Below are 72089 nucleotides of genomic sequence, written 5' to 3'. Positions count from 1 at the left end.
TGTGTCTGTTTTCTTCTGCTGCATATTACATCTGTGAGACCCGTCCATGCTTTTGCATGTATAAGTAGATCATTCTTTTTTGTTGTCATGCACTATTCCACTGTATGAATATATGCAATTTACTCATCCGCTTGGGTAGTTTCCAATATTTTACTCTCATGAATGAGGCTGCTATGAACATTCATGTATGTGTGTTTTGGCAGACATGTGTGCACACTTCCCTTGGAGAAAGACCTCAGAGTACAATGGCTGGGTCATAGGAGAGGCATATTTTGCCCCTAGAAGGTCCTGTCACATGATTTTCTAAAGTGATTGTACCAATGTATACTCCTACTAGCTATGTATGAGTTCTATTTGACCCACATTCTTGTCAACTCTTAGTATTATCAGTCTTTTCAACCCACTAGTATAGAGTTTTATTTTGGTTTTAATTTGCATTTCTCCCCTGGGACTACTTCTCAACTTGGACTGATCTGGGTGACCAAAAAGTGGCCATCTCTTCCATGGCATCTTGAAGTTACCACTTTGCTCCAACACACTGAGAGTCACTCTGATCACATGGACTACATCCAGGACACTTACAAATACAGTTGGCCCTGGATACCAGAGACAGATAAGGACTGCAATAAGAAGACTTTACCACCAAACCTTCAGGGAACTGATGGCCACAGGACTGACATGTCACTGACCTCAGCAGCCACTCTGCCCCAGAGCCTCCTCTGCTGAGCTGGAACTTCCAGATGTTTCTCCAGATGAAACTCTGGCCAAGCTCTCCTCTCACTCAGCGGAGCTAAGGAAGTCAAAGTACCAAGTGAGCTCGGAGAAGAGAGGCTGAAAGAATGGAAAGAAACAGAAAACAATGCCCAGAGCATACAGTATGCAGATCTATGTAAATCAAACATAAAAGCCAGAATGCAAACCGTCAAGTGATAACACTCTCCAGCTGTCATACTTGGCTGTCTCCACTCTGGAGAATGCTGGGGTGCCAGGAAACAAGCAGGCAGCATAGCTCAGCAAGAAGGGTATGATTTTCCTCTTTCCTTTAATCTGGGAGCATGAGTTCGCTGAGTCTCTAGGAATCCATAAAATATGGAAGTCTGTTGTTTTTTGAACTGCTTGCCATTTGTGTTCAAGTAAATGAGGCACAGCTTCTTCTGGTCGGTCTTTAGCTTCAGAGTTAGATGAGAGAAGGATGTCACTGGCCATGAAATCTGCTGCAGGTGTGGGAAGGGCAGTGGTGTCTGTTCTGAGAATCTGCCTGGGATAGTAAAGCAAGAATCTGTCTCAGAATCAGTACCCTGACTTGTGGCCCCAAGTGCCACCTACCTTGGAAGGAAGTTGGGCAAGTAACTTCCTCTCTATGAGGCTCATTTTTCCCATCTGTAGTATTAGTGGATTGGACTAGGATCACCTCTAAGGTCTCTTCCAAGGTCTAGCATTCTCTGAGCCTGTGAGTCTAGGTAAGGCCCCTTTGATCTAAATGCCAATCAGAGTGAGTCACTCTGCCAAGACACAAATGAATCCATTCCCCTGTAGTGTAATTAGAGCTAGGCCAGTTCCTGCCACATGTCCAAGATGATAGAAAGCCCGACCCAGATTCTGTGCTGTATCGTGAGCATTAAGACACAAGGGCTCCGTTGCGGCATAATAATGCATGCCTGGCTGATTTATTAAGCATTTAACTTAGAAGTGCATTGTTCAGTAATGCCTTGTAGTTTAGGCAGCGCTCCATGAAAAACACTTGTGGTGCAGGCCGTTGTACTCAGATCCTGTTACCTCCCACAACTTCCAACTTCCCTGTCCCTCTGTTGCAGCCTTCACCACCCTTTCCATCCTGCTCAGAAGCTGGGCTGCCCCCGCCTCTATCACATCTCTTTCTTTGCACAGCCCGTTCTCCCAAGTCTGTGGCGCCCCCTCTTGGCATTGGGATTTTGTCAGATGCTCCAGCTCTGCAACATCAGCCTCTAAGCTGAGCATGGGGAGCTAACATCCCTGTTGTTATAACTCAGGAAACTTTAGCGAGGATGCCAGGTGGAAGACAAAAACTGAGACGAGAGAGAAACGGAAAGGTGAGCCCTGGCAACATGTCCCCTTACTCAGTGTAATTTTCTCCATATCACCTATCTCTATCTACCACATTTAGATTTATTTTCACTACTAAGTCCAATGATAGCAAGGCCTTTGTCTTTTTTGGTTTTTATGGAATTCTAGCACCCAGAGAGTTGCCTAGCATTAAGGAGGTACTCATTGATATTTGCCGAAGGAATCATTTATTCATCCAATAAATAAATATGTTATGTGGTAACAAGGACTATCAAGCAAAATAAAGCAGAGTGAGGAGCATGGGGGTGCAAAGAAAATGAGAAGAGTTGCTATTTCAAATAAGGTAGTCAGGGAGAGCTCTCTGTAATGACATTTAAGCAGAAACCTGAAGGAAATGAGAAAATGAGCCACCAAGAGACATAGAGAAAGAACATTCTAGATTAAACAGTTGATATAAAGGCCCAGGCAAAAGCTTGATGTGTTTCTAGAGATCAATGGGGCTGAAGCAGAGGGGAAAAGCAGGAGACAACATGGGCCAAAAGGTACCAAAGCCAAATCAATGAGAGCAGAGGTCAGCAAATTACATCCCATGGGCCAAGCCAACCTAGCTCCTGTTTTTGTAAATAAAGTTCTATTAGGACAGCCACGCCCATTCATTCATGTATTGTCGATGGTACTTTCCTGCTACGGCAGAGGTGACTAGTTGCCACAAATCTTTCGTCCTTATCTCACTAAGTCTCCGAAACATCTGTTTCTGCTGGGTGGGAGTCGTAATTAGATTTTTGTGCAGTACATATTCAATTCTCACTTCCCTCCATAGCGGGAATATATTTTCCACTCTATAGATGGGGGCCTTGGCCACATAACCTGCCCTGGACAGTGGAATGGCAGACAGTGCATGAGTTGCAAGCATAAGAAGCATCACAGTTTCCCGCTCAACCATCTGGAAGCCTCAGAACTCCACAATGAGTGAGAACATGCTCCAGTAGCCACCGCCCTGCAGCCTGGGCTCCAGAATAACCCACATGGAGCAGACTGACCACCTCAGTCCAACGGTCACTCTTCTGCAATCCGAAGAAGCATGCCCCAGCTGACCAGCAGCCCCGTGAGTGAGAAATAAATGCTTATTGTTTGTGGCTGCAAGACAAAAATGTTTACTACCTGGACTTTTACAGAAAAAATGTGCTGGCCCCTGCCCTAGATCATTAGAGGCCACTGCAAGGACTCTGACTTTCCTGTGAAGAACATGAGAAGCCATTAGGGGACATTGAGCAGAAGAGTGACATGATCAGACTCACAGTTTAGAAGGATCAGGGTGGCTGCTGAGTAAAGAATAGATTGTAGAGGTAGAAGCAGGTGAAACAATTAAGAGGTGAGGAATGAAGGTGGCTTGGACTGGAAATGTAATCAGATTAGAAGACGCACAAAGTCTAGCCATCTTCATAGCCAGGGTGAGCTGGGTGTGTTTTGCCCTAATAGATTTTGGCCCTGATCATCTGTGTTTATGTGAGGGAGTTGGGGAGTTGTCAGAAGAAATAAGTAGTTTTTTCGAAGACAGGAAATAAACTACAGCAATGGTGCTATAGGTTGTAATGAGCTCATACCCTTTTCTAGTCATTTATTTTGGCTGCATATTCTGGACTTGGGCTGGAGTCCAGACAAAACCCTGGTTCACTTTCTGGAGCTTCTGGTGCCCAGTGGTGTCCTTCATGAAGGCATGCACTCAAACGGTTTGAAGGAGTTAGGGTACAGGTCAGAAGGGCCCATCCAAAGGAGAGTCAGTGCTTGGAACAACAACTGTTGACCAAAGACTCAGGAAGTCAATGGCTAGAAAAGGAAGTGGCACCAACAGGAGATGCTTAAAAAGAAAATATGAGAGTCACACATTCTTGCAATCAGCCCACAAACCACCAGGACTTGGGATGGGGTTCTTGTAAGCAGACTTCTACCACATGCAGGTATTTGAGAAGGACTTGGTGAGATCATGGGGAAGTCCAAGAGGTCCCAGGAAGAAAGGGAATAAAAGAGGATCTTGGGAGTCTGACAGCCCCAGGCTTGAATCTCAAAACTATAAGGTATTAGCTGTGTGACCTAGGGTAAGTTACTTAACGTCTCTGTATCTCAATTCCATCACCTGGTAAATAAAGAGGATGAAAAGGCAGAGTTGTTATGAGGATGGAAAATAATGTATAAGAAGCTCCTGGCCCATATCAGCAGCTATTATTGATGAGACAGTATTATGGCATGGAAGGAGTTAGTTTTATTTACCAGCTCTGTAATCCTGAGAAAGATACATAGCCTTTCCCAGCTTCGTAGTTTCCTTGTCTGCATGAATGACATTTATATCATAGGAGTATGGGGATTCAACTCACAGCAAATATCAGATATAAAGCACTTAGTGGAGTGTTGGCACAGAGGGGACACTCCAGGCAGCCCAGATACTTATGTTATTTGTGAAAGGTCCTGAACTTCTGAAGTCAAGACCTTCAACAAAAGCATAGGAGGGAGACTGACAAAGCAAGCAAGAAACCTCAGGTCCACAGCAGGCTGAGGCCAAAGATGACCAAAGGCCAAGGAGCCAGGACTGGTGGAGATGTAAGGGTGCCCACCCAATAGAATGGGCACAGCCTATTGAATCCAGGCCAACCCAAGACATGAATGGATCGAACAGGCTTACATCCTGAATGAGTCCTTCTTTCCCCGGCAAAATCCAGGGTTGTGGGATGGTTGGGAGCCAAAGAAGTTATGGTGAATGATCAGAATTCCCTGAGAAGGACAAGGAAAAATTCTCATTCCTTGTTTGTTCCTGCCTTAGGCCTCCTCACAACACCACTGGCAGGTAAGTACTGGCAAGCTTGGGGTGTCGCAAGGACAACACATAGTGGGTGTTTGTGAATTAAAATGTATTATGGAATATGAAGAACAGAAGGGGCTGTAAGCTCAGCGGGGAGTCTAGTGGACAAGTCACTTAGTCTCTCTGAGCCTGTCTCTTCATCTGTAGAATGGGGATAAATAGTCCTTGTCTACCTCATAGGTTTAAGTTGTTACAAGATTTAGCTAAGGCTTGAGAATAAGGAACTAATTAATCAAGACCATCTGCATGTAATGCATCCCAAGTTCCATCTTAGAGACAGGAACATGAAAAGGAGTGGAAGAGAGTGTGGTTGGATAGACTTCTGAGCTTCCAATGGCCACAGAGTCAATGCAGCAGCCCAGACTCCTGACCCCCAACTTAAGGCATCAGACCTTGCTGCCCCATCGTCACGGGTTCTTATTAGACTAGGGGGCCATGTGCAAGTCCAAGTAGGTTAACGTGTGGTCCTGAGGAATTGGAGATGTCTGGGAACCCTGTTGGGACCCTGAACTGCTCCAATGCATCCTGAAAGAGTGGTTTAGTTGGACCTAGTGGTGTTCTAGGGGGATGCGGGAGGAGACTGCATATGGCTCTTGAAGGACACATAGCAATGAGCAACACAGGAGCCATCTGCAAGCCCAGGCTTCCTGACTCTGGCCCTCACCACCAACTCCTTGCCAACATCTGGGCCCCAGGTGGGCCTGGAGTTACCACAGAGTCTTCTGAGCCCTCCTTCCTTACAGGACATATCTAAGGCACTCGCCATAACGAGCTTGTGGAACACAAGACAGGACTCCATAAATGTCTGCTTTGTTAAATGAGTGAATGAATGAATGAATGAAAAAATAAATACTGAAGTTTCGAATATTTATGGTCGATTCCTACAAACCTCGACTAATGCCCTTGTTATGAAAATGACACTTTGCCATCCCAGCTCTAGACTGGAAGGTCAAAGGAACAGACGTCACCCTGGATCAACCCAACCTGTTTCCATAAAATGACAGTGACAATGGCTTCTGAGTTTGCTTTAGAGGATAACCAAGAGGGTCAAGTGAGAATGGGCATGAATGTGCTCTAAATGTAATAGGATGTTCAAAAGTAACTAAGCATCACAATGAGCTGAAGTTTTCAGAAGTTTGAATGGGCCCATTTGAGGTCTAAGGGAAGAACACTACTTCTGGAGTCAAGGAGACAGAGCTGTGATCTCCACACCAGCAAGGCCTTGAATGGTGCATAGCCTGTTCACGTACATTCCTCTCCAGAGCCCCATCTCTCCATGCTGAGGGCAGGGGTATAGTAGTAATAGACATAGCAGCAGCAATGGCAAGAACAGTTGTTTCATGAGTATTTATTATGTTCAGAGTTCCATGCTCAATGCTTCGCATTGTTATCTCATTAAGTCTCCAAAACATCTGTTTCTGCTGGGAGTGCTAGTTAGATTTTTGTTCAGTAAATATTCACTTCCCACCTTCCTGAATAGCAGGAATATATTTCCCACCCTATAGACAGGAGACTTGGCCATGTCACCTGCTTTGGCCAATGGAATGGCAGAAGTGATGGTGCATGAGTTGCAAGGGTAAGGTGCATCATGGGTTCCTGCTCAGCCATCTGGAAGCCTCAGAACTCCACGATGAGTGGGAAGAGCATGCTCCAGTAGCCACTGCCCTCCAGCCGGGGCTCCGGAATAACCCACATGGAGCAGACCCACCACCTGGGTCTTCCTTGGGTTGAATATCTCCCCAAAACTTAACCCCCATTGTAACTGTTGAGGGTGGGAAATCCTATTATGGTAATTAAAAGGTGGGGCCTTGAAGAGGTGATTGGATTGTAGGACCATACTATAGTGAATGGATTAAAAATAGAGGTCAGGGGTGTGGTTCTGGGGACTTTAAAAGGAGAGTTCATGAGGAGGTTAGGCTCTGCTCTCTCTGCTCTGCCATTTCACAATGTGAAAGTCACCACTAAAGAAAGCCTTCACCAGATGTGTTCCCTGGCCTTTGGACTTCCTAGCCTCTGAAACTGTAAGCAATAAATTTTGTTTTCTTTCTAAATTACCCAGTTCCAAGTATTTTGTTATAAGCAACAGAAACAGACTAATACAGGGTCCAAGGCTGGCTCTTCTACACTCTGATGAAACGTTCCCCAGTTGACCAGCAGCACTGTGAGTGAGAAATAAATGCTTATTGTTGGACGCCACTGAGATTTTGTGGTTTTTTATTATGCAGCAACAGGAGATACTGTTAATAATTAACTTTATTGATAGGAAAATCAAGGCTCAGAGAGTCCAAGTAACTTACCCAATGCCAGCCAGCATATAAATGGTAGAACTAGAGAAGAACCCAGACCTCACAGGAGCTTGAGACTAGGTTCTGAATCATTGCACTGTCCTGCCTCCTACTTGTTGTCTAAGGAGGTGCATTTTGTGTCAAGCTGTGTGAAAAGTATAGCCAGGGCAATAAAAAGTAAACCAGAAGTCCCTGGGCCTAGCCAGAGAGATGGTGAGAGTGAATCCAGAGTGACATTCCCTTCTCTCCTTGTAAGGAGCTTTGTCCCTTTGCCCCCTGGAGCCCTGCCCACACCAGCTGTCTTTCTCTAAGTCTGGGTCCAAGGCCATGAGGGGGTTCCACAGAGACCTCTCCTCAAAGCCAGGAGCCAGCACAGAGCTCCCCACCATGCGGTAGTATGATTAGCACCCCCCACCCCAGCACTGACACTAGACACCCCCAGACCAGAAGAATTACTTCAAGAGACCCCAGTAGACTACCAATTTTCAGATGGCGATGGTAAATAATTACTTGAACATTCTGAAACAAATTTTTTAAAAGTAACTTACCTAAAAAGTGTGTGGGGAAAAGAGATGATCCGGTCCAGCCACGTTTCTGGTTTTTGTGAGTGTGTTTGTCCTTAATGGGAGTGACTTCTTGTATACAAAATGACATTTTCAATTCGTAGAAATGTATCCTGCCCCTTCCCAATTCACTTCGAGGTACACAGGTATTTACCAAGGGGCACTAGGACATCATTATCTCAGTCAGAGCTTCCTTTTGCTCTCAGGCAATGGAAAATTAGTGAGGAAATGAAGAAAGCAGTTGTTCATTAAATAAAATCCCCCCAAAGGGCACAGAAACCCAGGCAATCTGTCTGACAAGTTGTCCAGGACACCAATAAAACCATAAGCCATAGGGTGAACTGAGAATGTGAGAAAAGGCCCAGGCTGACATGCTCATGGGGAACACCAGGGATCTCTGCTCTGCTGGGCTTCCCCTTCCAGCCCAGCTCATATTTCCTTCCAGCTCCAGATATCTCTTTAACCCAAGACATCAGTAGCACACTGGACTCTGAAACCCCACCCCAGAATCAAGTTTGGCTACATGTAACAGAAAGCCCACTTGATGGTGATATGGATAGAATGGAGATCATTTTTCTTCATGAAAGAAGTCCAGAGGTAAAAGGTTTCTGGGGTTGATTTGGCAGCTAAGTGCATCAGGGCAAGATCTCTGCAATTCTCTTGGCCTTTGCCACATGGTTGCAAGATGTCTGTTCCAGTTCCAGATATTTCATAGGTCTTGCAGGCAGGAGGAAGATGAATGGGTCCAGAAAGAGCAAGGAAAGATTGTCTACACTGGGAAAGCAAAATTTTCCCAGAAATCCCCAGAAGACTTCTAATTATATGTTACTGGTCAGAATTATGTCACATAGCCACCTAGCTGCAGGGAAGCTGAGAAATTCACCTTTGCAGATGGGTTCATTGGCGGCCCCAGGAAATTAACACTTGAGGAACAAGGGGTGAAAGACTATTCAGAGGCAGCTGGGAGTCACTGACAAACTCACCAGCCCAATTTTCTGGGTTGGCATCAGACTTGGTTGTGCCATCCAGATCTAGCTGGAGGGACATTTTCACACTCATCCCATCCCCTGTGTTAATGATGGCTTCTTTTTCTTCTCCACTATAAGGCATTATTTCCCAAATACAAGTACTACAGAGGTACTCCTGGATAGAAGACAGTTAATGCAAAGCAGCATTTTCGATTTGAGCATCCGGACTCTGCCGATGACAGGACATTCAGAAGGAAAGGAGGCCTTGGGATTTTCCTTTTGAAATAACAGCCATTGTTTTTAATAGCAAATGACTTTCATGTCTGGAATAAGTCACTAATAGGATTAACCAAATGAGAGCAACAAATATAAAAGTCTAAGGATATGACCCCAGCATCTGTCAGAAAAAAGGACAGTTAGACAAATTGGGGTCCCCATAGTGGCAAATTTTTCTGGATTATCTGGTAGAGGTTTTCAGAAGCCAAGCACATTACTTTGGTGCAGCTGCCCTGCACCCCTCCCCCTGTTAATACTTGGATGCAGCAGAATAAGGATTTCAAAATGCAAATGACTTTAAGTGGATTATGACTAATGCAACCAAGAAAAGGAGGTGCTGCTGACGGCTGAAAGAGCCCAAGGTGTTAATGCACTGAGCACCAGCACTGCTGACTGTGAGAGGAGAGACCAGCCTCAGGACCTCAACACAATTAGCAGGCAGGAGGGAGGTGATGTCAACTCTGGGTGCATCTGTCTTCACTCCTAGAAGATGGTTTCACTGACAGGAGATATAGATGTTTGTCACGCCCCCAATAAAATGAATTTACAGAGAATTCTTTCGTGAATATTAACTCGCCCACAGAAATTCAAGAATGAATTTCTATATTTATGATGAACTCTGGAAAAGATTCTACCTGATAGACTCGCTCTGCTGCACAAGGTCTGAGACAGAGTGGCCCGAAGGGAATGGGATGGCCCGGTTGTCTCCTTCTTTGATGGAAAGAAACCCGAGACCAAACTCTACTTCTGTCACCTACACATACACAGCTCTCAGCCACACAGGCATTTTCTGCTCAGTGGCTTATTAATTAATTAATTTATTTATTTATTTTTATTTTAATTGACACATTGTAATTGTACATACTTATGGGTACAATCTGACGTTTTGATACATCTGTGTGGTGGCTTGTTTTTTAATGGATGGACAGTGTTGGTTTTTATTTTTAAATCCCTGGCCTTTCTATTTTGTGTGTCAATTTCTCTACTGCCCATATGTAGGTAGAATACAATTCAAAACAAAAATGAACAAGCAAGCGGCATTAGTGTCCTAGGTGGCTGTAACAAAGTACTCAACACTGGGTTGGCTTAAAACAACAGAAATGTATTCTCTCACAGTCCCAAAGGCTAGAAGTCTGAAATCAAGGCAGGGCCATATTCTCTTTGAAGACTGTAGGGAAGAAAGCTTTCTTGCTTCTTTCTAGTGTCTGGTGGTTGCTGCCAAGCCTTGGCATTCCTTGGTTTGTGGCGGGATAATTCTAATCTCTCCCTCCATCTTCAGGTGGGTGTTTTCCCTCCTGCATGTTTCTGTGTCCACAGCTCTCTCTCCTATAAGGACACATTGGAGCTAGGGCTCACCCTAATCCAGCATGACCTCATCTTAACTTCATTACATCTACAAAGATTTTATTTCCAAATAAGGTCACATTTACCGGTACTGGGGCGAGGACTTCAGCATATCTTTGGGGACTCGGGGGTCAGGGACACAATTCAATCCACAACACAAGATAATCCAAAAAATTTTTTAATAATTTTTTCAATCCTGTGGGTTAACTTGATTCCTGCTCCCTTCATGAGAAGCTAAAGATAACATAAGCTGACACAATAATTCCCCAAAACCCTACTCATTGCTTTAATATGATTAAACACACCAATCCTGGAGGCAGCAAAATGCTCTGGAAATAAACTCAAATTACACATGTAAGACCTGAGAGCCAGTGACAAAGATAACACTTGACAACTGTGAAGTCTGGGTAAAGTCACCTCACCTCTTTGAGCCTTCAGTTGTTAAACCTAATAGGTGGGACTTGGACTGGATCAGTGTTTCCTGAAGTATCATTAGTTGCAGACCACGTGGTTGTACTCAAAACCAACACAGAAGAAATTGTACTAAAAATGTTATACTGTGAATTGCATGACACCAATCTTAGTTTGGGGTCTAAGTTAGCTTTTGCTGAATAACAAACTGCCCTGAAGTGCTTTAGCGACACAACAATCATTTATTACTGCTCTTATGTCTAGGGTCTATTGGTGCTGATCTGGGTCATGCTCAGCTGATCTTGGCTGGGCTTACTATTACAGCTGGCAGATTGATTAGGGGTAGCTGGTCACATGTCAGGTCATTGGTTGGCTGTTGGCTGGAGTGATGGGGTGACTAGATCATGTGTCTCTCATTATTCAGCAGGCTAGCCTGGGCTTGTTCATTTGCTGATAAAGTTTCCAAGAACATCAAGGAAAGGAAAGCCCCAATGTGCAAGCACTTTTCAAGTCCCTTCCAGCGTGACATTTGCTATTGTCCATTGGTCAAAGCAAGTCACATGGTCAAGAGCAGACTCTGTGAGAGGGGACTACCCAAGTGTTTGGATACAGGCAGGCATAAACAGATTCAGGTGCAGTAATTCACCTGACTTAATATGCCTTTAACATCTCTCCAACACTTGCTAATCTCCCCTCTTAGCAAACAAGAAGCAGAACTCAGGTTCAGAGAATCAGTATCTAGTTAGAATTTAATAATATTATTTTTGGTGTATTTATTTTATGTTTATCTTTTATTCATGTCAAGTGGGTTTTATAGTAGTAATACAAAGTTTTCTTTTTAAATAAATTTATGATTTTTTTCAAGTGAGTTACTTTTAGAAAAATAAATAACACAGTTGGCACACATACACTGAAAAATCATGACACAATGTTGGGCTCACATGCAATTCAGTAATGCCAAAATGGCGATTTAGGGAAGGCCCTCTCCATGAGGCCACCTAAAGATGGCGCCAAGAGGAAGCAAGGTGGGAGGGGACAGCTGGGTTCCGCATTTTGTTTTTGTTTAATTCCATTGGCAGCCCTGGTTTTCCCCGCTCCTGATTAAGGCATGATTGCTTAGTATAGCTTAAGGAACCCCCATGCTTGACCGCGTGATCTTTACCCTGATTGGCTGGGTGGAGGGAACTCCCCCCCACTGGCAAAGCTTAAATAAGCTTGCTTAACAAACAATAAATGGAACTGCTTGACGGAACCCCTGCCACGTCTGAGTGTCCTTTCTACAGGGCTGGGTTGGAGGGCAGATCAATCACTCCCCCCAGGGAGATCCCCTGGCCATCTCTAGGGCTGAGGGGTGAAGCAACACAAAATGACTGAAATTTGGAAAACACTGGACTGATGATGTCCACGTTCCCTGCATCTGCTCTATAATAATGAAAGTGAAGAACAGTCAGGTCTCCAGAAACATGGCAGAATTTTGAGATCAACATGTCACCAGTCATTAGAATAGTTTCACAGCTATTAAAGGAACTGGCTTTTCACAGAGCTTAAAGCAATGAATTGAATAGTAAAAACCAACTGGTTGGGACAAATTCTAATCAGATCGTGCAAGCTAAATGTGAAGGATGAACACATGCATTGGACCCATCATAGCTGACACTTTGGAAAGCCATACAATTATTAGTCCTAGTGATGGTCATTACCTAAAGAGTTTCTGGAAATTTGCTTGGCAGTAGCCTTTGGGGTCCTTTGGCAAATCACTCAAGAAATAAATTTTATTACTTGTCTTAGTTTTTTTTTAACCCCTTTTGATTACCCACTTTACTAATAGAACTGGCTGCAAATGATTTTTGGCAAATAAAAGAAAAAAGCACAAAGGACCTCAGACTCGGAATGCATCCCCACAAGAGGAATAACAGGAAAGTTTGAGCTATGATATTGGCAATAACACAAAGACTCCCAAGGTGATGATTTAGAGGGAAAGACATCCATTTGGATAATTTCTACATGTTCACCTAAAACAAATCCAGATCATTGCCATATCTATTCACAAATACATGCGTCAAATCAGATCTACAAATTTACCCATACTTATGCCCACATATATCCACATATATATTCTACCTCAAGCTAGTGTCTTTTGTTTCCCAGATGTTCTGGTAGAAGAGAAACCCATTTAAGAGAAGAGGCATCTGAATCCAACTAGGAAGAGCACAAGAGAAGCCTATTCTCAGAGCTACAATTCTTCTAATGCTGAGAACACAAAGCACCATCTCTCACATGGTCCAGGTAGTTACATCCTAGTAACATGTAACCCACACACACAGCACAAGAGCATTTTAAAGAAACCTTTAAAATATGCATTTTATATATGCAATCAGTTCATCAGTTCTGCATACAGGTTCAGTCCCATTTCCCTTCGCTCAATGTGGAGATTCATCAGTATTCATCAGTTTTTTCCTTCCATGTGTAATCAAGAGTTGCAGTTGGAGAATATGACGTCAGTTCAATAGTACCAACAATTTTCCCTTTCTAGATATAAAAGAAAACAACAACAACAACAACAACAACAATTTAAGCCAAACACCAGCTGCTGTAGCTTAGCTCTAAGAAAATAAAATAGTAGCTACAATTTTAGCATGCAGTCCTAAGAAAATAAAAGACGTGAAAATAAAGTAGTTGATGCCTTTTATGTCAAGTCCACAGAATGCCCAGATAACCCAAAATCCACAGATGTAGACCCAGCACAGTTAAATTGAAAAAAAGTGTCAGATCTGAGATTTGATTTTACCCTATTCACAGGCTAATAAGTTGGCTTGTTATTGTCTCATGAATGCTGGCAGAAGACCTGAGACTCCTGGGTCAGAGACAAAAGACTTTGTTACTCATGGCACAGTAAGAAGCATGAGCATCAGCATGTGTGTCAGTTTCCCTTGCCACCAAGTCCATTGTAGCCGTGACATGGGCCCAGATGGATACTATACAGGCAGTGGGTTTGCAGCATGGATAAGGGACACTAAGCTTAGGGAACATGCTGTTTTATAGCAAGCAAGAAGCAAACCTGTCCTTTATCCCAAAGAGAAACATCACCATATCCCTCAAGTCTGCTCATTGTAAGCATAACTCCGAGAAATGACCAAGTAAAGAATGGTCAGAGCTTTGTATTCTTAGCATACCCAGCAAGAAGTACAAGGATGCCTCTCTCAATAATAAGTAGCCCTTGATTGTTAAATGAGCTGGCTATGTGCAGTAAGGACAAGCCTGTAGCAGGTATAGTTATCCTGAGACATAGCAGGTCATCTACCTTCGTGCAGAATCTAAACCCAGTAGAGCATGTGCATGTGTGTATTTTTACTTTTCCCAGATATACTTCTGAAAACTTGTAGGTAAACCGTATCTACAAATCAAGTCATATTTTGAATATCTTTTATAATGGAAACATTCATCCCCTAATTCATCTGTTTATAAATTTGTAGGATTATAAATATCAGATTTTCTTAAGTCAATCCATACCCATACTGGTGCAACTCTGCCATTTATAATGAGTTGTGGTAAATTATGAAAAACAAATCTTCCAAGCATGTCTGATTTGACCACACCCATATAAATAGTCATTGACCAAATGGATCCCATACCAATTTCAAAACTACATATGTTTTGTTCTTTAAAGCTTCCCCATAACTAATTTTATATGCCTCAATCCTGGGTCAAGCCAGATGCTGATGCTTTGGGTAGATGATGTTATTTGTTGGGATTCAAAGCCAGTATACTACAGCAATCTCCCTATACACAATTCCCTAATACTCCACTCAGGCAAAATTATCAAGCTTGCAGTTTGTATTCTTTTTCTATCTCTTTTTCTAACAAAATTCTTGACCAAAGTTTCTATCCCCCCAGGCTCCTCTCCTTCCGCCAAGAATGTTGTTCCCTATTTATAGGAATTTGAAAATTCCATCACCATTGCTCATAGCAAGTGGCAAACATACAGGACTTTCCAGGAAGAAAAATGTCTGTTTTTCCCTTTACTAGATTACATTTCATAAATGTATTAACCATAGTCAGCAGCAGTAAAGTCAGGTCAGAGTGACATAAAATATGATTTCCCTGCCATACAAGAAAAACAAAAATACTAATAACAAGAAAGAGAATTTGTAGCACCTGCCAATGCTTCTTAATAGTCCTCCAGGAATCCATAGAACACAGCTAAGAACACAGAAGGTACATAATAAATTTTGTTGAAAATAAGAATATACCCTATTTGGTACAATCTAATATCAAGTCTTATATCAGTATAACACTTTCTGACTTATAAAATATTTTCACATGCACACTTTCATTAGATGCTCACCACAACCCTATGAGGAAGGGTAGGCAAAATACTTAAGTCAAAAACAAGTAGAAAAACTGATTTTCTTTCATGGAATATATACCAACCCTTAGTTCTTTATTCTTTCCAATGACTTGGCACCATACTTGGGTGTGGAAAGATGGCAGGTATTTGTGGTTACCACCTACATCTAGAGATGGGACTAAAATGAGCAATAAACAGTTCCCGGTCCTATCTGCAGTAAGCACATAGATGGCTCTCAACTGGAGATGCCAGAAGAGTCAAAACCTTAGGCACATCTCTTTCTTGCAGGGCTCAAGATACTTTAGCTAAAATGAATCTGCCCTGCTGCTCACTGCTTCACCCAGTAGGGTTTTGGAAACACCATGCCTATGGCTTTGCTTCAAGGTTTGATCTGATATTTCCTCTCAACAGCCTAATTTGCTCTTACTTAGAATAATCTAATTTCTCACATATCTGCATTCATGACACAATAGATGCAATGTTGGGCCTGAGCTTGTTGTGAATGACATTCTCCTGAAATCATGTCTGGGCATTGTGCCTACTTTTATCTATTTTCCCACCTTATTTTTGCTCTCTCATTGACTCTACTTCCTCATTCTTAAAATATTATATTTTAATGGTGTTGTGGTTATGTTTAAGAAAAACTTACAGATACATACTACAGGATACACAAATGTGATGATATGACATCTAGGATTTAATTTAAAGTAATCTGGTAGTGGGCTTGGTCTGGGGGTAAATGAAACAAGATGACACAAGAGTAGCCATTTGTTGATGTGGTAGATTGCTACTCAGTGGTGCAAGAGCGGCCATCGACAACACGTACATGAACAAGCATGGCTGTGTTCCACAAAAACTTGGTTCATGGACACTAAGTTTTGAATTTTATGTAATTTTTGCATAACAAAATATTATTCTTCTTTTCATTTTTTTCAACCATTTAAAAATGTAAAAACCATTCTTAACTCATGGGCTGGATTTGACTCACAGGCCAGTTTGCTGACTACTGCTGCTATGGGTTGAATGTGTCCCCCAAAAGTTCACGTATGGGAAACTTGATCCCCATTGCAACAGTGTTAAGAGGATGGGAAATCCCATCATGGTATTTGAAAGCTGGGGCCTTTGGGAGTTGATTGGATCGTGATGGCCCTCATGAATGGGTTAATCCACTAAAGAGTCAATGGTTTAGTGGGTTATCAAGGAGTGGTTCTGTTGGCTTTATAAGGAGAGCAAGTGAGCATATTAGCTCTCTCACTCTTGCCATTCTCACCATATGATACTCTGGTCGCCAAGGGACTCTATAGAGTTCCCACCAAGAAGAAGGTCCTTACCAATGTGTTCCCTGGACCTTGGACTTCCCAGCCTCCAAAACTGTAAGTAATAAATTTCATTTCTTTATAAATTACCTGGTTTCAGATATTTTGTTATGAGTGACAGAGAATGAACTAATGCAATTGCTCTGGTGAATTGACCCAAGGATACTGTGTCCACACCCTCACCCTTCATAGCTGTATCCTCAAAAAGCCCCCATCTTTGTTCCCTAGGATAGTTCTCTATTGTTTCTGTAACAAATTACCCCAATTGGGATTTGTGGCTGCCTCACTCCAGTTTCTGCTTCTGTCATTTCTCCTTCTCTGACTCAGACTTTCCTGCCTTCCTCTTTCATTTATAAAGACACTTACGGTTACATAGTGCCCACCAGATAATCCAAAACTATCTCTCCATCTCAAAATCCATAACTTAATCACATATGCAAAATCCCTTTTGCCACGTAAAGTAACAAATTCATAGGTTCCTGGGATTAGGATGCCTTGAACATCTTGGGGGGCTTTACTCAGCCAACCGTGATCCCATTCATACTTTCACAGTGTCAATGCATACAAAGAAGGTGCCCCCACATAGATTGTAGACCTTGTGTCCACACAGTGTGATTTTCCTTCCATCTCATTATTGCCTCCTGTAAGAGGTCTTCTCCTCCCACAGAACAGGGGAAAAGCTGAGGTCAATACTTTCCCAACTTTACCCCTTTAGGTAGAGGAAAAACCACTCATTGTTTTTCTTCTGCTCTCACATCAAAATAATCAACACAGAAGACAGGCTTCTGTGACCAAATATGTGGGGTTTTCTTTTTCCCCACATACCAAGCAATCGTGCAGCAGACACAAGCAGGATGTCTTCCCATTCAAATCTATTTTAATACTATCTATGTCAGATCCCATAGGCTGACGGCTCAGTCTCCTAGATTGTCCCCCACTTCAGATGCCACTTGCAAGCCCAGACCCCAGGAACTTCTGAGCAACCAGCACAGTCCACAACCAAGTCCTCTTCCTTGGGTCTGACTGATTTGCTGAGCAGCTCACAGAACTCATGGAAACATGTTTACCCATTTATCATTAAGGATATTACAAAGGATAGATACAGATGAAGAGATGCATAGGGCAAGGCATAAGGGAAGGGATGTGAAGCTTTAGTGCTCTCCCCAGTGCACCACTCTCCAGGAACCTCCACATGTCCACCTATCCAGAAGCTCTCCTAACTCAAGCCTCTTGGGTATGAAGGCTTCATTACATAGACATGATTGATTAAAACATTGGCCACTGATGATCAACTTAGCCTTCAGTCCCGGGTAGGACTAAAAGCCCCAACTCTCTCATCCTGCCTTCGTCTTTCAGGGGACCAGCCTCCATCCTGAAGCTACCTGGGAGCTGCCTGCCATCAGCCAAATCATTAGCATACAAAAAAAACAGCACTTTGGAGATTCTAAGGATTTTAGGAATTGTATGCCAAGAAAGTGACAAGAACTGGGTGAAGACCAAATATATACTGTATTTCAAAATATAACACCCCTCTAATCTCATCCTATCTCAATACTGACCCTGTCTTCCTCTGAGTTATTTTTAACGTTACGCAAATTCTTCTCAAAGGCACACCAGAAATTTGCTTTCAGCTTATCTATGCACAGCACAGACAATTGCATTATACCCAAGAGAATTAATGTGATTTAATTATACTATATTTGGGGAAGTTTAATATCAAACTTCTTTTTTATAGGAACTTATTTCTTGAAGAAGTTAAACTCAGTTATTATGCTCGTTCTTTATTCATTAAATTCATTAAGATCAGTGGGAATTACTTATAAATAACTATACTATTGATTCAAAACATAGCAGAAAAGTGAGAATATTCTAAGAGTACAAGAGCATAATGCTTCTTAGTTATTTTCTTGGGAATTCATATATTGGGAACCTTTGTGTGGCATACTTTTGCAAGAATAGATAGATGCACCATTTAAAAGTTCTTTCTCCTCTTGCAAAAGATAGACAATAAGTGGATGATGAGTATTGTTTCTCTGGAATCTGTTAAAAGAAGCCAAAGTCAGGGCCACCATATATGGTTGTATAGGTTATTCACTGCACAAGGGTATCCCCCAAAGAGGAAAGTGAGGCTGAAATTTGGCCCATGCTCTGCTACCAAGCCATATATCCTGGCACAGGGCTATCAAAAGAAAGAGAATATCTTCTTAATCCACCCAAAAAGTTACTGTATGCCCACAGGCCCACAAAACCACACAGCCCCACTTATAGGGGATGCCTTTTTCTGCTTTGCTCCCCATGGACCAGCAGAGGCCTTGGCTGAAATACACTTGGGCTAGCTCAAGCAAGAAAGGAAAAATTATTTATAGCTATATTTTCTAGAACCTAAGAGCAGGAGGTTCAGTGGGTATCATGAGAGATTAGAACAAAAAATAGAAAGCTTTCAGTAGAGAGAGGCAATAACCAACAAATCAAAATTTACTGGTACATGTAATCCTTGCACCAACCTTGTTAGATCAGAATAATTACCTCATTCTATGGACAGTCTCTGAGGTTAAGAAATTTGCCAAAGTTCAGCCAGCTGGCTGGTAAATGACAGAACAATCAAATCTAAGTGCATCTGTCTGTAATGTCCTGTGCTGTCCACTACTTCACACAGCCTTTCTCACCTTGGATATGCTGTTGGTGTTTGTCTTAGTCCAAGATCAAGGTGCCAGCATTTGTTGTCTGGGAAGGGCCTGGTCTCCGCTTCTAAGATGGCACCTAGTTCTTGTGTTCCTTGGAGGGGACAAGTGCTGTGTCCTCACATGGTGGAACAGTGCAAGAGGAAAAGGGCCTAAGTTAGTTCCCTTCAGCCCTTTTACAAGGCACTAATCCATTCTTGAGGGTGGAGCCCTCATGACTTAATCACCTTCCAAAAGGCCCTACCTCTTAATACTCCCGCAATGGGGATTAAGTTTCAACACATGAATTTGGGGGAATACATTCAGACCATAGCAGTGTTCTTAGAGCTAGTCACTGATATTTCCTGTTCTCTTCCTTTTGGGTACAGAGAAGGAATATACTTCCCCTTGAAGTTAAGCATGTACATGCGATCTTTTTTGATCAATGAAATATAAGAAGAAACGTGTCACATCTAGCTGGAAGTCTGTAAGAGTCAGTGTGTGATTTTCCCCTCTCTTCCTCCATCATGGTGACTAGAGACATTCCAGGTAGTGGTGGCTCTGTCAACCTGCACTCCTGAGAAAGAATAATGTGACACAGAGTCCTCAGCCAACCTGCAGTGGACTTGTAACTTGAGTGAAAAATAAACTTTGGTTGAGTTAAGCCATTAAGATTTGGGCTTGTTTGTTGCAGCATAACCTAGTCTATTCTGGCTGATACAGCTTTCAAGGGCCTTTCCTTTATTTCCAGCAGCTGGTAAATCTCCTCACCCAGTGAGCCACACAAATTCTTCCCTTTTCCTACTTGCCCAAATCTTGCCTATCTTTTATAGTCCAGCTAACATCCCACGTGCCCAAAAAGCTTTCTGTAACTCCCACAGCTGGCATTAAATCTTACTCTTTGTAATCATGATCATACTCACTATCAACATCATATAAATCACAATTCAACTACATTGCACATAAAATATATCTCATTGTGTGCTGTTTTAATTTGTTTCTTTCTTTAGGACATGTCTTAACTCTCCAACTAAATGAATCAGTCTTTTGCAGGCAGAGATTATTTTATATATTTCTGCAGCCTCCAGCAGAGTGGCCAGAACATTGGCAAGTAGGGTGTATAGAGACCCAATAAATAGTTATGGCATTAAACTGTCCCAAAAGAAGTACATTGTAGAGGGAAGACAAGACAAAGGGAGCAGCAAATCTAGCCCTTTCACTCCCTGTGTACATAGGCAGATTTGAATAGTGGAACATTGCTCCATATGGAGGAAAGAAACAGTTAAAATTTAGTAGACTATATTCTGAGACAGCTAACATCTTTGGAGGTTACATTTCTCATTAATATAAAAGAGTTAATTATACGCCTTGCAAATTCTATTCACACCACATCTTCTTTTAGGGTTAAGTCATGCATGATCCATTTATATTTAGGTATTAACCCTGACAGTGCCTTTTCTGTAGGGCTGTCTTGTTCACCTGCCCTAAAAAGATCCACTGGGGCTTTAGGAAGCTGTTCTCATAGTGCAACATTTTGCTGAGATGACCTACACTGCAAAATACTTTCTATAACCAAAGGCAGGGCATAAATATTTCATAGCATAGAGTCCATGAAAACACATCTTCATTTCCGTAATGTGCTATCTCAGGACATATCACTGGGAGAACAGGACTTGCCTAAAGATTCCACAGCGCCAATTTGCCATAGCTCATTAGGATGCCCTAGAGAACAAGCACAACAAATAATTCTAGATCCCCGCTGCTCCTGGGCTAGTTAGTGTAGACTGACTACACAAAAGCAAACCTTTCCACCTCATAAAAAAGCCACCTTGTGTTTACAAAGCACATTTAACAAGAAATCAGACAGTGTTGCTGGAAGGAGTCTTTGAGACGTCCCTTTTCTACAGGTAAGGAAAGGAGGCCCAGAGACATAATATGAATTCCCCAAGATAACACGGTGAGTTGGGGTTAAATTCACACTTAATCCTTCCCTGTTCCTGCCACAACCACAGAATAAAAACCTGTGAGTAAAGCAAGAACAGTGAGCTTATCCACTGATTAGACTTGCATTCCCAACTTTGAAGTAAAGTATCAGGTCACCATTGGGGCTTTTCAGTAAGTAGTGCTGTGTGTAAATATCTGTGAATAACTTCACATTTCTCATTAATAATACATGTTTCCATAAATACCAAGCCTCATTGGAATCCCTCTCTTGGCATTCGTACATTAACATCTCCTACCACTAATGTCTCAATAAGAAAATTATTTCCTAGGAAGAGCTCTGGTGATGAAATAGAAGCTGCAACTCACGTCTCATTTTCACACCATTTTTTCCTTCACTGATCTCCCACTTTGTTCAAAATTGCTCATAACCACCCATATCTCTTGAGCCAAGATGTCACTACATTGCATAATTAAATTATAAAATAAATAGCAAGGCCTCAACACAAAACTGAACTTTTTGACTCAGAAAGTCTTTCACTTCGACAGGACAAATAGAAAATTCTTAGTTGTGAGTTGCCAGTGGGACCACCAATAGCTTAGTCATTCCTTTGTCAAGCCAAAGCATTCTAGGAGAAAAAGATTCACTTTTTCCCTTACTAGATAAGAGTTCTTTTATGCTTCCTCACCAAGGACTGTAGATTTGAGGGAATCACTATATAACCTTGTTTTTAAATGTTCCTTTCAAATATGGCTTGAACTGTTCGGAGAGGAGAGAAAGCGGTGGCCCACTGAGAGGCAAGCCTAGGCAGAAGCCCATTAAAGAGAAAGCTGAAATCACAGAGCATCTCAACACTGCTACTGCTGCTGGCTTTGGAAGGAGGAGTGATCAAGTGATAAACAACGTAGCCGCCTGGGAAATCATAACCTAGAAAAAATAAGTCAAGCATTTAGCTGAAAATATTATTGAGCTAGTAGTCACCCACCCAACACAGCCTCTCCTAACTTCCCACTGAAGGACTATAATGGCACTGAGAAATGCCAAAACTCCCCTCAGCAAAAACCAGCCTGGAGGTCAGTCTAATTCCAGAATCCAGGAAGAGTTTCCACTATGTATTAAACTAAACTAAACTAGGCACCCAAATGTCACTTTGTACCATATGCAGGACCCACCTCTATGAAACAAAAAAATGCAGAGATTAGAAAGGAGGCGCTGCTGAAAAGATATAAAACTATACCTTGCACCTTCCTCCCTATTCAGAAGTCAGGGGGTGTATGGACCAGAAAATTGTGTACGTGCTGATCCTTCATGGGGCCACAGTGTGGTCTTCTCATAACTTTCTATATCCCCTTCAGAAACAGAGACTTTCTGTATCCCCCTCAAAATAACACAAATGAGTTACCTGTGGTGCATTGCATCCTAGGAAGTGTAATCTCCACAAAGCAGTGCTTTGTGGGCAAGGAGAGCAGAGACAAGAGGGACCTGGGTGGAGCATTCTGAAAACTGAAGTTTTCCTTATGCACATGTTGTTTCTAAGTACCAACAAACTGTGCGGTGAACTCCGAGTCTATATAGATCTAGCCTCATTCAAAGAGTAATGACAATAAATACCACGGGGTCTATAGGGAAATGCAGCCAGATCAGAGAAAGGGGACATCATCTTGAAGACTAAGAGCTAGAATGTACTTCTGAAAACATTTTTCCTAGGGATACAGAAGAAAAGAAAAGCTGAAATTTAAAAGGATACAAGACAAGCCTTCTATTAAAAAGAAACACACAAAGTAGACAACAGAATAATATGAAGAGAAAGACGAGTAAGGTAAGGAAAGACTGCTGTATTGCCAAAAACAGTAATACATCCACAGTGACGGTGATAAAGATAATAAAATTAATAAACAAGTAAATAAAAAGTCAAATCAGTGAATCACAGGACTAACTTGAGATGCTTTCTCAAAATGCAGTAGCAGAAATAAAAACAATGAGAGTCAATATAGAAGAAAAAATGGAAGAAGAAAAATAAATAATAAAATGTAAAGAGGAAATAGAATAAAACAAAAGCAATAATAAAAAATAAAGGGAAACACTATTAAGCTGAAGAAATACAGTGTCTTAGTTCCTTTTCTGTTGCTGTAACAGAATACCATAGATAAGTAATTTATAATAAACAGAAATTTATTTGGCTCTTGGTTCTGGAGGCTGGGAAGTCCAAGAGCACGGTGACAGCATATGGCCAGGGCCTTCATGCTGCATCATCTCATGGCAGAAGGCAGAAGGGCAAAAGAGCTTGAGAGCAAGTGGGGGCCAAACTTCCTTTTAAGTCCACTCTCAACATAACTAACCCACTTCTGCAATAATGACACTAATCCATTCATGAGGGCAGAACCTTCATGACCTAATTTTACCTGTTATTAGGCCTTACCTCCCAGCACTGTTGCATTGGGGATTAAGTATCCAACACATGAACTTTAGGGAACACTTTCAAACCATAGAAAATGAATATGCTGTGTTCTGTTTGATAGGATTCACCATGAACCAAAAAAAAAAATATATATATATATATATATGTGTGTGTGTGTGTGTGTATATATATTTATGTATATATGTATATATATGTATGAAAAGGGACATTTCACCTAGATTCATTTTTGTAATTTTTAAAAAGTATATGAATAAAGAAAATATCCTTCAAACATTTAAATAAGAAACAACAGGTTACCTATGAAAGAAAAAATAATTGAGTCAGCCTTAGACTTCTCTTCTATAACACTAATGGCCAGAAAATAATTAAGTAGGATCTACAGAATTTTAAGGTCAAAAGCCCATTTGTCTTTTACGTGTAAATACAACATAAAATTATCCTCAGATACAGAAAGGCTAAAATATATATATTACTCATCTAAATTTCCTTCAATAAAAAGTCACTTGATGTAATTCAATCAACCAAGAGATTAAACAAAATTAAGATTTTAAGAATGAAGAAATCAAGATATAAAAGAACTGGTGATACACACTAAAACAAGCTAACCATAGAGATAAATCTAAATAGTTGTGGTAAATCTGACTGTAACATCAAATACAAACGTCAAATTTTATTCTTGAATGCAAAATCATATAGTATGAAAAAAATGCATTCAATTACAATTATCAGTAAAAGCGTGCTACATTTCAAATGTCAGTTAAAAGTGATTCAAAGACACTGGTTTGCCTGGATTTTTACAATTAGAGAAATACAGGTTAAAGAATGTTTTGGGGGCCAGCCCGTGGCTCACTTGGGAGAGTGTGGTGCTGACAACACCAAGGGTTAAGATCCCTTTACCGGTCATCTTTAAAAAAAAAAAAATGTTTTTGAAGAACTTAAAATTACTCACTAATAGAATGTGAAAGAGGATACATACTTGGAAGTGATAAAAAGAATGAAAATTTAGCATTCAGCAATAACTATAAATAATCCAAATATCTCTCCACAGGATATTGATTAAAGAAATTATTTTTATTATAGAACCATATAAGAGGAAAAAAATAGCCATTTAAAAATATTTCATCCTGGGAATGAAAAAGTAGACAGTATAGAAATTAGAAATAACAATTTCAAAAGATTTGTGTCCTGTGATCCCAATTTTGAAAAACATAATATTTTACACATTATGTATTTTAGAGTATAAAAAATGCAGACATAGAGGAGGAAAAGACCAAAAGGATATTTGCTAAAATGTTAACAGTGATTATTTCTGAGTTGAAAAATAAGATCTTTATTTTCCTTCATTTTTTTTTTCTATATACAGGTAGTGTTTGTGCCAGAAGACAGTTAAACAAATATAAACCCCATAAATATAAATCAATCTCATGCTATATATCAGGGGTCAGCTAGTTTTTTCCATAAAGGGACAAATAGTAAATACTTTACGCTTTGGGGGTCATATGATCTCTGTTGCAACTACTTACTTGCAAAAGCCACCAGACAATGTGTAAATAAATGGGCATGGCTGTGTATCAATAAAACTTTATTTACAAAAACAGGCTGCATTTGGGGCCATAGCATGCCAATTCCTCCTATACGTCAATATCTGACATTGAAGATTTAGAAATTATATAAATGTTCCCTTTTTCTGTTTTCTGTAATCATTTAGGACAAATGACATGTGTCTAGCTCAGTGCTGTCCAATGGAAGTTTCTATGATGATGGAATTGTTCTACCTGTGCCATCTCATATAGTAGCCACCAGTCACATGTGGTGTTAAGCACTTGAAACGAGCTTAGTGCAACTGAGGAATTCAATTTTATTTTCTTTCAATTCATTTAAATTTAAAGAGCCACACGTGAACCATATCGGACAGTGCATGTCTAGATCACATGCTACCATCTACGCTTTCCATCATCCACACCTAGGAGGGTACAACTATTTATTTTATCACTCTGATTTCCTGCCAGATAATATTATCTCAAACTCATTGTTTCTCAGTTCTTACCAAAATTCTCTTGTGAGGAAGGAGCATCGGGGGGATTGTCAGAAGGACACTAATTACCTGTGTGCTCACTCACATACCTAACAGCATTCACTCAGCTCCTACTGTGTGCAGACACTATACTATGCTAAGCTCTGGGACAACAGTGGTGAGCAAAACAGACAAGGTCCCCACCCTCACATATTGCTCCACGAATGATTTAAAGATGCTAAAAAATATAGAATACAAGTGAATAAAAATGAGTAAGAGGTCCAAATATATACTGCTTCTAGGGGAAACAACTTACATATAAAATAGTAAGGAGGTTGACAGTAAAAGGAGGAAAGCGGCCCAATTAAGACAATAGGGAATGGGTGGGATCTGTGAACTAGAGAGGGCTTCCTGGCAAGGGGTAGTCAAATGCAAATATACATTTTTAATACCCTGTAAGTCAAGCAAAACCTATCTGCAGTCAAAAACCAGCTCACCAGTGGCCACACAGTAACCACCTAACTCTCACTTTATTCAAACCCAGAAGAGAAACTTCTATGCTGAAAAGCTCATTTGAATTGATTGACAGATACATATTTTTATCATATGCAAACTGTGAATCTTTTCTTAAATATCTTTTAGAGTATACCTAAATTTAAATACAAAATAAACATAAAGATCTAGAGTGTAGTTTGATGAGTTTTACAGATGGACGTACCCAGGTAGCCACCACCCCAGTAGAAATTTAGAACAGAAGTTGGCAAACTATGACCTGCTCCCTGTCTTTGTATGGCTGGCAAGCAAACAATAGCTTTTATATTTTTACATGGTTGGAAAAAAAATCAAAAAAAGAATGATATTGTATTGCATGTGAACTACATATGAAATTCAAATTTCAATATCCACAAATAAAATTTTACTGGGACACAGTCATACTTATTCATTTACATAATTTCCATGGCTACTTCTGTGCAACAATGGTGGAGTTGAATAATTGTAACACAGACCATATGATGGGAAAAACCTAAAATATTTATTATCTGACCCTTTACAGAAATAAGTTTGCTGACCCCTGATTTAGAACATTACCATTGCACCAGAAAATTCTCTCATGCTCCTTTGCAGTAAATTTTCCACACCCTACATCCATCCCAGGCAACCATTAACCAAGTTTCTCTCATTATAGACTAAATTTGCCTGTTCTAGAACTTCATATAAATAAAATCATATAATATATATCCTTTTAGTCTGGCTTCTATCTCTCAAATAATGTCGGTAAAGTATATATGTTGTTGCATGCATCAGAAATTTGGTCATTTTTATTATTTAGTAGTGTTCCATTGCAAAAATATACCACGATTTGTTTATCCATTCACCTGTTGACAATTAAGCTGTTTCTAGTTTTTAACTATCATGACTAAAACTGCCACTGCCATCCACATACAAGCCTTCTGTGTACAAATTGTGAGCAAGTCTCTTAGCTAAATTCTTAGTGGAATCGCTACGTCATAGGATAGGTGTATGTTTAACTTCATAAGAAACTGCCAAACTTTCTGATTCTCTTCCCAGCAACGCGTCAAGAATTGCATTTGCATTACATCCTCACTAGCACTTGGCATAGTCAGTCTCTTTCATTTAAACCAGTCTCATGTGTATGGGATACCTCATTGTGATTTTAATTTGCATTTCCTTCATGACTAGGATGTTGAGCATCTTTTAATGTGCTCCTTGGACATTCACCTTCTTTCGTGAAATAACTAAACTATGAGCATTATAACTATTCCTGTTTTCCTCTTTGCTTTGGCTTCTTGGAAGCTTACAGCTCGCTTAGAGGCCTAACTATATAACAACTGTATAGGACCTCCTAGCATTTGGAGGCTCTAACATGAATCTTGGTTTCATCATCTCTTTGTCCCCTTATTTCTTTTTTCTCCTACTTTTTTCATCTACTTAATTTTTATCCTGTGGTTTTTCAATTTCTTTAGCATGGTTCAAACCCTGTTTTGCAATGAGGCAGGTGACGACCAATGGAAAAAGGGATGAAACTGGTTGGCTTGCCTCTTATGTGCCAGGAACTGTGCTGGGCACTAGAAATACAGAGAAGAATGTGTCCCAGTCCTCCAGGAACACAAAGTGAAAAAAGCTAGTAATTGTAAGACAAGGTAACAAGTGCAGTGACAGAGGGTTGCCCTGAAGGACAGTGGGGAACATGGAAGGTGAAAGGAAAGGGAGCTTCTTGGAGAAGATGATTCTTGACTGAATGTTGATTGAAGAATGAGTCAGTGTTGCCCAGAAAGAGACGGAGCCCTCTGGGGATGGTGAATGTGCATATGCAAAAGAGAATATTAGAGAAATAGCGAATATCTAATGCAAGAGTTCATGAGGCATTCTGGAACACACAGAATTTAGCACAACTGGAACCCAAGGTGAGGAAGGTCAGGGAAGTGAAGGGAAGGCCATGTGACATCTGACATTCCAATGCAAGTCACATAGCCAAACCCAAAGACAAGGGGCAGGGAAACATCATGCCTCTTTCGGGGCAGAAACTGCAAAATCATGTTGTAAAGAATGTGGCCATGGTGAAGGTAAAGAATGGGGGCTATTCATGCAATCCACCCCAGCAGCATTCCTTGGGAGAAGTGTTAAGTGCATACAGCAAAAATCTGGACAACAGATCAGACAAACTGGATTTCTGAACTACATTTGGGTATAAACGGCAGCCTGGGTGATGTGGTTTCATTCCTCTGGGACAGTACAGAGAAATATGAGAACAGCACCAAATATTTGGACTATCCCCAGAAATATTCATCTCTAAATAGCTACAACTCAGGTACCACCACCCATGAGGACAGTTAAGTGAACCAGAGCTTCATCTAACAAACTGGACTCTACAAAATGATGGTAGGTATCACACTGTTCTCTAGATCAAATTTTTGTATTTAGAAATAAAACAGAGATTCTGCCTCAAAAATCCATGTCAGCAGTCATCCCACTGCCCAATTACCATTAATTGTGTGATTATAAGCATCGGATAATTAAACTATAACTGGCACTAATGCAATTGGGCTGTTAAAAAATATTCCTGAGCACCACACTTATCCCAGTACTAGTTAACTGCTATGCTAATGTCTTGGCTCATGTGACTAATAATGAAATGACTTATAACTGTGTGTTTGGATCACATTACATTACTTCAAGTGTACCATAATATTTTATAGCTTAATGGAGAATCTGGCTTATAGCAATACAGGAAAAATAAATCTCAGCCAATCATCATACATTTTTAAAGAAAAATCTACGTTCAGCAGCCATCAGGGTTTTAACCATCAATAACAATTACCCTGAAACCTTTCTGACACAATAGGTAGATATTTAATATCAATAGCATAAAATACACCCTCACTAATGGAGACATATTAAGATATTGATTAGTTATGCAAGAAAGTTTATGCTTATTCCATTCCCACTAGTAATTATGAGCAGACTATTGACTACTCCTTGAACCACATCTTTTAGTCCATTTCCCTTTCTCTACCCAAGAGTACACTTGGCTGGCAGATAATCAGAACAAACAGACATTCCTACAAAATGTGAACCATATGTGCAACCCAAGGCAGCGAGCACTTACCAAATGCCTACTAGGTGCACATTCACTGTGCTGTGGGTAACAGGACTACAGAGCAGAAAGGCCCCTTTGCTCAAGATGCTTACAGTCCCTTGGGGGAGACAGACAGACAGGACCACAGAACACGGAACGGGAAATGGGGTGTTGGGGGCAGGCAGAGAGGCAGCCAAGCCAGCCGAGTGGGGAATTGGACAAGCGACTAATGACTGTAACATACGGTGGAGAAAGCAGAGAGGCAGGGCTGGGAGGAAGCGGGGGAGCTGGAGCACAGACTGCAAGAATGGTGCCTTTCCACATTTGTCTTACGTTAATACACAGACATGACAGTCGCTAGGGGAAAAACTGTTAAGGAAGTAATGTGAAAACAAGACCTGGAGATGTGTACAAAGACAGTGAAGACTGGGGCTGCCTAACAGATTTACTAACCCAACTGCAGGGCGGCCCTTTGTCACCAGCCCAGCTCCCCATGAGGACCCTCAGGCCTGGCTACTCCTCCCAAGGTGAAGGTGAGGCCTGCAAAGGAAGCAGTGTTCTAGGGATTGGAAAGGGAAAGTCCTTAAGACTAAGGGTGCAGAGTGGGAATTCAGGAGAGTCTCTGTGGAGGGGTAGCATCTGGGAACTAAATAACTTTAAAATGTTTCAAGAAACAAATGTGTTTCTTTGGTGTTTCAATCACAACAGATGATTTCAAATTAAGTGTTTTTTGTCTGTCTGTCTGTCTCTCTCTGTTGTGGAAAACTGCCTGCCCTCTAGGTTTCCTGCCTACACTTACAGAGTGTGCTCTTTGTCCCCATGCTGGTCCCAGATCCTTGCCCCCTGCATGTGTGGTGAACACAGTGGTCTCAAGGGGTCTCAGGATTGACCAGGGAGCCAGAGCCACCACTTTCTGGCCCCAAGCATCCTATCCAGCAGTCACTGTGAATTCAGTGAATTGTCATGTCACTGGTGAGCAGGAAACCAAATGGTGAAGGTGCCACCTCTGCTCTGCTAGGTCTTCCAAGAATGAATCTCATTTGCAACGCAAAGCAACAGGAAGAGAACATTCTTTCAGTATTGAAGACGTGCCAATTCCCCCAGGCAATGGGAAATGGCAAAGGCTAATGTTTTGATGGGGTTTTTTTAAGGCATAAAAAAAAAATAGAGGAGTCCCATTTTTTCCACATTCCCTTGAATGGTACAGAGGTAAATGGAGTGAGAGAAAGAAGACCCTTTTTAAATATCATCTGTTTTCTTGTGTGCAGGCTGTTTAGAATACCAATGCCTGCAGGGGAATTCACAGGAGAGAATTTCCTTCATTCCAAATTAAAAAACAAGAAAACTAGACCTCAAGGCTATTTCTGCCTTGAAACTCTTTCTCAAACATGGTTTTTCACAATTACAATACAAGAATTAACAAAGAATGATTTTCTTTCAACTAGGAGTTGAAATGAAACACAGACACCCTGCCGGTCACTCTTGGTGGCAAAGTTGCTGCAAAGCAAATAACAAAGCATTGGAGGCTTACTATGGTTTACTAATCAGAGTCAGTCAACAAGAAGTTTATATATAACAGTTTGTACAAAACCTTATTTTCCACCTTGATGCCCAGGGAGGGAGGCCTCTTCCTCACTGCAAGGGTCAGTACAGCAATCCCTGCACAAAGAATGTGATGCCAATTAGATAATAGTAACAAAATCTCTAAAGCTCATCAGAGCCCCATAACTGCCTCTACCTAAAATTGTTGTAATTCGAGGCAAATGTTAATGCACCTTCCCACTGCTGGTACCTGATGCTCCCACCTAAAGTTTCGCCAAGCCTTTCTAGTTCCTGTCCACAACCTTGCAGTATCTGTCTTCAATTAACTGGTGAGCTCTTAAGAGCTGGGCACATTCCATTCATCTTTCTATTCTCAGCCCCTTCCACAGAGCCTGCCCACTGGTAGGCAGCTAATATGTGCTTATTAAACAAATGATGTAGAACTTGATTCCCAGCAAGTTTGTCACTTACCCAAGATCACAGCTGCTGTGGATTGAATGTCCCCCCAAAATCACTGAAGCTTAAATTATGTTCCCCAAAGTTCCAGGTATTGGAAAGTTGGTCCCCACTGTAACTGTTGAGGGTGGGAAATCCTATTATGGTCATTGAAAGGTAGGGCCTTGAAGAGGTGATTAGATTGTAGGACCATGCCTTAGGGAATGGATTAATAATGGTGGTCAGGGGCATGGTTCTGAGGGCTTTAAAAGAAGAACACATGAGAGTTTCTTTCTCTCTGCTCTACCATTTTCTCTCATGTGAGACCCCTGCATTACTGCCACCAACAAAGAAGACCCTTACCAGATGTGCTCCCTCGACTTTGGACCTCCCAGTCTCTGAAACTGTAAGCAATACATTTCATTTTCTTATAAATTACCCAGTTCTAGGTGACTTTATTATAAGCAACAGAAATGGACTAATATGACAGCTAATTAGGAACAGAATCAACCCAAGTCTTCCAGTTTCCAGCCCCTGATGTTTCCTTCTCCATGCCTACAAAGGGGCTAAAGATTAATAATAATAACAGCTTCCATTTATTGAATACTTACAATTTGCCATATCTCTCCACCAGTACTTTTCACACATTGTTAATTTAATCTTTGTTACAACCCTAGATGATGGATAGTTTCCATTTTACAAACACTAAATCAAAGATCCCATTTGTCCAAAGTCACAGAACAAGTAAATAACAGAAATGGCAGGTGGACCTAGACCTAGACCTAGCCATATGGCCTGGCTCCATATGCCATGCTTTCTTTACCCCAGGATTACCTGCTCTCTAATCAACAGAAACAAGATACAATTATTGGCATTAATTATGAATGGCATTAAACCCTGACATGACTATATAAATGGTTGATGCATTTCTTGAAGATGTAAAAATCAGCTTCCTTTTGGTGAGAATTTTATGAAAAATTCAGAAACAAGAGTAGGAAGGGAGGGAAAAACAGGAGTTTGGAGAAGATGTATATCTGTTTAAATAGTATTAAGACACAAACTGAAGTCCCTTAGACAAAAACATGGAGAGGCAAACCTTGCCCCAGAGTTGGGGGGACCTAAAGGATTTGGGGAACAGCTGTCTGCTATGTACCTTAGTCCTGTGAGATTAGTAATTTAAGGGGCTCATAAAAATAAACTTTCAAAAGGTTGGACCAACATCTTCCTCTAAAAAGCCAACAAAGAGCTCCTGCTAAGAGATTGTCACAAACATACAAAGAATCATGTTACTACCACAGCAGTCTTTTACCTACAGCTTGGAAATGTGATCTTTTCTGTTCAAATGTGGTTGAAATTTGTTGGGACTGGAAAATAGATTATTCTTTCCTTAAAAGGGCATACTGACTGCTCTGTGGCTAGTGCAAACAGATTTTATCTTGGCTGATTTAGATTCTACTTTTGTCAGACTGGACCCAAACAATGTGTCTGGTGTGATCCCCTCTATCTTATCTAGACAGCCAGGATCATGGGGACTTTGGTGATCTGAGCACCAGGATGCCCAGTGCTGGTCTTGAGGCTCAAGCTCTGCAACAAGAGTAAGAACAAGAAATAGAATCATAGTGACTCCAACATCGCAGACTATTTGAACAAAACAAAACCAGCGATGATTCAGTCCAATCGCTTCATTTTGCAGATGAGGAAACTGAGGCCCAGAGAGAAGTAACTTCTGGGCTCATGAACCATTCAGGAAAAGAAGTTACATTATACCAGAGTCTTGAGATCACAAGGCCATTCCAGCAAAATTGCTCCGTTGCTTGTTGTTGTTGTTGTTGTTGTTGTTGTTGTTGTTGTTGTTGTTGTTAAATTGGAATCAGTTGCAAACATTTAAAAATTAAGAGGTTCAATATGGTGGTTTCTAAACATGAAATTACCATATGCTTCAGCAACTCCACTTCTAGGTATATAACCAAAAGAACCGAAAGCAGGTTACTCAAACAAATATTTGTACACCCATGTTTACAGAAGCATTATTCATGATAGCCAAAAAGTGCCATGACCCAAGTGTCCATCAGCAGATGAATAGATAAACAAAATGTGGTTTATACATACAGTGGACTATTATTTAGCCATAAAAACGAATGAAATTCTGACATATGCTAGAACATGGATGGACCCTGAAGATATTGTGTATGCTAAGTGAAATAAGCCCGCTGCAAAACAATAAAATTGTATGTTTCCACTTACATAAGGTACCTAGAGCAGTCAAACTGATAGGGATAGAAGGGGTGGTCACCAGGGACTAGAGAGACTGGAAAATGGGGAGTTATTGTTTAACGAGTGTGAGGCTTCAGTTTGGGAAGATAAAAAAAGTTCTGGAGGTGGACACTGGTGACAGTTGTACAACAATGTAAATGTACTTAACACCACTGAACTATACACTTGAAAGTAGTTGAACTGGCAAATTTTATGTTGTGTATTTTTTATCACAATAAAAAAATTTGAAGTTTCCACATAAATATCCAGATTTCCAGTGTCATTGGAAAAACAGAAGGGCTAGTGACTTTGAGCCCACATCCCCGCAGGGATCTGCACAGTAGGTGCCCCTTTAGACTGAGCAGACACTCTCCTGCATGGCTATCCCCTGTACCCTTTTCACCAATCTCCATTACCAGCTGGGTTCCTGAAGCCACTGGTTCCCAGACTTGGCCACACACTGGAATCAACTGGAGAGTTTTAAAACATACCCCATATCCAGGCTCCACCCCAGATAATTTAATCAGAGTCTCTGAAGGGTGGGACCCAGGCACTGATAAGTTTGTAGAGCTCCCCAGGTTGATTCTAATGTGCTTCACAACTGAAGACCACCAGCCCAGAGTTCTGGGTCTCAGGCTAGGCTGCACATTGGGGGGCTTTAAAAACTGCTGACATCTCTTCCTGTGGGTTCTGACTTAATAGACATAGCGTGTGGCTGAAGATCAGTATGTTTTAAAGTTCACTGGGTGACTGAATATAAAGCAAAGATTGAGATCCCCTGCTGTAGGCATTCATGTTTATATGGTTTATATCCCCTGCTACAGACACACAGCACTTGTTTTACATTTATCCCACCATGCTGCTCAGTTAAACACATAAACTCATATATGTTAGATATTATATGTATCTGTACATATACATACAAACATATATGCACATACACACATATTCATGTATGTTAGTCCAGTGAGATCAGTAACTTAAGGGGCTCATAAAATAAGTAAACAAATCATAGCATGCACACACCCAAAACACGTACACACACACACACACACTCCATCAACCATCTTACTCTCTGTGGTTGACTCCAAACTCACCCCATAGACCAAAGATAAACCATTACCAAGGCTTAGCGAACAGCTTCATGTTGGAGTACTAGTGATGAATGATTTGAGCAATTGCAGCCTCCTTAGAAGTGGAGACAAAAACTACTATTTCCTGAACACTTTTTGCACCCGTGCACATTCCTTAGTTATCTCATCGAAGCTCCCAGCAACACCATGAGGAAGAAACTATCGCCCTCATTTCAGATGAGGTAAGTGTAAAGACCCACACGGTGATTACTTTGAAGGGAACACCACTCCTTCAAATTTATAACTTCTGGAATTTTTCTTAAAATCAGCCATAATCTTTTACAATCACACCTTGTATGTTCCCAAAATGTTCTGTTAAATAGGATTTTTGTAATGTGATTCTCATTTTAAAGGCACTAAGGGAATTTGGTATTTTTAGGGAATACTTTAGAGACCCTTTTTATAAAACAAATAACCCTTTAGTACTGTGAACACAAAACTCTTAAATGTAGCTGTTTTGTGAGTTAGGTGTTTTGCAGAGCTGGGGTTTTTACAGTATCCTGAATCTGTTTCCAATGCATAGCCCAAAGACTGTATGAGTAAATAGGTTTTAAAAAGATAAGTATTCCAGGTAGAAGTAAAATTCTTTCACAATCTGTCCTCTAACATAATAATAATGATGGTAGAGAAATTTTAAACTTCTTCTCCCAATTCCAGTTGTATAATTTGAGTCATTTCTTCCTAGAAGAATGTCTTGATCTAATAGAATTTAAGACCACATCTCTCCATCCTACCTAAATGTAATCAATTTTCTGTCATTGTGGCAGATGGGCCAACTGCAGAGAGGCTGGGGAGATTTGGTTGGCTAAAATAACAGTGTTGACCATCCCTAACTCAACTGATTGTTCTGTATTCCACTGTTAGTTACACGAAAAAAAACCTAACTGGGCTGAAAATGGTCTAGTTGGTTGCACCATAGGAAGAGAAATAGACAGAGGTACAGAACTTTAGCACTCAATAGTCTTCTAAAAAGAGAACTGAAAAGTAATTTATTCTACAAGTTAGCAACCAACTGCAGCTATTATAGCCTTAGGCCCTAACAGAATAACCTCTCAGAAGGTACTGGCAAAAGAAGGGGGTGGAATACAAAATAAACCCCTGCTACTGGCTAAAACTTAGGAGAAGCTGCATGTTAAGGTACAGGCAGTCTTCATTCAGAGGCTGACTTTTGAATGTTCAGAAGACAAAATTTCACAGGTGATGGTTATGTTTCCTAGGCAGCCTACAAATGTTTATTTAAGTCTTAATGTCCTTGGAGAGTAGCACAGATACTAGCTTTGCTAAGGTCTGGGTCCTATAATGAGGAAGACATGGTGATACTGGGGCAGAAAAAAGAGGAAGTGAGGAAGGTAGACATAGAGAAGGAGTAGAAGGTAGAGATGGAAAGAGATATATGTTAGCCTGAAATAAAATTCTGAAATAATAAACACTTACGTTTGACATTTCTCTACCTCACTTTCTGAACATCTTTCCAAATACATTTCTGTGTTAACACTCAGACCTAACCATACAGTGCTAAAAACTTGTCTTTATCTGCTTAAATCAGAACTCCACTGGGAATAGAGGAGGAACATCTATCACACTAACTCTCCCAGAGTTAATAATTATAAACTCTGGACAAAATATAAAAATTAATCCTAAGGCCCTAGAAAGCAACCAAAGCAGTGAGAAAATAGGGGATGACGAAGGGAGTCTTACTTAAAAGAATACTTAGTGCTTTCATAGATTTTTGCCTCTGGACTCAGTCAGTACTAGGCCAGGCAGCTAAAACTGGAATAGAAAATTAACAGTCTGCTAGACTGATTAGACAGACTTTGGGATTACCACAGCAGCTGAAAAATGAGAGAGGAAATTCTGGAAAGGAAGGGGCCAAAGAGAGGGAGCCCTAAATTTTGCACATAAACTATGCCTAAATCTCTGGCTCACTCCTGGACAACATGTAGTACAGGAAAGACTCCAAGGAGCCCAACTGAGATTAAAAGAACTGAACAGATATTTCAGCAACTGCCTACCTGACAGAAGAGAGAATTTGAAGTTTGAGTGCAGTTCATGCTGCAAAAACAAAAAAATCTATACTCTTCAGAGGAACATAACAGAACTCAGAGCCTCTACAATGTATTACTTACAATATGTGTCCAGAACACAATTCAAAATTATTGGTCATATAATGACATAGGAAAATGTGATCTCTACTCAAAAGGCAATCAATAGTAACTGACCCCAAGATGACTCAGAGATTAGAACTAGCAGATGAGGCTCTCTGCTCAGCCATTTTCTGCCACGTGAGGTCCCTGGGCCGCTGCCGCCACCACCAAGACCCTCAGCAGATGTGTTCCCTGGACTTTGGACTTCCCAGCCTCCAAAACTATAAAAAGCTGTATTTCTGACTTGCCACATGAGGGCACAATTGCCCAATTATGAAATCAACTCACTCTTCCAAAGAAGTCAGGAGTGTGAGCCAATCAGAGAGGCGCCCAGCTGGAGAAGCCCAAGATCTGCAGAGACCACGCGCCCTATGGTGCCAGTGCATGACCCAGCAGGTAGGCCTTGCCGCCACCACCCGACTCCATCCCCAGCCCTGCCAAGTGTGCGCCGATCAGAGAGGCACCCAGCAGGAGAAGCCCAAGATCTGTGGAGACCACACACCCGGTGGTGCCAGCGCACGACCCAGCAGGTAGGCCTTGCCACCACCACCGGCTCCATCCCCAGCCTGGACTAGTGCATGCTGACCAGAGAGGCACCTTCCCTGAGGGGCCCAAGATCCGAGGCTACCACACACCTGAGGCACTAGTGGGCAACCGAACAGACACTGAGGCAGCCATACCAAATTGGCAGTCCCAGCAGCATCCTAGCCAGATAATAGTGTCAAACCAGTGGACCATGAAATCCCCTGCCACAATGACTAAACATCAAAGGAAAGATACCAGAAATATGAAAAATCAAGAAAGTAAACCACCAAGGGGTAATAACTCTCAAGATCTAGATCCTATTGAACAAGAAGCCCTTGAAATGTCACACAAGGAATTTTGAGTGATAATTCTAAGGAAACTAAATGAGATACAAGAAAACTCAGCTAGACAACACGATGAAATGAAGAAAAGTATACAGGACCTGAAAGAAGAAATGTATAATGAAATCAATGCCTTGAAAAAGAATGTAGCAGAGCTTGCTGAGCTGAAGAATTCATTCAACCAAATAAAAAACACAGCAGAGAGTTTGACCAGCAGGCTTGCAGAAGCAGAAGAGAGAAATTCTGACCTTGAACATGGGCTGTTTGAAATAACACAGGCAGACAAAAAAAAGAAAAAAGAATTAAAAACATTGAAGAAAATCTAAGAGAGATAACAGACAACCTTAAGCACTCAAATATCCAAGTCATGGGTATTCCAGAAGGGGAAGAAAAAGGAGATTGCATTGAAAACATATTCAACAAAATAGTGGCAGAAAACTTCCCAGGTATAGGAAAAGACACATATCTTCAGATTCAGGAAGCTCATAGATACCCAAATGTATTCAACCCAAAAAGGTCTTCTCCAAGACGTGTTATAGTCAAATTGGCAAAACTCAAAGACAAAAAGAGAATCTTAAAGCTGCAAGAGAGAAGTGTCAAATCACCTATAAGGGAGCCCCAATCAGACTAACATAAGACTTTTTATCACAAACCTTAAAAGCCAGAAAGGAATGGGATGATATATTCAAAATACTAAAAGAGACTGCCAGCCAAGAATACTCTACCCCACAAGGCTATCTTACTGAAATGAAGGGCAAATAGTATAGTTCTCAGACAAAAAAAACTGCAGAGTTCACTACCACATGACCACCCTTACAGGAAATTCTCAAGGGAGTCCTAGGTTTGGCACTGAAAAATAACTACCACTGCCATAAAAACTCAAGAAAAATCAAAACCCACTAGTAAAATGAAAATGCCAACAATGAAGAGAAAAAAAAAAGTTTATCTACAACCCAAGGAACAAACAAATACAGAAGACAAACAGTAAATCAGAAAGAAAGGAACAAAAGACACTTAAGACATCCAAACAAAAATCAATAAAATGCTAGGAGTAAATCAACACCTTTCAATAACAACTCTCAATGTAAAAGGATTAAACTCCCCAATCAAAAGACACAGACTGGCTGACTGGATTAAAAAGGAGGACCCAACTATATGCGGCCTTCAAGAGACAAACCTTGTCGATAAAGACGCACATAGACTAAGACTGAAAGGATGGAAAAAGATTTACCATGCAAACAGAAATAAAAAATGAACCGGAGTAGCTATTCTTATATCTGATAAAATAGACTTTAAACTCAAAACCATAAAAAGAGATAATGAGGGCTACTACATAATGATAAAAGGATTCATCCATCAAGAAGACATAACAATCATAAATATATATGCACCCAATGTCAGAGCAGCCAGATTTATAAAGAAAATGCTATTAGACCTAAAGGAGGAAATAGACACTAATATCATAATAGCAGGGGACCTTAACACCCCACTATCAATATTGGACAGATCATCTAGGCAAAGACTCAGCAGAGAAACACAAGATCTAAACAACACTCTAGACCAATTGTACTTGGCAGATACCTACAAAACATTCTATCCAACAACCTTAGAATATTCATTCTTCTGATCAACACATGGCTCATTCTCCAGGATAGATCACATGTTAGGTCACAAATCAAGTCTCAACAAATTCAAAAAAAATGGAATTATCCTATGTATTTTTTCAGACCACAATGGATTAAAATTAGAAATCAATAACAAATGAAATTCTGGAAACTATACAAACACATGGAAATTAAACAGCATTCTACTTAATGACATATGGGTCCAAGAAGAAATCAAACAGGGAATCAAAAAATTTATTGAAACTAATGAAAACAATAATACATCATACCAAAACCTGTGGGATACTGCAAAGGCAGTACTAAGGGGGAAATTTATTGCATTAAATGCTTACTTCAGAAGAAGGGAAATATGGCAAGTGAACAACCTAACACTTCACCTTAAAGAACTAGAAAAACAAAAACAATCCAAACCCAAAGTTAGCAGACAGAAAGAAATCATTAAGATTAGAGCAGAACTGAATGAAATTGAAACCCAAAAATCAATACAAAAGATCAATGAATCAAAAAGTTGGTTTTTTGAAAACATAAATAAAATTGACAAACAATTAGCATGGCTAACAAAAAAAAAAGAAGAGAGAAGATCCAAATAACAAAAATTAGAAATAAAAAAGGTGATATTACAACTGATAGATCTGAAATACAAGAAATCATTTGAGACTACTATAAACAACTATATGCCAACAAATTTGAAAACCTGGAGGAAATGGATAAATTTCTGGACACACAAGGTACCAAAATTGAGCCAAGAAGATGTAGAAAATCTGAGCAGACCAATAACAATAAAAGAGTTTGAAGCTATTATCAGAAGGCTCCCAACAAAGAAAAGCCCAGGAACAGATGGATTCACAGGAGAATTTTACCAAACATTCAAAGAGGAATTGACACAAATTCTCTACAAACTATTCCAAACAATTGAAACAGAGGCAATTCTCCCGAACTCAATCTATGAAGCAAACATCACCCTGATACCAAAACCAGGTAAAGATACAACTAAAAAAGAAAACAACAGGTTGATATCCTTGATGAATATAGATGCAAAAATCCTCAATAAAATAATAGCTAACAGAATACAGCAACACATACGCAAAATTATAGACCATGATCAAGTGGGATTCATCCCAGGGATGCAAGGTTAGTTCAACATATGCAAATCAATAAATGTGATACACCATATCAATAAATTCAAACACAAGGGCCATATGATCATCTCTATAGATGCTGAAAAAGCATTTGATAAAATTCAACACTCATTCATGATAAAGACTCTCTATAAGTCAGGTATAGATGGAAAGTATCGCAACATAATTAAAACCATATATGACAAACTCACTGCCAATATCATCTTGAATGGGGAAAAGCTGAAAGCTTTTCCTTTAAGAACAAGAACTAGACAAGGATGTCCACTCTCACCACTCCTATTCAACATCGTGTTGGAATTACTAGCCAGAGCTATCAGAAAAGAGAAGGAAATAAAGGGCATCCAGATTGGAGAAGAGGAAATCAAACTGTCCCTGTTTGCAGATGACATGATCCTATATATCGAATAGCCTAAAGTCTCTACAAAAAAAACTCTTGCAGTTGATAAATGATGTCAGCAAAGTAGCAGGATAAAAAATCAACACACAAAAATCAGTAGCATTTCTATTCCCCAATAATGAATGTGCAGAAACAGAAATCAAGAAAGCTTGCTCATTTACAATAGCCACCAAAAAAATAAAATACTTAGGACTTGAGTTAACCAAGGATGTGAAAAATCTCTATAATGAGAACTACAAACCACTGCTGAGAGAAATTAAAGAAAACACAGGAAAACGGAAAGATATCCCATGCTCTTGGATTGGAAGAATCAACGTAGTGAAAATGTCCATACTACCCAAAGTGATATGCAAATTCAATGCAATCCCCATCAAAATTCCAATGACATTTTTCTCAGAAATGGAAAAAACTATGCAGATATTTATATGAAATAACAAAAGACCATGCATAGCCAAAGCAATTCTAAGCAAAAAAAATAAAGCTGGAGGCATAACACTAACTGACTTTAAACTATACTACAAAGCTATAATAACAAAACAGCATGGTACTGGCATAAAAACAGACACACCAATGGAGTAGAGCAGAGAATACAGAAATCAACCCACACACCTACAGCCATTTGATCTTTGACAAAGGCACCAAGCCTATACACTGGGGAAGAGACTGCCTCTTCAGCAAATGGTGCTGGGAGAACTGGATATCAATATGCAGGAGAATGAAACTAGACCCATCCCACTCACCATATACTAAAATCAACTCAAAATGGATTAAGGATTTAAATATACACCCTGAAACAATAAAACTTCTTAAAGAAAACATAGGGGAAACACTTCAGGAAATAGGACTGGACACAGACTTCATGAATACGACCCCAAAAGCCTGGGCAAGCAAAGGAAAAATAAACAAATGGGATTATATCAAACTAAAAAGCTTCTGCACAGCCAAAGAAACAATTAACAGAGTTAAAAGACAACCAACAGAGTGGGAGAAAATATTTGCAAAATATACATCTGACAAAGGATTAATATCCAGAATATACAAGGAACGCAAACAACTTTACAACAAAAAAAAAGTAACCCAATTAAAAAATGGGCAAAAGAGCTAAACAGGCATTTCTCAAAGGAAGATATACGAATGGCCAACAGACATGAAAAAATGCTCAACATCACTCAGCATCCGGGAAATGCAAATCAAAACTACACTGAGATACCATCTAACCCCAGTTAGGATGGCAAATATCCAAAAGACTGTGAATGATAAATGCTGGCAAGGTTGCAGAGAAAAAGGAGCTCTCATACATTGTTGGTGGGACTGCAAAATGGTGCAGCCTCTATGGAAAATGGTATGGAGGTTCCTCAAACAATTGCAGATAGATCTACCATATGACCCAGCTATCCCACTGCTGGGAATATACCCAGAGGAATGGAAATCATCAAGTCGAAGGTATACGTGTTCCCCATTGCTCATTGCAGCACTCTTTACAATAGCTAAGAGTTGGAACCAGCCCAAACGTCCATCATCAGATGAGTGGATACGGAAAATGTGGTACATCTACACAATGGAATACTACTCAGCTATAAAAAAGAATGAAATACTGCCATTTGCAATGACATGGATGGACCTAGAGAGAATTACATTAAGTGAAACAAGTCAGGCATAGAAAGAGACATATCTCACTTATTTGTGGGAGCTAAAAAATAAATAAATAAATACACAAACAACCTGGGGCAGGGAGGGAAGAAGACACAACAATTATAATTCCTTGAAGTTGATACGACAAGTGAACAGAAAGGACATTGTTGGGAGGGAGGGGGGTGGGAAGGAGTAGGGGGAGGTTTCCGTAATGGGTTACAATAATCAACACATTGTATATTGACAAAATAAAATAAAATTTAAAAAATAAGTAAATAAGTAAAAGAACTAGCAGATGAGGATTTTAAAGCAGTTTCTCTAATCATGCTCAAGTACGAAAATAAAAAATGGCTCATAATGAAGAAACAAATAGTTTCTATTTCTCTACTGAAATCACCTATTAAAAAAACCAAATTGAAATTCCAGTACTAATAAGTAGAGCATCTGAAACAAAAAATTTACTAGATGTGTTTAACAGAGGACTGGAGATAATAGGATAAAGAGCCAATGAACTTGAAGAAAAATCATTAGAAATAATTCAATCTGAAAAACAGAGGGAAAACATGATTTTAAAAAAGGAACAATATTAAAAGATCAAACACAGGTGTAATTGGAGTTCTAGAAGATCAAACACACATGTAATTGGAGTTCTAGAAGTAAAGTAGAAAGAAAATGGGGTAGAAAATAATACAGAACTATAATGACTGAAAATTTCCCAAATTTAGGGAAAGACATTAAATTTGCAGATTCAAGAAGCCCAGTAAAACCCAAGCAGGATAAATACAAATAAAAAATAGCTAAGCACATTATAATCTGTTGAAACCAAAGATACAGAAAAAATCTTGACTGCAGCCAGAGAAAAACAACACATTACATACAGGGGAACAAGAATATAAATGACCACTGGCTTCAGATCAGAAAAAATGAATGCCAAAAGACAGTGAAACAACATTTTTAAAGATGCAGAAAGAAAAATCTGTCTACTCAGAATTCTTTGTAACAAAAATATCCTACAAGAATGAAGAAAAAAAATATTTTCAGATACATGTAAACTGAAAGAATCCATTGCCATCAGACCTGCACTACAAGAAATGTTAAAGGAAACTATTCAGACTGAAAGGAAATAACACCAAGTTGAAACTTGAATCATTAGGAAGGAATTAATAGTACCATAAGTGGTAAATATGTAGGTAAAAAATTATATTTTCCTTTTAATTTATTTAAAATACATATGACAATTTAAAGCAAAAATTATAACATCTTATTTCTGTGTGGTTTATAACATGTAGATGCAATACATATGATAAGTTTAGTATAAAGGATGGATGGTGAGGATAAGTGAACCAAAAGTCTGCAAGGTTCTTACATTTTTTGCAAAATAGTACAATTTTAACTCTATATAAATAGACTGTGAAAAGTTGAGGTTATATATTGTAATCTCTAGAACAGCCACTTTAAAAAAAAAAAGTGTAAAGTATCCATTTCTATTCAGAAAAAAAACAAAAGCATAAGTCTATAGAAAGAATTTCACAAAAGAGTTCCCAGCAGCTTTATTCATAAGAGTCAAAAACTGGAAAGAGCCCAGGTGTGCATTAACAGGACAACAGCCAAGCAACCTGTGGTATATTCATACATTACTCAATAATAAAAGGAAAGAACTACTGAGACATGCAAAAGCATTTTGGATGAATCTCAAAAACATTAAACTTAGCAGTAAGATTCTAGAAGAAATTAAATTTATCTACAGTGGAAAAAAATATCAAGCTTGTTATAAGACAAGATTTGACAAAGGGAATGAGGGAATTTTCTGGGAAGTTAGTAATGTTACATATCTTAAAAGAAGTCTGTATTATACAGGCATATGAGTAGGTATGCATTTGTCAAAACTCAATGAATTGCATGCTTAAGATTTGTGCATTTCACTATATGTAAAGTTACCTCAAAAAATAACTTGAGCCATAAGCAAATACTGAACTCTAGTCAATGATATACATGTTGAGGTATGTAGGGAGAAATGTACTGGTGTCTTCAACTTATTTTGAAATGTATCAAAAAAAGAGAGATGAATTGATGGATGGATACACAGATGGATAGTTGGACAGATATGTGATAAAGCAAAATGCTAATTTTATAATATAGGTGGTAGTTTGTGGTAGGATAAATAATGACTCCCAAAGATGTCCATATCCTGATCCCAGGAACCTGTGAATATGTTACCTCACATGACAAAAGGGATTTTGCACATGTGATTAAGAATCTTGAAACAGGAATATTATGCTGGATTATCACGGTGGGCCAAAGGCAATCACAAGGTCCTGAAAGAGGGAAGCAGGAAGGCCAGTGGCAGAAAAGGCTAAATGACCACGGAAGCAGAGATCATAGTGATGTGGCCTCAGGCAAGTAATATGTGCATCCTCTAGGACTCAAAAAAGGCAAGGAATAGATTCTGTCCTAGAACTTCCGGAAGCAACACACTCTGCTAGTACCTTGATTTTAGCTTCATAAGACTCATTTCAGACCTCTGGCCACCAGAATCATAAAGTAATCCTTTTGAGTTCTTTTAAACCATTAAATGTGTGGTAATTTGCTACAGCAGCAACAGGAAACTCATACATAAATACACAGCTGATCACTACATTATTCTTTCAACTTTTCTGTACATTTGGAAATTTTCATAATAAATGTTGACATTAAAAAAAAAAAAAGAAAGAGAAAAGAAAATAAAACTTCCATTGGCCAAGAATAGGAATTAGGTGGAAGGCAAGCTACCTGAGGTATATTTCATTAATATTTGATTGGCTAACAACTTGTCAGTCCTCTCAAAGTTATTTAAAAGTTTTAAATAGAACCCTTGTTAGTCATTAGAATTTATACTTATCTTGATTAGTAAAATTACAATAAGTAGGAGACAACAGGAAATAAAATTTTCTGAAGAATGTAGAAGAAATCAGTGTTTTAATTTAAGGAATCTACCATGTGGCATGTTCAGCCTGTAAGACTGGCCCGAAAGTGCAAATCTTACTTGTTGGGAAGGCTCATCTCGCAAAGACCAGGAGACAGAGATCGCTGCAATCAAGCAAGAGGTTTTTTTATTCCAGCATGCTGGGGTTGCTCCATCTTCAGGACAGAAGCAGCCCCGAGCTCTTAACACAAGCACTTTTTATACAGTTTTGTAGGCAGTCTTTGGCAACAGGATGAGTTGTATACAGCTTATTGGTCACCTGAGGTGACTTTTAAATTCATTGGTGGCTTTCAGTGGGGTGGTATACAGACGAGGAACTGGGGAATTGCCCAACAGCCCACCCCTTGTGTGGTTAGGCCCTTCCGAGAACTGGGTAAATTTTGGGCGGTTTGGGAAGCCCTTTATCTGCCCTTACCAGAAAGTCCCACCCGCAGGGGCTTGTAAAACCTTGCTTAAGCTAATTACAGAAGCAGAAAAGCTAGTCAGTTAATATTCAAGGGTGGGGGAAGGGGTTCAGGTCCACAAGCCTGGCCTGGTAGCTCTCCTGGATCCCGTTCCCTGATATGTTACCATTTTTAGCTTCTTACTCTACTTCTGAACCCACAGGTTCTCCAGAACATTCAATATTTGTTCTTGTTTATTGTTTCTCCCCTTTAGAAGAATCTAGAAATGGAAGAAAGAAAGTAGAACAGGGGTAAGGACAGGCAGCAACTGTTTGAGTAATTGAATCAATACCTGCATGTATAGGATGTTTTTAAGTTGAGTGCTCATGAATCAAAGATCAATTGTGTCAGAGAAAACTAGTTTCCTCTTTACCCAGATAATGATAGGATTTGGGCTTTTTTGTTTTGTTTTGTTTTCTTCTTTCAGATTTTAATCACCCAAATTTAGAAGTTAATCTTTAGTCTTCATTATATCATTGTAAAAGTGCAAACTGCCTTTGAAAAGAACAGTAAAAATTCATACTGAAGAGAAAACAAAAAGCAGGCAAACCTCAGAGTTGATTTTAAAATTTATGGTTCCAAAATGGCAAACGAAAACTTAAAACAAAAATTTCAAACCAAGTTTCTAGTCTAGCCATGGATAAAAATAGAAATCATAGTCATGCATGAAAAATTTCATACACACTCTCTACAGAGTGGTGTTCTCAGGAAGGTGGAGATCCAATTTCTCAAAATCTGTTTTTCAAGCAAAATGCATAAAATATCTCAAATATTTTATTTCAAGTGCCAAACATGGCAGATGGCATTTGCATCAGGATTATATGATCACATTGAAGCCAACCATAAGGTTCTAAGAATATACGCAGAGTCAAAACCCCTCCATGTTGTCCTCTCACTAATCAGAATGGCTCTCCCACAGGGCGGGCGCACAGTCTCCGAAGGCCAGAGAGAGACGTGTAATCAGGGAAGAATTTCATTTCTCTGGCTCAAGAGTGAAACCGAAATCAAGAGTTCAGTCAGTGCCAGTGTACTCCCATTATAACAAACACCCCCAACCTGGAGATTTTAATCCAACAAAGCCAGTGAATTCAAGAAGTACCCACTTCGTAAATTCTCATGTATTCTTTTTGTGAAACACTCAAATTTCCAATTCAATTCATTATTTTTTGAGCACCAATTATATCTTCAGCAATTATTTTATGGCTTGGTTAGCGGTGGGCTTTAGTAGTGTCTCAATACATGTTTTGGATAAATGAATTTATGAATGTGAAGTTTTGTTTTAAGATATAGTCTTGTTCTCTAATGGAACATGAGGGAAAGTCTTTTTCCCTCAATAAGACCACAAGTTCCTTCTTTCCCGACAACATTCATTTCATGGTACCTAGCAAAGGGAGCACGGTTAGCCTTTCTACAAATACATGTTGACTGATTCAATCTTTTTGTTAAATCAGCTTTATTAAGCTGTAATTTTATATAAAATAAAATTCTCCAATTTTGAGAGTACAATTAGATGAATTTTAACAAATGTTTACAATCATGTAACCACCACTACAATCAAGACATAGAAAATTGCCACCATTCTGAAAAGTTCTTTCCTGTTCCTTTGCAGTCAACTCCGTGTCCCTACTCCCTGACCTCAGGAAAACATCACTATTGTTTAACCTCTTCTAGAATTTCATATAAATTAAATCATACTATATGTAGCCTTTTATGTCTTTCTTTCACTTATTATAATGCATTTGAGATTTGTCCATGTTATTGTATCAATAGTTCATTCATTTTTATTTTGAGTAGTACAAGGTTACCTCAAAAAGTTCATGTAAAAATGGAATTAAAGGATAATATGAATCTGCCCATGAACTTTTTGAAGTACTCTCACATTGCATTGTATGGATGTGCCACAGCTGATGGGCATTTGAGTTGTTTTTAGCTTTGAGCAGTATGAAAAAAACAGCTATGGATATGCAAGAACAAGTCCTTGTTTGGACACATGTTTTACGTTTTCTTGGGTAAATTCTTAGGAGTGGGAATGCTGGGTTATACAGTAAGTGTATATTTGACTTTATAATATATTGCCAAACTCCCTTTCCAAAGTGGCTGTAATGTTTTGCATTCCCACCAACAGTATGTGAGAATTTTGTTTGTTTCACATCCTCATGCATACTTGGTGTGGCCGGTCTTTTTAATTTTAGCCACTCTGGTGGGTGTACAGTAACATCTTATTGTGTAGTTCGATTTGTATTTCCCTAATGACTAATGTCATTGAGCTCCTCTTCATGTGCTTGACAAATAATTCTGGTCCCTAGATTTTGTATGATATATTATTAAGAACAGCATCCAAAGGGTCAAACAGTTTCCTCATGGACACAGCCACTTGAAAATAAACAACTATGTAGAGTCTAGAATGACTGTCTCAAGATAAGACCACACCTAGAAAAGATATACATGTAAAAAAGATCCACACTTTAGAAAAATATTTCAAAACTTAAGTTGAATAGGTAAAGGCCAGATTAATTATCTGTCTTTATTTCCTTAGAGAAGAAAAAAAGAAAAACTCTCATCTCACAAACAGAAAGATCTGGAAAGGATGCGGCAGTTCCTCTCTAACAGTCTTCACTAGACACCCCCACACAGCATATCACTAGTTATCAGTTGGCCATATGAGATCTGAAGGCTTCAGAACACTAAATTTGCCTCTCAAAAGAACCAAATGTTAAACTACGCCACACATGTCGTTAGTCTCACAGCATTCAATTTTCTCTTCATCTTATTATTTTTAGGTGGGATTCAAAACACCCACCAAGGATTTTTTTTTTGAGAGAGAGAACATTGTTTTGGTAGAAAATGTGTTCAACTCCTAATCATTTGTCAAGGTTTTTTTTTCCTTTTAATATGAGATGTAGCTTTCCGTCTACCTAAAGTACAATAAATTACTCATATTCAGGAGATCAAAAAATGTCACCTCTTTACTTAGAAAAAGAATAAAATCAGTCTACACAATTATCCTCTTCATCACGAACAATCCCGAAAAAAGTCCTAGGGAACTTGTCTCTATAACCTTTCCAAATTCTCCACGAGAAGCCGGCACAGGCCCTGAGAGTCCCTCCTCCCAATTTTCCATTTTCACCAACTGTATACTCAGACATCTGCTCTCCAACCTTTAAGTTGGAGAAGCAAACTCAATAAAATTTTTTTTCAAAAGCAGAAAGTCTCTACAGAAGTAATTTCTGTAATAACTTTATTTTTATCAGAAGAGCAAAAGAAAAAAGATATGAGACAAAAATTCATTCACAGCTGAGAACCATTAATTTGTATCATCCTTCTATAACCTTAATCTGTACTTGTATCTCGTTGGAGATTACAAATTTAATTGACTAGCCTACATTTTGACTCCATGGGCATAGAAGTATGGCCATGATAAAATGAATGAATCATTCCTTCAGGGACACGGGATAGATTCATTCTCTTTTGGAAACCATGTGTGACAGTAACTACATCTATATCAATCTAGATTTGAGTTTCCATCTTTAGGACAAGGGGAATATTCTATTTTCATATATTCAATGCTCAACTTATTTCTTTGACAAGCATATTTTCCAATATAAGACATGTCACTATAAATCAAAACATAAGTTTAAATGCCTGAGATTCGGCCAAAGAAACAGAGACTGAGTATAAGATGGGGACACTGTGGTATTTTGTTCACTTATATGTTAATTACTCCAGCTAAAATTGAACCCTCAAAGACAAAAATTGCTTGACATCCACCAATCAGTCCATTTGTGGAAATCAAAGTCTTCTAATAAGTTGCAACTCAGAAAAACTGATACACATAATTATGACTTGCTTTCCCTCATATTTTCTTATGGAAATCCTTTGCTACAATCCATCTCTATCCAGCCCCAAGATCTTTTAACTCCCAAATAGTTGCTTCTTCTATCACCCCCAGTATACTCCAAGACCCCAGCCACCACACCATTCATGAGCCAACCCTCACTCCCTTTATCTCTACAGTCACAGGAAGAAGAAAAACATGGTCTAATTCTTTTCTGTATGTGTACCCCACTGTGACACTTGGGCTTGTCTAAGAATGATTTCTATGAATTTAGAAATGGAGAAGATGGAAGGAGGTTATGGAATGTATAACCTAGAGTCACATACTCTTAGAGCCAGAGTGGCCAATCATTTTGCTTTACAGATGAACATACAATGGCCAAGAGAGAATAGGTACAGCTTACCCAAGATTACAATCTGGTGGTCTAAAATTGAGGTAATGCACCCTCTTTCCTTTATTTTCCAAACTCACCAAACCAGTAATAATTGTAGCAAAGCCACATTTGCTGTGTGCTTACTGTTGCCAGGCACTGTGCTGAGTGCCTTTCATAGATTATTTCATTTAAGCCTCGCAACAATCCTATGAGGTGGGTATTCTTATTATTCCCATGCTGTAGATGAAACTTAAGCATGTTTAAGGCACTGGCCGAAGGTCACATAGTAAGTGGATAGAAGAGTTCGTGCCTTTAACCATACATTTAGGACTCAATGACATACTCCTGTTATGACCCTCAGCACTTCCTGAACCATCACTATATAAATTATTCTCAGGATCCTTTTAGAATCATATGTGGTCACAGAGAACCAGTGTAACCCATTTCTCCAAAATGTCAGAAAACAAATTTAGTATAGCTGTCTTCGCATGAGTAGGATCTGTTCAACTAATTGTTTCAGTCTTCTCTGTACTCCAAGCAAACTGGATTATTTATAGAAAGGCCAAGTCCTCTTCACAAATCTTGAGAAAATAAACACTCGTTTAGTATCTAAAAGGCTTCTCAGTGTCTTCTGTGTTTCTTGCCTCTGAAAGACTTTTTACCCTACCACGTCGAGCAGTCCCAGGCATCCAACTCTGCCTCTGAAAGTCTAACCCCAACACATCCACCAGATGACAGCATCCCAGAGCCTGGCCACATTCACTGACAACTGCCAGGGTCTGTGTAGATCCAGACTTTCCCTCACTCGAGAAACAGGCCACGAAGACTTTCTGTTGAAGAAGTTTGGTCTGGGATATTCTACAATGTATAAAGGGGTAGCAGCGACCTTTGAGCTGAGTCACCCATATTGGCAAGATTCTCCATCTGAGAGCACAGAGGTGGCTGGGCACAAAGATGTTCTTACAGAAGCAGTACAGGGCAATGGTTAAAGAGAATGGACTCTGCAGTCAGACCTCGGTACGAATCTCGAATCTTGCATTTTCCAGCTCAGAGATCTTGGGAAAGCTGTTCACCTCTCTGAGCCTCAGTTGCCCCATCTGTAAAAGAGAAAGAACAATAGCAGCTACTTCAAGGGACTAGTGTGGATTAAATGAGATGATATATTCTAAGCATCTAGCACAATGCCTGATCGATAGTAACACAAGTTAACTGTCATCTTTAATGTTTTTGTTGTATTAGCTCCAACTCTTCTCAGTGAGAGTTTCTTCTCATCTTCATTCCAGAAGAAAAAAAGGAAGAGATGGGGATAAAAAATTGGGCAAAAATTTGTAATGCCAGTGGGTCGCCTGGCCAGGAAAATCTAAGGAATGACTCTAAATCTTGGCACGAAGAGAGAATGCAGCCAATTATACCAACTTTCTAGTACTTTTCAAATATATATTTATAGCATATGTTTAGGTGTTTATGCTGTATATATAATTAGCCATTTTTCTTTAACATATCCAGTAATTATTTTATCAAATGCACATCTGTTTTAATTAGGCATGTACACACTTTACTATACTGTAAAATGTCAAACACACTGTAAAATAGCTCAGAGTACATTAACACATAAAAACAAAAATTCATTTGACATATCACAAACAGCTGCAAGAAACTCATAGACCCAACCAGCTGCTACTCAACAACTCCTAGCCAACGGCTGTTCTGTCCGGTCCTTCAGAGATTACTCCAATGCTGGGGCTGCAGTTTCTGTTTTCAGTTCTCTTGCCTCAATTTGATTGTCAGATATGGCGTGCGGTGAAGCATGTGGAACTTGGCTGGAACCACGCATGCAACCCGCCTTCAGTCTGCCAAGCTGGAGAACTGAGTGCAGATGATTAATACCTCAAACCCAGAGCCGCTTCAGCTGCCAATTCATACAATTCCCTCACTGTACAGATGGGGACACTGAGAACCAGAGGAAGGAACTGAGCTAGTAAATGAACTGGGATCATTTCGGGTCATTCAATGTCCAATCCAGTTCTGTTTCTACACACTGGTTTCTAAGCCTGACTATGCATCAGAATCATCAGGGGTATTGGTGTAAAATGCTAATTCCCAGAGCCAACCCTGACCAATAATCTTGTATAGGAGGTCTGAGATGAGGCCAAAAAATACATATTTTAACAAAAGTTGCTAGTTCCCAAAGCAGCCAGTTCAAGGACCTACATTTAGGGATCACAGTGTCTATATCTCACAGCATTTCTTTCTGACAGTTCTTCATACTCTTTATTCCTGAGGTTATCCCCATTTCTGATTGGAAGACAATAACAGGATTTTAATGCTCTATGACTATTGACTTACTAGAATATTGGAATTGATTAACCCAGAAGTACCTAAAATGTTTTCTGTAGAGAATATTTAGTGGTAGACTATCACTATTATTCCTTAATTACATTTTTGATGGCTTTGTGCTCTGGTGCAGCATTTTCTATGCAGAAGCACATGGTATCCATGTTCGGTAACATTCCACAGACAAGAATTCATCAGAAATCCCTCAGCACCATAGATAAGCTACTATCTCTCTGACAAGTTTTCTGATTTGTTGATCAGTAATGGACCAATCAATATATAACAGGTCAGAATAAAAAGAAAAATCACATAATCATCTCAATAGGTGTAGAATTAATAAAATTCAACACCCACTCATAATTTATAATAGAAAAAAACCTCTCAGTAAATGCTGAATAGAGGGAAAACTATTTATCATATAAAGGGCATCTAGAAACAAATAAACACACACAAACAAACAAACCTACAGCTATCATATGTAATGGTAAAAGATGAAATATTTCCCCCTAAGATAACAACAAATCAAAGATTTCTCTTTCATCAATTCTATTTAACCTTTAGAGATCTTAACCTGAGCAATTAGGAAAGAAAATAAAAGGCATATATATTGGAAAGAAAGAAGTAGACCTCGGTGAACCCAGCATCAGGCCAAACCGTATGGACCCAGGCCCCAGATCTACCACAGAACTAGGCCAGCCCTTGTAGCCTCAGACTCCAGCCTACCCCCACAGACCCAGGCTTGCCCCCACAAGCCCAGTCCAAACCCAACCCAGTAGAACATAGCACCAAGGCAACCCTCCCAGGAGACAGGCCCACCCCCACAGACCCAGGCACCAGGTTTTCCCATGCAGACCAAAGCTCCAGGGACACTCCAGTTAACACAGGCACCAGGCCCACAACTGCAGACCATGGCATCAGGACTTCTCACCTGAGGACTCCAGCAGCAAGCCTGCCCATGAACCCTGCCAAGAGGCCAGCCCAAAGTCTTTGAATAGGCTGACTGGTAAGGGCTTTGCTTGTTGAAGCCAGTTTGTAAAGACTGAAAAAAGTACCTGCTTCTTCAACTGTGCAGACACCAAAGCAAGGCCATAGAGATTACAAATAATCAGGAAAATGACACCACCAAAGAAACAAAATAAAGCACCAATAACCAGTCCTAAAGGAATGTATATCTACAAACTACCTGACAAAGAATTAAAAATAATTATCTTAGCATGGTATTAATAACACCAATGTCCAGGCGTGATCCCTATGCCAGCCAGCTGCCAAAATAAAAATAAAAATAACTGTCTTAAGGAAGTTCAGTGAGCTACAAGAAAACACATAGACAACTAAATAAAATCAGGAAAACAATAAATGAAGAAAGTGAGAGGTTAAGTTAAACAGAAATAGAAACCATAAAAAAGAACCAAACAGAAATTCTAGAGCTAAAGAACACAATGACTGAAACTGAGAATCTCACAGACAGCTTCAATAGCAGAATTGATCAAACAGAAGAATCAGCAAGCTCAGAGATGGGTCATTTGAAATTACCCAGTTAGAGAAACAAAGAGAAAAAAGAATAAAAGACTTATGTGATGCCATCAAATGAACCACAGAGGAGCACAGAAAGAGAAATGGGAAAGAAGCTTATTTAAAGAAATAATGAAATAATGAAAGACAAGTTCCAAAATCTGGAGAGGAAAATGAACATCCAGGTCCGTGAAGCCCAAAGAACCTCAAATACACTAAACATAAAGAGATCTTATCAAAACACATTGTGATCTAATATCAACAGTCAGAGACAAAGTGAGAATTTGGAAAGCAGCAGGAGTAAAGCAACTCATTACATACAAAGGAAGGCTACATACTCCATAAGGCTATTAGTTGATTTCTCAGAAGAAGGCTTGCACACAAGGAGAGAGTGGGATGATATAATGAAAGTGCTGGGGAAAGTGCTGCCAAAAATAAAGACTCCTATATCCAGCAAAACTGTCCCTCACAAATGAAGGAAAGATAAAATGTTCCTTTTCCCCCTAAGAAAAACAGAGAGTTCATCATCATCACTAAAATGTGTCTTACAAAAAATGCTAAAGAAAAATTTTCAAGTTGAAACAAAAGGATGCTAACTAACAACTTGAAAGTACAAAACTCACTATAAAGATAAAAATATAGTCAGAATACTCTAACACTGTAATGGTTGTGTGGAAATCACTTTTAACTCTAGTATAAAAGTTAACAGTCACAAGTGTTAGAAATAACTATAGCTACAATCATTTATTAATGTGTACACAATATAAAAAGATGTAAATTGTGACATTAATAGAATAAAATGTGGGGGGAGAAGAAGTTTAAGTGTAGAGTTTTTGGATATGGTTGAAATTAAATTGTTATTAGCTTTAAAAAGACTGTTATAACTATAATATTTTTATGTAAGTCTCACAGTAACCAAAAAGAAAATATCTATAGTGAATACAAAAAGATAACAAGAAATGAATATTACAAAAAAATATTCAAATCACAAAGGAAGACAGCAAGAGAGGAAGAAAAAACAAAGGAATTATAAAACAGTTGAAGGACACTTGACAGAATGGCTATAGTAAGTCCTTACATAATCAATAATTACTTTCAATGAAAATGGATGAAACTCTCCAATTCTCCAGTGCAAAAACATACAGTGGCTAAATGGATCTTTAAAAACCAAGATCCAACTATATGTGCCTATAGGACAATCACTTTAAGAACACACATAAACTGAAAGTGAAGGGATAGAAAAAGATAGTCCATGAAAATGGAAATCAGAAGAGAGAATGGGTGGCTAGACACATATCAGACAGAATGGACTTTAAGTGAAAAACTGTTATGAGGGACAAAAAAGGTCACTATACAATGATAATGAGGTCAATTCATCAAAAGTATATAACAATGTTAAATATACACAATTCCAATGTCAGAGCACCTATGTATCATATATAAAGAAAACATTAACAGAAATAAAGGGAGAAATAGACAGTAATACAATAATAGTAGGGACTTAGATACCCTACTTTCAACAATGAACAGATCATCTGAACAGAAAATCAATAAGGAAATACAGGATGTGAACAACGCTTACAAACTAAGTGGACCTAACAGACATATACAGAACATTCCATCTCAAAGAAGCAGAATACACATTCTTTTTAAATACACATGAAAAATTCACTAGGATAGATTATATGTTAGGACACAAAATAAGTCTTAACAAATTTAAGGTTGAAATCATGTCAAGTGTCTTTTCCAACCACAATGGTATAAAACTAGAAAAAAATAACAGAAGGAAAACTGAAAATTTCACAAATATGTGGAAATTAAACAACCCACTCCTGACCCTCCTAAACAACCAATGGCTCAAAGAAGAAATCAAAAGGGAAATCAAAAAATATCTTGAGAAAAATAAAATGTAAACACAACATACCAAAATTTACAAGATGCAGCAAAAACAGTTCTAAGAGAAAAATTTATGGTGATAAATACCTACATTAAGAAAAAACATAGCTCAAGATAGCTCAGTTGGTTAGAGTGCAGTGTCATAACACCAAAGTCAAGGGTTTGGATCCCCATGCTGGCCAGCTGCCAAAAAAAAGGAAACAAAATAAAAAAAGATATTAACCTAATTTTATACCTCGAGGAACTAGAAAAAGAAGAAACTTCATCCAAAGTTAGTAAAAGGAAGGAAATAATAAAACTCAGAGCAAAATAAATGAATTAGATTTAAAAACAATAAAAAAGATCAATGAAACTAAGAGTTAGTTTTTTGAAAAGATAAACAAAATTGACAAAACTTCAGGTAGACCAACTAAGGAAAAAAATAGAGAAGACTCAAATAAGAAAGATCAGAAAGAAAGAGGAGAAATTATAATTGATACCCTAGAAATATAAAGGATCATAAGAGACTATTGTGAATGGTGGTTATTCACCAGCAAACTGAATGACCTGGAATAAATTAATGAATCCCTAGAAACAAATAATCTACCAACCCTAAATCATGAGAAAACAGAAAATCTAAACAGACCAATAATAAGTGAGAAGATTGAATCAGTAGTCAAAAACCTCCCAACAAAGAAACATCCAGGACCTGATGACTTCACTGGTAAATTCTACCAAGCACTTAAAAAAATTATTGCCAATCCTTCTCAAACTCTTTCAAAAAATTAAAGAGGAAACACTCCTAAATTCATTCTATAAGAACAGCATTACCCACACACCAAGCCAAGGACACTACAGAATAAGAAAATTACAAGCCAGTGTCCCTGATGAATACAGATACAAATATCCGCAAAAAAAAAAAATACATACACACACACACACACACACACACTCTCTCTCTCTCTACAGTACATTAAAAGGATCATACCTGATGATCAAGTGGAATTTATCCCTAGGATGCAAGGATGGTTCAACATACACAAATCAATAAATGTGATACACCACATTAACATGACAAAGAATAAAAATCATGTGATCATTTCAGTAGATGTAGAAAAAGCATTTGAAAAACTCAACATCCTTTTATGATTTAAAAAACTCAACAAATTAGGTATAGAATAAATGTGCCACAATACAATGAAGTTTATATTTTAAAAGCCCACAGTTAACATGTAGAGGGAATGCTGAAAGCTTTTCTTCTAAGATCAGGAACAAGACAAGAATGTCCACTCTCACCTGTTCTATTCAATACAGTACTGGTAGTCCTAGCAAGAGCAATTAGACAAGAAAAAAGAAATAAAATCCATCCAAATCAGAAAGAAGGAAGTAAAATTGTCTGTTTTCAGATGGCATAATCTAATATATAGAAAACCCTAAAGACTCCACCAAAAAACTTTTAGAACTAATAAATTCAATAAAATTCTGAGATACAAAATCAACATTCAAAAATCATTTGTGTACCTATACACTAACAACAAACAATCTGAAGAATAAATTGAGAAAATCATTCCATCTACAATAACATTAAAAATAAGATAAAATACTTGGGAATAAATTTAATCAAAGAGGTAAAATATCTGTACACTGCAAATTGTCGATGAAAGAAACTGAAATAGACACTAATAAATGGAAAGATATCCCATAGTCATGGACTGGAATAATTAATCTTGTTAAACTGTCCCATGGAAAAACAGTATGGAGGTTTCTCAAACAACTGCAGATATATCAACCATATGATCCAGTTATCCCCCTTCTGGATATATATCCAAAGGAATAGAAATCATCACATTGAAGGGATACCTACACTCCCATGTACGTCACAGTTCTATTCACAATAGCTAAGATATGGAACCAACTTAAATGTCCATCAGTGAATGACTGGATAAGGAAAATGTGATATACATACATAATGGAATACTACTCAGTCATAAAAATAAATGAAATTCTGCCATTTACAGCAACATGTATGAACTTGGAGAAAATTATGTTGTGAAATTAGACAGTCATAGAAAGAGAAATAATGCATGTCCTCACTCATAAGTGGGAAGGAATGAAGGGAGGAAGGAAAAAAGGAAGGAAGGAAGGAAGGCAGACCACAATAAAACATTGAACTTTCAGAAGGAGTCAACAGACCTAAGGTTACTAGAGGAGGGAAAAGGAGACGGAGCAGGGGGTTAGGGAGAAATTGGGTAAGGGACACAAAGAATAATTACAATTTGTAATAATGAACATGCTAATAATAATGATTTTCTCATCACATATCGTACACAAATACTGATAGTCAACTCTATATCCCATAAATATGTAGAATCAATAAAACAAAAGTCCATACTTCCCAAAGTGATCCGCATATCCAATGATATCTCTATCAAATTTCCAACAGCATTGTTCACAGAACTAGAAAAAAAAATCCTAAAATTTATATGAAACCACAAAAGACCTCAAATAACCAAAGCAAGAAAAATAAAACTGTAGGCATCACACTGATTGTAAAATATAATACAAAGCTACAGCCATCAAAACAGTATGGTACTGGCATTAAAAACAAATAGACCAATGGAACAGAATAGAGAGCCCAGAAATAAATTCACTCATTTATAACCAACTGATCTTTGACAAAGATGGCAAGAACACACAATAGATAAAAGACAGTCTCTTCAATAAATGGTGTTGAGAAAACTGTATATCCACATGCAGAAGAATTAAATTGGACACTTATTGCACACCACATACAAAAATTAACTCAAAATAGATTAAAGACTTCAAGATAAGACCTGAAACTATAAAAATACTAGAAGAAAACATGGTGGAAAAGCTTCTCAACATTGGTCTGAGCAATAATTTTTTGGATATTACCCCCATATCTTTAGTGCCAATTTCTAAGTTCATTTTGTGCTGCTATACCTGACACTGGGTAATTTATAAAGAACAGAAATTTATTTCTCACAGTTCTGGAGAAAGTCCAAGATTAAGGTACCCACATGTTTGGTTTTCTGGTAAGCTCTGCATCCTCTGGAGGGCAGAAATGTTCTGTCCTCACATGGAAGAAGAGCAAGTGACCCTCTTTATAAGGGCTGTACTCCCATTCATGAGGGACAAACCCTCATGACACAATCACCTCTTAAAGTCCCCACTTCTTAATATTATCACATTGCCAATATCTAAATTTTGGAGAGACACATTCAAACCATCATCCCCTAAGATGAATAAAGACAAATGTCTCCCCAAAAAGTGGGGTCCAAGAATGTCCACAGCAGCTTTATTCATATTCTCCAGAAAACATCTCAAATAGCTCTCAACAAAACAATGAATAAACACGTTGCAGTATGTTCATATAACAGAACACTACTCAGCAATAAAAAGGAACTACTGATACATGTAAAAACGTGGATGAATCTCACCGACATGTTGCGTGAAAGACGTCGAACACAAAAGAGTCTACCCTATCAGATTCTATTTACATAAAGTTGTAGAATGGGTGAAACCAATCTTTGGGAACAGAGGACGGAATAATGATTGCCTCTAGAGGATGTTGGAATTGACAGGGAAGGCATTTGCTGGGGCAATAGAAATGTTCTATACCTTAATAGGGGTGTAGATTAGGTGGATGTTTACATTTATAAAAATTTATCAAACTGTACATTTAAGATCTATGGTTTTCATAGCATGTAAATTATACCTCAACTTTCAAAGGGGGGAATAAATGAATAAATAGAAAGTATTATAGGGACATATTTTTACTAAATTAGTGCCCCATACCCTTCCCTGACTCATTTCTTAACTTCCCTACCAGGGTTCCCCTAACCTCCCAAATAATTCATCTGTACTCAAATCCTTATCTCAGGTACTGCTTCTGGGAAAATCAATCTCAGACAGTCACTTTGCTACTAAGTAACGAATCTGAGATTTGAAAACAGATCTTTCTGGTTCCAAAGTTTGAATCAATCATGCTGCTTTTGACACATACTTACAGCGGAAGACTTTATTATACCATTATCAGTCTATAACAGATCAAGTAATCAAAAAAACAAATGAGAAATGATTTTTTGAATCTGTAAGGTTAAATGGGCAAATATGTGGAAAGATGGGGGGGTAAATATTCCCCCCACCTTACAGAGAACACACCTTCTTTTTAAGTATTGTACTGAAAAATCCTTAATGCATTGTAAAAATTGAAAATTATTAGGTCGTATTCTCTTAACACAATACAATAAAACTGGAAATTAATAACAAATGTTTAAATCAACAAATGAAAAATAAACCTTTCCAAACCCTTGGGAATTAGAAAGAAAATGTCTCTCCTAAATAATAATAGGGTCAAGGTAGAAATTAAAAAACACAACAGTAGATAAATGCACATAGACACACATTTATAGGATATGGCTAAAGCTGTACTTTTATATAATATATAGCCACAAATACTTGTTATATTTTAAAAGAAGGTAAAATGATAAAGTTTTCAACTCAAGAAACTAAGAAAAAAATGACAAAATGTTTAAGTCAAAGTTAGGAAGAAGATAATGAAGATAAACACATAAATGAATTTTAAAATAGAAAAACAAAACTGATAAATGATACTAAGAACTGGTTCTTTTAAAATTTAATAAAACAGACAAATCTCTGGATAAGCTAATCAATAAATAGAGAAAGCAAATTATAAATAAATGCATTTAGGAATGAAAGATGATAGAGGAATGTAAGTAAAAAATTCACCAGGTATATAAATATATTAGTAAATCTCAGTGAAATGGAAACGTTTTGGCAGGGGCAGTTGTGGTTGAGGAATAATGAATTGAATCAAGAAGTTTATTTTTAATTACCCCCAGTGAAAATTCTGGAGCCAGGTAATCTTATACATAACTTATTATAAATCTCCAAAGAGCGGAAAATTTTTATACTATGTAAACTACTCCATTATAACAACAAAAAAAGACAGGACTCTGCCTAATTTATTTTATAAAGTTGTCACAATTTATTTTATAAAGTTATACAAACACTGACAAAATGGCACATGCATAGACATATACATACACACAAATAGAGGTGTATATGTGTATGTCCTAAAGCTCATCTTTAAGGATAAACAACTGAGAATAATCAAGGACATTTTTTAAAAAGAAAAGTGACTTCAAATCAAGATGGCAGAATAGACAGTCCCCAGCATCACCCTCTCCCACAATCAACTGCATTACAACTATTAAAAAGCAACAAATAGCCAAGCTGGGGCTGCAAGAGCTCAGGAGAAGAGGAGGAGAGACTTATGGAGTTCATGAAGGCAGGAGAAGTCATGATGAGAGAAAGAAAGAACCACTCTGACCATTTTGAGCCCCAGCCATTTCAAGGCTGGCCCTGGTGAGTACACAGAGCAAGAGCTGGCAAAAGCCACAGCTGTGTCCTTCATAGGAAGTTGCTTGGAAGCTGCAAGGGAGAAGAGGGCCTTGGTAGCCCCCAGGCTGGCAAGACCACTAACAGGGTTCCCGCAGACCCATATAGGAGCAAGGGACAACAGACAACTGAAAAAAGGAGCCACTCAGAGACCAGTGAGTCATCGCCAGGAACTGATGCACGGCCCATCCTACGGGAAGTGTTTAGAGTGTGGGTGGTCAGGGAGACAGGCCCACAGGGGAACACTGGGGCACAGCATGGACAGCTGATATGCCCTCCAGTCAGCAAAGGACCACTCGGTGGAGACTGATCAGGAATACAGAAAGCAGGGGGAGCAGTTTGCTGAAAAGACTCAGGCCCAGACCAGAGTTTCCACACAACCCAGGTGCACCAGACCTCACAAGACACAGACGGGATTACAAGGTCAACAGTTAAAACTTGAGCTGCACAAAAAGCCTTCCCCAGACAATCAGCAGCAAAGCAGCAATTCAGCTCATCCACAGCAGTCAAGTGCTGGTTTCCTTAGGAAGTTCCCCTATTTTAGAAATAAGCAAAAGACAAGAAATTATTTCCAGGGAAGAGTTTAAGTGGTGGGAACAGCGGATAATCCAACACAGAACTGAAAGAAAAAACAAAAAACCCACAGATCAGAGACAAAGTTGTGATATTATCCAGTAAAAATCTAACACAATCAAATAACAACTATAAAACCTAGGAGGACTGGAAGTCCTTCAAGCTCCCAACCTGGGGTTGGGACCGCTGAGCCACTGCCAGAATAGCCCCAGGCCCCCGAGCCAGGGCAGTAGGGGGACAAAGGGCCACAGCCACACCACCCCAACATCTACATCCAGCTAGCAACAACCATCAGGCTGCCGCCAGAATCTCCCCTGCTCCCAGGTTAGGGGGGACCTGAGGGCCTCAGTCACACCCTCCGAAGTCCACATCCAGCCAAGCCATGACTGAACCCCCTCAGAAAATCTCCAGGGCTCCCCTGACAGATGAGGGGGTGCCACGGGCCTCGACCACCCCCCACTTCCTTTTCCTCCCACCCTATCCCCTTCCCCCTCCCCCTAACTGTTCTACAACATCTTAGAATGTGAAAAATTAATAATAAATAAATAAATTTTAAAATAATTAAGTAAATAAAATCAAAAGTAATGACAGGGTACTAGCTCTGCCGTGTTTTAAAACAATTAATGAAAGAACATTCAATCAGTGCAATATTGGTGTAAGAATTGACAAGGCAACTCAATGGAACACAATATACAACCTTGAGCCAGACACTAATATATGTAAAATTTCAATACCTAAGTAAAGAGTCATCTCAAGTCAGTAGAGAAATGGAGATCTGTGCAGTCAATAAAGCTGTGATAGCCATTTGGCAGGGAAGTTCCTTTGAAATATCATCTCAGAAATATTCCAAGGTAAATTCCAAATAGATTAAAAACTTAAATATAAGAAATTAAATGATTAAAACAAAACTATAAGAACATGTAGATGAATAGTATCTAAACTCTAAGTGTGTAAAAAGGAATGAACAAAAGGAAAAGGAAACAATAAATTTACTTTTATGCATTTAAAAATCAACAGGAAACAAACAAAATATTTACAATAAATACCACACAAAAACTATGAATATCTTTTATATATGTAGAGGGCTTTGGTAAATAGATCAACAGATAAGTGGACAGGGTACATAAAAAAAGTTATAAACAATAATATTAATGGCAAGCAAACAAAGAAAAAGAAAAACTTGAAGTATAAAGATGTAGTATAAAGATCTATTGGCAAGTAATAGATCCAGCTGTCCCCCCCACCCACCCAGGGGTCCTGAGAGGGGGCCATGGGCCTCAAGCTCCACCCCCACCCACAACCAGGCAAGCACCAGAGCTAGGCGCCCCGGGGTCCTGAGACAGGAGCCGAGAGCCATCCCCAGCCCCCATCCCTCCAGCTCCCCTCCCCTGCAACAACATCTCAGAACGTACTTATTAGCCACATATGACTTATCTGCTCAAGTCCTTCACCAAATTTCTGCTTAGATTTTTCTAATTCATTTTTAAGAGTTCTTTTTGCATTATAGATGTTAATCTCTGAGTGTTAGATTTGTTCCTAAATCAATTGACTTTAATTTGTGATGTTTTCCTTCATTTCTATGTTGAGAAAATAATGTTCTCTCTAAACATTAAATAAAGAAAAATAAAATCTAGCAATAGCATAAAAAAATTTTTTTAAAAAGATTCAGCTTTTTAGCTCTAACATTAGTCATTTTCTTAAAAATAGGATTACCCAGTGCTGAACAGGTAGAGTGAAACTGCAGGTGGACTGTAAATAGTATAATCTTTTTGAAAAGTGTTTTGGCAATTCATAAGAAATTTTGAGAAATATTCATATCAGTCAAGCCAACCAGTCTAAAAACAGGAAAAGAGGCGGCACACACAAAAATGCTAACTGCAGTGCTATTTATAATAACAAAGAAGTTGGAAACAACTGAAATGCTTCCGAAGGGAAGCTTGGATAAGCAAATTATGGGCATTCAAAAGAAAATGTTATTCACTTATTTTAGATGTTTATAAAGAGTTTTTGGTAATATGGGAGAAATGCTTATGTCAAATATTAAGCCAAAAAGCAAAAAGACATAAAAGTATTCATCTGTTCAGATCTATATGATCTCAATTATGTAAACAAAATAACAAATATATATAATGTTATACACACATTTATATTTATATAAGCCAAAATGTAGCTTGATTGTCTCAGAATGTTAGGAATACGGGAGACTTTTCAATTCCTTCCACTTTTCATCACTTTTTCAATTTTTTATAATGATTTGGGAGAAAAGCTTTGTTTAACAAAGTATAAAATAGTTTGCCCAGATTTTCTGACCAATGAGTCCCATTAAATGAGACTTCAAAGAAAAGGGACTTAGAGAAAGACGCAATATATTTTGGTGCCTGGGATAAATGATTACCTGATTAAATACTGTCAAAGAGGAAGGGCCCCACAGGGCTCCCATTCAAGCCAAATGATGTAACTACCCTGGAAGAGTCCTTATGACCTTCCAGAAACTGCCTGGTCTTTCCACACACAGCAAAGGGTGGACTATTCATTCTACAGAGCATTGAAATATGTAACAGTTGTGAGATGTTTTCAAGTACCCGTTTTTTTCAACTTTAAAACCAGTTACATGGGGTTGTATCCAAGATTTGCAACTATAAAGACCTTTTAAAACCCCCAATTTTGCCCACATGCTATGGAAACCAGTATGAAAGTGATATTCTATAATGCAATTTCACCAGGGAAAAAGCCCAAGCAATGCTACATGATTCAAAACATAGATGTTTCCAATCAATAACCTTGTTATCTTCCTAAATCTTTTCATAATTGTCCTTCTCTTGCCTCGGAATATTTATTTGGCTCATCATCCATAGGGACGCATGCAGCACGTTTAATCATAACTGGTCAGTACTGCTCCACAAACGACAAGTGCAAATTCCATTGTCTCTTATTTTTCTCAGTCACCCAACTTTCCACATGCCTTATTAGCAGGGAGTCTAATGTTTCCCTTTTGAGACTCCTCTCACCTTTTGGTAATCCAAACGGGCTGAGAATGTTTCTGCAGGATGGAGATTCCTGGGTCGGTGGCCACAGCTCTTCTAGGAACGTCACCCCAGACTCTCAGTGCTTAGCTTCTCTGAGGGAGCATCCCTATTGGGTACCAAGATCTAGCTCTCAGTGCTTTTGTTCACAAACGTAGCCGCATTCAGCTGTCACTTGGGCCCCGAGAGCTAGGTGAAGGTAGGACCAGGATCTAACACCACTGTAAAGGAAGGCAAATCATAACTAAAGCCAAAATGTTTCATTATTTTAGTTATAGTAAGTTTCCATTTATACTGTCAGAGCTAGGGCTCAGACCCTCCAAACCCATTGTACAGACTGGGTCCCCAGACCCCTCACACTCAGGTCCATGCTAGGTAATTGGGAAAGATTCCAGGAGCTGTTGGCAGATGACATGAGTTTAGTCCTCAGCGGCAGCCGCTTACAGGTCCGGTAGCTTATAGATCTGGCAGTGGCCGTGGCCTTGCAGAGGGTCCCAGGGGCACTAGCAGCAGCAGCCTCCAGCAACAGTAGTGGCCTCCCCATGGGGGGGGCATCCCGGAGACGGGAGGCGCCATGGATCAGAGCCACTCATCCTTGTACTTAAGTCCACAACCCAGGACACCTGGGTGCACATGCGCAATTACACTAGACGATAACCAAGGAACACCTGAGCACATATGCCTACTTACATCAAATGCTTGGCAAGATTCTGAACATCTGAGGGGCCCTGACCATTTTTCCTATATTTTCCCAACAACCACCAAGTCCCAGGGCTCCCCTTTTCTCTCCATGCCCACAGTTCTGGATATTGCCTTCTGAACCCTAAAAATACAAAGTGCCTAACTAGACAACATCTTCCCCAAAGACGCTGTTCTTCTAAAGTGGGCCCCAGGGACCTTCCTCCTGAACTCTCTGAGACTTTCCAAGTTATTCCAGGTGCCCATGTACACCTGCTCTTCTCAGGGCTACTTCATGGGGTTTTTTTGGCCCAGGAAAAGATACAACACACCAATTTTCCTCTGCTCCAACAAAAGTCATCCCATATCCACAGCCAGTCACAGCTGTCTTCCATTTACAGGTTAGAAATTTGAAGCTCAAAGACTTTGCCTAAGGTCACATGGCCAAGCTTCCATTTACGGTTTTCTCTCTTCCTCTCCAGGCCTGTGTCCTCTTATGTTTCTGTTTCTCCTTTCTCCCAGTCATCTTCTTCTTCTCTATCTTCACATTCATCAACGATATTCATTGAGAACAAATACTAATCTAATATTGTACACAGATGATAAAGGAGTAAGACATTTATCTATGCCCTCAAAAAGTTTGTAATCTAGTTATGGAAACAAGATTAGCAAAAGACATGAAGCAGTCTTAAACAATCGGATACTAATTTTATTTCTACTTCTCATTTTTTCTCTACCACAAAGCCCATTCTTTCCATTGTTTCTTCTGTTTAAAAAAAAACTTTTTTTCACATTTTGTTATATATGTATATATGTGTGTATATATACATAATACACAGACTGAAATATATACTGCAGTTAATAAAATAATAACAAAATAAACATCTATGTACTTTCTGTTCTACTTAAGCAATAAAAACATTACTAGTTAATGCTTGCCTCTTAATAGGTAAGATAATTTATTTCTATGAGTGTTTCAGAATGGGCAAGTTTTGCAAGACCGAGCATTCTTTCAAATAGAGAAGAGGAGGTACAAAAAAAGGAACAGAAAAACTAGTGTAGTCAACATATGCTTTCTGTGCACAGCCCTTCAGTTCAGAGACAGAATATGGAGCTGATGGCTGAGAGCTACAGGACCTTGATCATAACATAATGTACAGAGTTCAAGGACTTTAAGGGCGAATCAAGGAAAAAGTAACATATTACAAGTTTTATTGGGAGACCCTTGCACATGGCTGCACAAGTGAAGCCCCTCACACCATGAGACTGTCCAGAGGGAGGTGTGCTCAGAGGGAGATGAGGGCCCAGGAACCCTGGGAGAGAAGGGGACTGGAGAGGGGACTTAGGTCTGGGTGATGCTGCCCAGCAGGATGGTAGGATCTCTAGGTCAGAGAACTCCAAAGAGCCATAGCAGCTTAGAGTCTTATAACCACAAAGCCCTATCTTGCAACGACCAACAGATGCTAGTTGAGGTTTCACAGCATCTGCAAAGCAAGCAGGCCCTAAATAACTAAAAATCTGTTTGGGCTATTTTTTAAGTAATTGGGTGTGTAAAAACTTGAGTGTGGCATCAATAGGCTTCTGAGCTAATGAGTCTCAGACTAAAGGGAAGAAATAAACACCTAGGGGCCAAATACAGATGCCATCTTTGGCCCATTCATGTAACACATGCTTACCTATTGAGTATGGTGGCACCCCTCACCCCCATTGGAAGAGACCTTCATCATCCACACTTGGTTGCTGCCTCCATGCCAACCCCTCTCCTCAGAGCAGCAGATCTGCACATCAGCTCCAAGGATGCCCTGTGTATCCAGGGCTGGAGGATGGGAATCCCCTACCTCTGACCATCAGGGTTGGCTCATCACAGGTAAACTAACACACTCCAGGTAACTCTAAGAGCCAAAAATGGACTTTTCCTTTTCTATCTACACACACACACTCATACCTATGGGCAGACTTTGTAAAATATAGACAAAAAAGTAACTTAAACGTCTGAAAGCTAACATTTAACTATGAAATTCTTTTTGTGTTATTCGAGGTCAAAATTTGGAAATAATGGTAAATTTTTCCAAAACTTTCTTTTGAAACATGACCTTTACATCTGGTGCCATCTTTTGCTAATTGGCAAGGCAAAATCATTCAGCCATAAAACATTTAATGAAATGCTTACTAATCAACATGTTTTTAAAAGAATATTTTTTGACAGAATCAGATACAAGAAGATTAAAAATACTAAGTATCAGGTCAGCCAGTAGCCCCGGTGATACCAGACTGTTCCTATAACCTCCTTACTGGGAGTTGTCGTCTAAAGGACCTTCTGTGACATCCCTTGGCAACCAATTGCGTGGTTTTACAGGAGATGCTCTCAAAAAGCTTATCTTGATAACGGTGTAAAAAGAGCCAACTCTAAAGAAAGCCTAGCTAGTCAGGCATGAGACCCTCCCCCTACACAAAGAGAACTGAGAACTAAGGCAATTATGTGAATAATTTCATCTCACTTTTTCTACCCCATTATCTCAAGAAAAACTTCAGAAAGCCCAAACAAAATATGTATTTTGTTTGTTTGGTTTTGCTTTTGTTTTTCACATTTACTTAATTATCCAGATAAATACATTATCTGCCACTTTACCCAGGGAAGGGCGAAGGATCAGGTAACATCATCGTGTCTTTTACCAGCTACAGAGAAGAAAATCTGCTGCCGCCCTGCACCCAGGCAGCGTGACACATTTTTGTCAGTTTTCTTTTTCCCAGTGGGTGAAATTTAACCAATACTTTGTTAGCAAAGGTCTAGTCATTCCCGAGAGGAAAATTACAGGAGTGAAGATATAGCCTCTGCCATGCCACATAAGAGCTTAAAAGGATAGATTTCTAGGTCTAGCCACTGTTTTGAAATCAGGTAAAAGGAATAGGTTTGTTGCTATGGATTTAAAGGGCAGAAGGGCCAACATTCACTTACAGTTCTCAAAAATAACAGTGAGAGCAAGAATATTTTCATCCTATTACAGTTCTGAAGGAGGATAATAAAAAAAAAATTCCCTGTTGGACAAGAGTGACGCAATGATGGTCGCAAATGCTAACCACATTAGCTCTGCATTATGGTAACTTTGCATTATTTTGCGTTATTGAAATTCACGCACTTGCTTGTTACCAAACCATCCTCCAGATTAAAGCAGCCATAACTGGTAGCTTGCAACTAACCGCACAGGGCTGCCTGGCCATCACTCTGTCAATTTCATCTCCACTATTTCCCCCGACAGCTTCTTCCAGGCTATTTCAACCAGCTGTAAAATCTGCCTTCTCCTTCTCTCCCTTTAAAGGAAAAGGCTGCCAGAGGAATTTGGTATATTAGGACAGACTTTATTAAACAACTTAATCCATCTCTGCCTGCCTAGCATGGCCTAGGGAGTCCTAATTAATCAATAAGCGTTTATTGAGTGTTCTAATGTGCATAATAGTCCCGAGTCAGATGCTGTGGAGCCTTTAAGATCTACTTAGGCAACCGGAGCACACTGCCCCGTAGAGGGTTTCCTGACAGTATGAGTTAGTACATGGGGAAAAGGAAGTCTCGTTTGTTGAGGACTCCTACTTCCAAACACCGAGCTGGATGCTTTATAGACACTACTATTTTATCGAATCTGTATTAGTCTGCTAGGGCTGCTGTAACAAAGTACTACAGATTGGGGGTTTTAAAAAACAGAAATGTATTTCCTCACAGTTGTAGAGGCTAGAGTCCAAGACCAAGGTGTTGGCAGGGCAGGTTTTACTGAGGCTTCTCTCCTTGGCTTGCAGATTGCCATCTTCTCCCTCTTTCCTTTCCTCTGTGAGCACACATATCTATGTCCAAATTTCCTCCTCTTATAAGAAACCCAGCCATATTGGATTAGTGCCCACCCTAAAGACTTAATTTCGTTTAATTACCTTTTAAAAGACCTTACCCCCAAATACAGTCCCATTCTGGGGTATAGGGGGTTAAGACCCTAACCTATGAATTTTGGGGGGACGCAATTCAGCCTATAACAATCTTACCATGGAGGTGGGAGAATGTCAGATAGGACTCCTTCCATTTAAAAACAAGCAAGCAAGGAGAACAGAAAATCTAACTTCAACTACTTACATGTGTTAGGATTAGGTTCAGCTATGACAGTAGATTAAATGTAATGGAAGTTCATTTCTCACTTTCAAAAGATAATAGTCCAAAACTGGAATAGTGTTCCATAGTGGTAGGGACCCAGGCATCTTCTATGGTTTCCATTCCCAACGTCACCTCATGGTCCAATATGGCTGCCAACCATCAAGTCTATATTCCACTGTGTTGGTTCTATCATCACAAAGGCTCTCCCTTCACAGTTGTAAGATGGTTGCAGCGTCCTCAGGCCTTGTCTTCCCTAAGCTTCAAATCCAGTGGAAAAGAGCAAGAGTCTCTTTTCCAGAAATACCAAAGTTATACTGTGTTCTACTTATCCTGATGGGTCCGTGCCCATTGCTATGACCAGGCAAATGGGATGCTCTGATTACCCTAGGTCTGGGCAACTACCCACCCCTGGGCTCAGAGTGCGGCTGGAATAGTCTCCAGAGGGAAATTTCTCCTAATGTTTTATTAGAAGAAGGACAAATGGGTACTACATGGTACAAACCATAGACGTCCACAGAGTATTATTCACATTGTGCAGGTAAGCACAAAACTCAGAGAGGCTGTTTCTAGCCCACATCCCCACACAACTGGTGAAGCTAGATTCAAACCCTGGCTGTCCACAGCAAAGGCCTTCATCTTTTGACTCTGTTGCATTCATGGCTTCAAAGCCATGGGATATCACTGTGGAATGGAGCAAGGTGGGAGGACTTCCTGGAAGAGGTGAGTTAATGCAGGATAGATGAGAACAGATGCCAAGGAAACTGAAGTAAGAGCATCACAGAGGAGGAGATTTTCTTTGTAGTGAGTCAATGCCTGGAGGCAACTTGTGGAGTGGCTATGCCAGCCACCGCTACTGAGTAACAGTTTGCAGATTCCTCAGATTATTGAGAAGTATTGGGGGAAAAGAGGGACACACAGTGTTTCAGAGCCCAGTGGCTTTGGGGAAATCTGTCCACATCCCTTTGGTGAGTTACAGTAAACATCAAAAAATAGAGGCTCTAAGAAGCCCTGGAAAAAGTTACTTCATTTGGCTTACACAGTCCTTCCCAAGTAGCTTTTGTTTGTTCTTCAAAGTTTTTGTTTATCGGTTGTTTGGGCTTGAACAACTATCAACATCTTTAATATTCTGAGGAACAAATGTTCTTTGGAATGCATGTCAGAACATAGGAATTGCTGATTTAATCCAAAGGTTTATTTCCAGATAAGAAAACTGAAGTTCAGGGAAGTTAAGGGACATGGCCAGTAGTGTCTAACAGGTGAGTGGCAGCTCTGAGATTGGAACCCAGGTATCCTCATCTCCAGTCCATGTGTAGTAACTTGCATGTGGGTGGTACTTTTCAAAACACTCTTACATTAAATTGTCATTTTACATTGAGCATAACTAATCTAAACCTAACATTGTTCTCATCTAACATTTCAGTTTTCACTGAGTGGCAGCAGATAGGATCATTTAAGCAAATAATCAATTCTTGCATTTCCAAGAACTCTGTGTGTGTGCAGGTGTGTGCTTGTATGTGTGTATGTTCATGTGTTTCCACGGCCTCTTGCACGCACCAACACCTAAGGCAAAGGCACTCCGAGGCAAAGTTCTTACCTACAACCATTCATTCGATCTACTGCTAGGAACTGTTTCTGTGCCCTCTGTTTCCCCTCTATAGGTTTTGAGTAGATACATTCATCAATCAAGAAATGTTTATTGAGTGTTTACTATGCTCTCAGACCCTGTGGGGCACACAGAACTCTAAGTCAATCCAATGATTACATATTGAATATTTACTATGTGTGAAGCCCTGTACTAAATATTATGGGAAGTACAAAGTTAAACAAGCTGTGGATCCTTTCCCAAGAAGTTTATTGTCTAGTACAGGATATAAGTACTTAAATAAATACAGGGAAAGACAAAATGTGGTCAGAGGGAGAAATAGTTGTTTGTTCGTTTGTTTGTTTAATGGGAGAAGAGGTGTTTCAGCTGGGGGTGAAACACCCAACACCATTGCATCGGACCTGGGTGGACGGCAGGACTTTCCTCTCTGCAGGTAAGAAAGCAAAGTTCTAAAAGCTGTTGGGCTCTTGACTTTGCAGTTGAACACAGGAAAACCTCTAACAGAGGCTCTTAACCCTGGCTGCAAATTGGAATCACCTGGGGAGATTTAAAAACACAGATGCCTGAGGCTCCACATCAGAATCTTGGAGCTTGGCACTTTAGGACTGCATTTTCTTTTTCAAGCTTCCCCCAGGTGATTTTGGTGTGGTCAGGGCTGAAAGCTGCTGACCTATTGTTAACACAGTAGTCCAGATGGGCGGGGAAGAAGACCAGGCAAGGAGGGCTAGATAGAAACAGGGAAGAAGTGACCTGAGGAACACAGTGGAGAAGACTCCAGGGCCTGATGAGAAACTAGACACAAGCAAAGAAGAGAGCATCAGAGGTGGCTGCTGGAAACAAGCGATAAAGCCCTAGAACTGCCATCACAGGGAGTGTGCTGGGCAAAAAATGTAAGGGTTAAAAAGCAGGATCAGGACCCAGTTAAAGTGGACAGCATGGGTCAGGTTCACCTTGAGTTTTTTCCACCAGTGTTTTGAGGAGCAACATACTCTTGGGATTTAGTCTTGGTCCCCCAGCTGGTTTTTAAGGCACCTTAAAGTCCACAGTTTTGCAAGGAATTCACAACCACTACTCCGCAGCCTTTTCTTAGCATA

This window comes from Cynocephalus volans, chromosome 1 (genome assembly GCF_027409185.1).
Source record: "Cynocephalus volans isolate mCynVol1 chromosome 1, mCynVol1.pri, whole genome shotgun sequence".
Classification (NCBI taxonomy): domain Eukaryota; kingdom Metazoa; phylum Chordata; class Mammalia; order Dermoptera; family Cynocephalidae; genus Cynocephalus; species Cynocephalus volans.
The sequence above is the reverse complement of the archived record's forward strand: the minus strand, read 5'-3'. Positions refer to the sequence as shown.